This window comes from Sitophilus oryzae, unplaced genomic scaffold (genome assembly GCF_002938485.1).
Source record: "Sitophilus oryzae breed Bouriz unplaced genomic scaffold, Soryzae_2.0 scaffold_1356_pilon_pilon, whole genome shotgun sequence".
Classification (NCBI taxonomy): domain Eukaryota; kingdom Metazoa; phylum Arthropoda; class Insecta; order Coleoptera; family Curculionidae; genus Sitophilus; species Sitophilus oryzae.
In genome coordinates, this window is record NW_022146011.1 from 260,240 (window position 1) to 331,752 (window position 71,513).

At 32.7% G+C, this 71,513-nt stretch overlaps 6 protein-coding genes and 1 long non-coding RNA gene across 8 annotated transcripts; 3 read left to right on the plus strand and 4 right to left on the minus strand.

Annotated features, from left to right (window-relative positions):
• Positions 1 to 4,276: 4,276 nt before the first annotated feature.
• On the minus strand, positions 4,277 to 17,601 carry LOC115875215 (regulator of MON1-CCZ1 complex). The gene is made up of 10 exons (XM_030890623.1): positions 17,533 to 17,601; positions 17,080 to 17,472; positions 16,817 to 17,023; positions 15,636 to 15,865; positions 13,694 to 13,850; positions 13,420 to 13,589; positions 11,307 to 11,645; positions 11,080 to 11,250; positions 5,435 to 5,603; positions 4,277 to 4,450 (listed from the first exon to the last, which is right to left on the minus strand). Exons 2-10 carry the CDS (start codon positions 17,456 to 17,458, stop codon positions 4,383 to 4,385), a joined length of 1,890 nt encoding a protein of 629 aa, XP_030746483.1. The 5' UTR covers positions 17,459 to 17,472; positions 17,533 to 17,601; the 3' UTR covers positions 4,277 to 4,382.
• A 629-nt stretch (positions 17,602 to 18,230) lies between these two features.
• On the plus strand, positions 18,231 to 20,222 carry LOC115875216 (islet cell autoantigen 1). Its single transcript, XM_030890624.1, has 5 exons — positions 18,231 to 18,572; positions 18,627 to 18,800; positions 18,858 to 19,067; positions 19,121 to 19,420; positions 19,470 to 20,222. Exons 1-5 carry the CDS (start codon positions 18,346 to 18,348, stop codon positions 19,888 to 19,890), a joined length of 1,332 nt encoding a protein of 443 aa, XP_030746484.1. The 5' UTR covers positions 18,231 to 18,345; the 3' UTR covers positions 19,891 to 20,222.
• Positions 20,221 to 21,529, minus strand: LOC115875217. The gene is made up of 3 exons (XM_030890625.1): positions 21,138 to 21,529; positions 21,018 to 21,081; positions 20,221 to 20,959 (listed from the first exon to the last, which is right to left on the minus strand). The coding sequence occupies exons 1-3, from the start codon at positions 21,434 to 21,436 to the stop codon at positions 20,810 to 20,812; spliced, it is 513 nt and encodes a 170-aa protein (XP_030746485.1). The 5' UTR covers positions 21,437 to 21,529; the 3' UTR covers positions 20,221 to 20,809.
• Positions 21,530 to 24,100: 2,571 nt separating this feature from the next.
• On the minus strand, positions 24,101 to 40,136 carry LOC115875220 (ubiquitin carboxyl-terminal hydrolase 5). 2 transcript variants are annotated; one of them, XM_030890628.1, is made up of 12 exons: positions 39,914 to 40,136; positions 39,696 to 39,821; positions 39,443 to 39,607; positions 36,586 to 37,000; positions 35,096 to 35,294; positions 34,934 to 35,026; positions 34,539 to 34,692; positions 32,590 to 32,790; positions 32,018 to 32,193; positions 26,684 to 26,922; positions 24,526 to 24,885; positions 24,101 to 24,466 (listed from the first exon to the last, which is right to left on the minus strand). In XM_030890628.1, exons 1-12 carry the CDS (start codon positions 40,046 to 40,048, stop codon positions 24,294 to 24,296), a joined length of 2,436 nt encoding a protein of 811 aa, XP_030746488.1. In that variant the 5' UTR covers positions 40,049 to 40,136; the 3' UTR covers positions 24,101 to 24,293. The 2 variants fall into 2 exon arrangements, with proteins under 2 accessions (XP_030746488.1, XP_030746487.1); XM_030890627.1 differs by having other exon boundaries at positions 39,443 to 39,625.
• Positions 40,137 to 40,388: 252 nt separating this feature from the next.
• Positions 40,389 to 51,519, plus strand: LOC115875218 (microcephalin). The gene is made up of 6 exons (XM_030890626.1): positions 40,389 to 40,865; positions 40,920 to 41,139; positions 41,196 to 41,360; positions 45,070 to 48,012; positions 49,391 to 49,543; positions 50,964 to 51,519. The coding sequence occupies exons 1-6, from the start codon at positions 40,534 to 40,536 to the stop codon at positions 51,363 to 51,365; spliced, it is 4,215 nt and encodes a 1,404-aa protein (XP_030746486.1). The 5' UTR covers positions 40,389 to 40,533; the 3' UTR covers positions 51,366 to 51,519.
• A 9,184-nt stretch (positions 51,520 to 60,703) lies between these two features.
• On the plus strand, positions 60,704 to 61,589 carry LOC115875212. The gene is made up of 3 exons (XM_030890614.1): positions 60,704 to 60,963; positions 61,023 to 61,498; positions 61,569 to 61,589. Exons 1-3 carry the CDS (start codon positions 60,906 to 60,908, stop codon positions 61,587 to 61,589), a joined length of 555 nt encoding a protein of 184 aa, XP_030746474.1. The 5' UTR covers positions 60,704 to 60,905.
• Positions 61,590 to 62,342: 753 nt separating this feature from the next.
• On the minus strand, positions 62,343 to 70,476 carry LOC115875209. Its single transcript, XR_004048984.1, has 3 exons — positions 70,453 to 70,476; positions 62,525 to 62,634; positions 62,343 to 62,466 (listed from the first exon to the last, which is right to left on the minus strand). It is a non-coding gene; the product is annotated as an uncharacterized LOC115875209 (long non-coding RNA).
• Between the last annotated feature and the right edge of the window lie 1,037 nt (positions 70,477 to 71,513).

Below are 71,513 nucleotides of genomic sequence, written 5' to 3' on the forward strand. Positions count from 1 at the left end.
TTAGATAGAATTCGGCTCAATAATAAAAAAAATTAGGATGTTTCGGAAATACTTGGGTAAAATCGGTTTGTGAATATACAGAAACAATTAAGAGTGAATAATATTGAAAATTAACTACACAGTTTCAGTGTCACACATAAACTCAACCACAATAAAATTTAGTAAAAAATAAAACGTTAAGGTGCGTTCATACCGGCTGCGCCGCGCCGCGCAAAGCATTTTTTTAATGTACTGTACTTTTGAATTGAATAATTGAACGTCAATAACTCGGAAACGGTTGGTTGGAGGTACATTGTGTGTAATTCGATTTCTGCTTAGAATTGAAGTAAAAATTGAAATATGCAATAATATACTATTTAAAAAAATGAAACTGTTATGTGCCACGACTTTATGACCGACCCTGTGTACTTAAATTTATTACTCGCTAATAGATATTTAAAAATCATATAACTTTTGTATTAAATTTATGCGATACCTAAAAACGGTAAACTAATAGGATTGCTCATCCCCATAAGACGTACGTTCGCCTCTTCCCGCGCTTCAGCTGACAGTTGTGACGTCATAGTAGTCCTTGTCATGATAGTGTGTATTATTAGTTGCCTATGGTAAACTTATAAAAATAACAGCTGAGAAATTTTGAGTTAATTATTTTGTCAATTTTAAATGTGAAAAAGGTGTTTTTAAAGTTTTTAGAGCTATAGAGTGTATAAATACGTTCATTTTGTGTTGTGGATTGTGAATGCATACATATGTGTTTAAATAAATAAACTAAGTAATGAACGTTTGGCATCCGGCAACCAATAATGCACGTGTGTGTATTATTGGTTGCCGGATAAGGACTAATAACCATGACAAGGACTACAGTGACGTCACAAAGCGAGGAGTTTTCGCATGCACCTGGCAGACACTTTTGGCTGAATGGGCAGTGCTATTAGGTTAACTGTTCTTGGCGATACCTCCTATATTTTAGCTAATAATCGACCGTTTCCATACATAACAGCGACCCTGTATACTTCAAAGAAGCCGAAACTTACTGTAACTTCTGTGACCACGGTATTCTGCGAGGTATATTAAAATTTCAAAACAAAATACATTATTTTAGAACAAAGAAATCTTTTTATGTGGGACACTAACACAAAAATTATTTTTGTATATTTAAATTCGACAAATTCAACAAAAGAAAACGGTTGTTTGAAGTGAATAAAATGTTTTAAATGTATATGTGAACACATTTAGACACAACCCCTCCCCCTATGTATAGTTCTTTATGTAATATTTAGAAACAAAAAAAATGTGTACAGTTGTTCTTTATTTCTCTTAATATCATCTTCTGATTAAATTTAATTGTGCAATACTTTTACGTTTTTCAAATTTTCCAAAAAACATCACTACTACTCTTTTGTGTTTTTTTTTTGTTTATAATATTATTTTTACTATTATCTTGTATGTTTTTATTTGTATACTGTTTCTAGTCCTCAGTTTATATTCCTTTAGAAATTAAATTAACGTTTTGTTTATATTCGTTTATTTAGGAAAAAAATAATAATTTATATCAACGCGACAAGAAATTTTTCGAGAAAAAAACTGACTGTTTGATGCTTTATTATTTCTTGCACAAACCTTGAGTGTGACAATAGATTTTTATTTTGTATATATTAGTTTAATTTAAATATAGTCACTTAGGAGATTTAGTATGATAAAATGTCTTTTCGATTCTTATTGTTCTCTTTCCTTTTTTGTTATTATCATCATGATGAAATCGATAAATTATCTACTTATTGTGGACACGTTGCAAATAATAAATGTATCTTTATAACCAGGTGTTTTATTTATTAAAACCATTGAATAAAAGAAAAAACTACAAACAGAATGAACCTAGCAAAATAAAACACTAAATCACCACACTGACGATGCTAACATTGTTAGCGAAACGCGCGTCCAGTGCAAAAGTAAAGCGTTTTAGTGTATTTTAGTGATTTAGTGTTTTATTTTGCTATTGTAACACCAAAGGTTCCGACCCCAAACTGTAACCAAACCTGCCCAAAAATTAGTTTTAAGAAAAGACTTGATTCATAGTATTACATTTTTAGTTTCTATGATTAAAATAAATCTAAATTTTATTAATGTTTATCACACCTTACCGTTTTTGAAATATTTTCAATTTTGTGAAATTGCAGTAAAAATTTTAAGGCTTCGTTTCTCCAAGGGTATTAAAATGTTTCATACTAAATATTTACTGAAGTTTATTTATTGATCAGTTATTGTATTGCAATAATAAAAATGATACTACCTCATTCAGAGTGTCTAAAAATGTATTTTAAATAATTTCTAGCTTTAAACGGCAATAACTTGTTTAATTTAAATAGAACATTCCATGTTTTAGGAGAATTAGATGCACAACTTAATTGTCTATCAACTTGTATTATACCATTTTTTACAAAAAATAACTATTTTATTTTGTAGATTTTCTTGCAGTGCAGTGGCGAAATACCCATATAGGATTTTTTGGAGAGATGAATCCGCCACATAGGTATAGAAATTTTTACCATTTTTTGCCTATCGCTTCAAGTTTCGTAGAAAATGCATTTTCTTATAATTTGGACTTCATTTATTATTTACTCATATTTATATACCCATGGAAGTAGGCATGGGGACACTTGAGCCCAAAATTTTTCACTAAATTTAGGGAAAAATTTTGGGCTCAAGTGCCCCCATGCATGTAAATCTTATAACATGGGTTATATGTAAATTCCCTAAATCTACTGATTTTTAGATTTGGCAACGTCGCATTTCTCTAAACACACAGCAAACAGACAGCAAAACACAGCAAACAGACAGCAAACACACAGCAAAATACAGCAAACACACAGCAAAATACAGCAAACAGACAGCAAACAGACAGCAAAATACAGCAAAATACAGCAAACAGACAGCAAACACACAGCAAAATACAGCAAACAGACAGCAAACAGATACAGATACAGATACAGGTACAGATACAGATGCAGATACAAATACAGACGTAAGGTATTTGACAGATGATCGGGTGGTTACACTGTTGCCGTGTGTTTAGAGAAATGCGACGTTGCCAAATCTAAAAATCAGTAGATTTAGGGAATTTACATATAACCCATGTTATAAGATTTACATGCATGGGGGAACTTGAGCCCAAAATTTTTCCCTAAATTTAGGGAAAAATTTTGGGCTCAAGTGTCCCCATGCCTACTCATGGAATATTGACATTTTAGATTGTTTTCAAAGCAACAATTGTGCAAAATGTACAGGTGCTAAAAACGATAAAATATTTGTATACAGCCCATTTGTATACAAAAAGAAAACTATTTAAATCTTTATAAAAGAGTATACCACCATTATTTCCGCCCAAATATTAATTAATTACATACTTATTTGTGTTAGTTAATAAATTACTCTAAATAAATGTGGATTTGAATCAGAAATCAATATAACAATAAGTTATGAAAATGAACGTCTCGGTTGTTATAAATAAGAATTCGTAAAAAAATTAAATAAAATTTTTAAGTTGTAAACAATATTAGTATATGTACTCTTTAAACATTTGTTACATCTTTAAAAATAATCTAAAATGTCAATTTCCATGGGTATAAATGAGGTATAAATTATAAGAAAATACATTTTCTATGAAAACTTGAAGAGATAAGTAGAAAATGGTATAATACAGTTTGATAGACAATTAAATTGGGCATCTGATTCTCATAAAATATATTAGGTGTTCCGATTAAATTAAACAAGTGATTGCCGTTTAAAGCTAGTAAGTATTTAAAATAAATTTTTACACACTCTGTATGAGGTAGTATTATTTTTATTATTGCAACACAATAACTGATCAATAAATATACTTCAGTAAATATTTAATATTAAAAACTTTGATACCTTTGGAGAAATGAAGCCTTAAAATTTTGACTGCAATTTCACAAAATTGAAAATATTTCAAAAACGGTAAGGTTTAAGTGTAATAAACCTTAATCAAATTTACCTTTGTTTTAATCGTAAAAACGTAATAATATACAGGGTGTTCCATTTAAAAAAATACAATTTTTATATTTTTTATTTATTTGGGACACTGTTTCTTGTAAAAATATTTTTAAATTGTAGCTCTAACAGTCCTTCAACGAACCCAAAACATACAATTTGCAAAAATCTAATCGTTTAGCTACAACACTCCGTGTCGTATGTGGTGAACAACCCTGTATACTCCTTCCTTCCTCTTTTTTTTAATAAATATACAAAATATTAAAATTATAGATTTCTCTAATTAAATATAATCAGAAATCTCAATTTTATTGCACCTTATAAGTAATACTGAAAAAAAAAATCTTTACACTAATACATTTTTTTTTAAATTATTTATCTGTATCACAATCGCTAAATATCACATTGTATTCGTTAATATAGCTGACAACTCTGTCATCTAAAAAAAAACAAAAAAAGATCATTAAGTATGCAACTAACAACACGCTAAATCCTACAACACATATAGGATTCGGTATAATATTGGTTGCATACTTTATGACATCGTATCTTATTGGGTGAAACTTTGAATAAGAAGACTAAGGAAGAAGCATAATGCTATCCATGTATTCATGCATGGTGGGCGGAAAAGCGACCATAAAAGCTCTCTAGGGTTGGGATCCTTGACAGTTCTGTTTGACGATTCATTTGACACATTTGAATTTGATTTGAAATTTTGTGGATTTGTCAGTCTTTACGGAGCTTATTTTATGTTATTTATTATTTATTCTACTACTGATAGTTGTATAAAGGTAGTAAATCTAGATGGAAATTGTGGCAGAACTTAAATTAACAGTGACACTATCGCGATTTATCGAAAAAGACTCTAAAATAGTTGGTTGTGTAGCGTGGGGTAGATCTCGGCAAAAATTGAGTGAAATAATGGAACAACTTTTCGCTAGTAAGTGACTATATAATATACATACGTGTAGTAAACTGATCATTTATGAAATTCACTTAAATTAACTAAATTATATATTTTTCTTGCATTTTAGCTTTTATTTATTACTTGTTAAAGATTAGATGTCAAAGAATTTAGATACGTTAATTTGACTTACCTGCTTCAGTAGCGTATCGGATGTTTGTGTTAATAAATACTTATTATAACTTATCTATTTTTATTAGAATTATATATTTTTTAACAATTTTAATAACTACCAACATTTATTGACAACGTAAAATAAAACAACAAATTATTGAGTCTACCCCACGTCTACCCTACATCATAGTTTTACATTTTTTAAATAAAATTAGAACGACACTGATAAACCGGAATTTAAGTCGGCCATATTTGAGGCCCATCGCGGTGCACCTAAGATTTTTGATATGCTCCTTCCTTAGTCTTCTTATTCAAAGGGGTGAAATAATCAATTTTTTAAGTTACCTTGTTTAAGTTTAGCTGCAAAATTTGGGTTGTTCCGGAAATAATAAATGACCGAATGGAATAAAGTGGAATCGTCTGCGTTTTTCGCAGCGTTTAGAAATTTTCTTGGTTGGGCAGTGTCGTCTGCTATTTTTAAAGCTGACAAAACTTGACCCTCGCTTAGCAAAACCTGGAAAAAATATATTATATGCCGTAAAGTCTGTCCAATGAGAAAATACACGACAGTAGGTCTGTTCTCAGAAAAATCCCTGACTAGTCAGCACGTTTCTCATTAGTTAAAATGCGTAGAAACCTGATTGATAGTCTGATTTCTACACCTTTCAACCAATAAGAAACGCGCTGACTAGTCAGGGATTCTTCTGAGAACAGAGCCAGTGACAGTTACTGTCTGTAATTTTAGTTCACAGAAAAATTGTATTTTGTGACATTTTTTGGCTGTCGTCTGTCGAAATACTCCCTGGGTAAACGAAATGTTTCGCGAGTGTGTTTAGGACAACGAACATACGTTTCGGGCCCCAAGCGGAAACAAGTGGTGAGCCGCCAGTTTGCGCGAGACAATGATTCTTGGTCCATTTCTGGCGCGAAACACACGATGCCCGTTCACACTCCGAGCAACACGGAAGACGAAGCTCTTTTGATGGACGAACGAAAACTAACTGACACAAAACACATACACAAGAAGTGCGAGCGCCTTGCTAAATATTGGAAAGTGAAATTGACGTTTAAATTTGACACTGTTGACAAGTTTACTGCTACTAGCGCCCCCAATTTCGCTTGTAGGAACTACGGACTAAATTGTCACGCATGGCGGGAAGTTTAAAAAGATAAAAAAATTTATTTCTTCATTTATTTTTAATTATGACATACACAAAACCACAAAAAATACACCATTTTTTAAAAATATGTTTAATATCAATATCAAATATACAACAGAAATTAATTTCACCACAATAAATTAATAAAATTAAAAGAATAATGTTACAAGTAGATCAAGAGACAAAATTAATTACAACAAAACTGAAAAAAATGGCGTCATAGATGGCTTAGAAATAAAAGATATATCATAATTTTGAAAGTAAAATTATATGGGAAATGTCTTCGATCATCATTTTTAAGCCAACTGGACGATTATTTCAAACATACAAGCTGAGTTCGTTCATAGTGCTCTGAGAAATCTAGATAAACAAAGAATAATAAATTAAAAGTATTCCAGGGGAAAAGAGAGGAAAAACCTGTATCGTCTCTGATATCTGTCAGGGTATTGTTGAAAGTGTCATCTTTTTGCTCGAAGTTTTCAGGTCGATCAAAAAGATGACATTTACAACAATACTTTGCTGTAACTTTCACAAATATCAGAGAGAGTACATACAGGTATTGCCTCTCTTTTCCTCTGGGATGCTTTATATCTGTTGTTCTTTGTTTATCTATATTTCTCAGAGCATAATGCCGAACACGACTACAGTATATAATAATTTCAATATCCGAAGTGGAAAGAAAAAAGATCACCTTTCTGTTTTGTACTATGGTCCCTTTCTTCCGATGGCTCATCTCGTTGATATTTAGGAAGGATAAATAGGAAGGAAAATATAAAATTCAATTTGATTTGATGATCCTTTTCTGTCACCTAAAATCAGGAGAACGACAATGAGCATGTTAAGATGAACAAAAAATTATCAACACTTACCTACACGTTAGTCCGAGGAGTTTTATTAAAAACCTATATATTTGCCTAAATAATTTATGTATTAAATTTGCAAAGCAAAATGCAGCGTGTAAACAAAAGAAATAAAATGGCGACAGGTCAACGTCAACGACCCGACAAGGAGAAAAGTGGTGTTCGAATAACAAATTATGGGTCACCAAAAATTGTTTTTGTCTCCTTTCAACGCACACTTTAGAAAGAAAAAGAGATGAACTGGAATACTGAAAGAACGTCAAGGTTTTATCTGTCACTCTTGTCAATAATTTATCGGTAAGGAAGATTCCTAGAAAATCGCTTGTATTCAAGTTTTCAAACATTGCCAGTTCTCCCATAAGAAGTGTCATCCACCTGCTAACTGACGCTAGCTCACTTCGAAACATATTCGCGAAACGAGTTTCGGGCTGAGTACGAAGTATACACGAAGCGAGGCTATTTTCGCGAAACAGTTTCGCGCAGTGACAACCCGGCTTTACGTCAAAACTGTCATAGGGACACGTGTCGTACAGTAGGTCTTTCCGTTCTGTAGCTACGGGGTATCCGTGAGAGGGGAAACGATATTCTCTCGATGTTTTTCGTAAAAAAATAGACGACGCGTCCCATCAATAAAAATTCGACAAATTTGCAAGTAGCCAATAAAATGAGTGGGCGGAGCGATTTGCGGTGACGTACCCGTCAAGTCGGCGTATAAAATATATTGCTGTTTATTTAAATGTTTTTTGTCCGCATTCCTTTCATAGACACAGATCCAGCAGACGTACTGTATGTTCTCATATATTATAAAGATAATATTATGTTTTTTAATAATCTGCTTGATGCACTGTAGAAGTAAGGTGTTTTGGTGTCTTGTGGTGAATTAGTGTTTTATTTTGCTGTTGTAACACCCCAATGATAAATATTAATGAAACAGCTTTAATATTATAATTATAAACAGCTGATAAATATTAGAATTTTTCTTAAAATTGTTTTACTTAAAACACACTTTCAAATATTAATTTCGAAGCAAACAATATTATCAGATAGGATTTAAAAATGTCTCTCTAAAAGGAATAGGTTAGAAATCGCGGTCACAAATCGCGGAAACCCGTTAAATCTTAAAAGATAGTTATTATTCAATATGATTCCTAAATATTTCTAATATACTTTTTACTGAACACATGTTTTTTCAGTGTACAGCTTTTCTTATTTCTTTTGCCTTCATTGAATTCCTCTCAGTGTAGCTATAAACATAAACTACTATAAACATGCTATCTGTCACGTACGCCAATTTGAAGGTGACAAAATTTGGTCCCCCCTATTCCAATAGTGCCGACGGTTTTTGTCGCTTCTCTACGATTGTTCTTCTCTGGTTTCGTAGTGCACGAAACGTTGCCAAGATATCATGAAAAGATTCCGAGATTCAGCCCCCTAACTCACATAGGGCCCTAGTTACGACGCTCCGTCGTAACCTCCGATCGTTACCACTTTTCCTGACGCTAGCTGGTGTGTCACGGCCTTGAATTTTTACTCCCAACGCGCGTAAAGAAGGTTCATTTCAAAAACTGTCCTGACTTTTAATGATCTTTTAGCAATGGTAAATATCACTAAAAGTGGTAATAAGTCACGGTTTTCTTTACGCAGCGTATCAACTATCAAGTGATTTTGCCGTCACTTAATTGTCACATCTGCATTTCTAACAAAACAAAAAATTACACAAAGGCTGTGTTATCTTTTTATCTATTCAGAAATGTTTATAAAACATTTCTATGGTAATCGCAAAACAATTTCCGATACACGTGATCAACTTTGAGTGATAAGCGATGGCGACAGCGGTGCCAAATTGTGATGGATTTATGAGATGAATCTTAATTTAAAACTGACAAACAACATATTTATGATCATTTTTTAAAGAGTTTTACGTTTTATTTTTAATTTAATAACTAATATTTTAGTAATTAATTGATTTAATTTTTTTGTACTTTATTTTACTTATTGGCAAAAACCAGCCCATTATGAAGATTATTATAAGCGTTATGGATTATTTATTTATTGATGTACATCTTTGATGTGCATCTTTTAACGCCATAAGTGGTAATAACAAGTAAGAGGCTGCTATTAATACACAACTAATAATCACAGAATTTAATAAAAACTAACTTTGAGAGTGGTCAGGGAAACTACAAGCTCATTGATTTGACTGTTTAAATGCTTTAGCATATTTTCAACACACAGTTTCAAGAAATGCAATACAAAATCTAGAAAATTTAGTTCCTAAAAGAACTGTTTGTGCTTAAAAGTGCAATTTTTAAAAAAACACTATGAAAATAGGCAAAAAACGAAAATTACTCACAAAGATTCAACAACAACACGATACGAGGCTGGGCTGAGAAATAATCGGCCTCGGCAAGAGTTGGCGGCGCTAGGAACAAATGCAATTGTTTTTCGTAAAAACTATCTTTCAAGTGACTTCTGTCAAATTTTCAGCGAGCTGCGTCACTTAGTTTGTACTTGACAGTGATTGAACACGAACAGATTTTGCATTTTTACAAAAATGAATAAAATCGAATACCGCGATGAGATCAAAATCGAACTGGGTGATGTGTATGAGGACTCTGTACCTTCGTTATCAACAATAAAATATTGGACTGCCGAATTTAAACGCGGTCGTACGATAATTTTTGATGATGAGCGTCCAGGCCGTCCAAGAGAGGTCACCACATCAGAAGTGGTCGATAAAATCCATGGTATGGTATTTGACGATCGACGGGTAAGAGTGTGCGAAATTGCTGAGGTTGTGGGCATGTCACGTGAACGAGTGGAAAATATATTGCACGAATATTTGGGAATGAGGAAGCTCGCTGCCAGATGGGTGATGGGTGCCGCATTTGCTCAATGCCGACAACAAGCGAAACCGTGTGACAATTTCAAAGGAGTGTTTGGCAATGTTTAACCACAATAAGAAGGACTTTTTGTGCCGTTTTGTAACCGTGGATGAAACTTGGATCCATCACAATACGCCAGAGACGAAGGAACAGTCAAAGCAGTGGGTTTCTCAGGGCGAGTCAAAGCCAAAGAAAGCCAAGGTGTGTCTGGCTGCCAACAAGGTCATGGCTACAGTTTTTTGGGATGAACACGGTATTATTCATATCGATTACCTTGAAAAGGGCAAAACGATCACCGGCGAATATTACTCAAAGCTGCTGGACCGATTCGACGCCGATTTGAAGCAAAAACGACCGCACTTAGCGAAGAAGAAAGTGCTCTTCCACCAGGACAACGCATCGGCGCATAAATGTGCAGTCGCAATGGCAAAACTGTATGAATTGCGTTACGAATTGGTTCCTCATCCGCCATACTCACCAGATTTGGCGCCCAGCGACTATTATCTGTTTCCAGACTTGGAAAAATGGCTCGGTGGTAAGAGATTTGAGCCAAATGGGGAGGTCATCGCTGCGACAGAGGCCTATTTTAAGGACTTCGAAAAATCGTATTGTTCGAAGGGCATCGAAAAATTGGAGAATCGTTGGACAAAGTGTATAGAGCTTAACGGGGACTACGTTGAGAAATAAATTGAGTTTTGCCGAAAAAAGTTGTATTTTCTTACATAGGCCGATTATTTTTCAGCCCAGCCTTGTATTATACAAAATAGTGACCGACACTAGGATAATTGTCAAATAATACAGCGCAACATTGCTGAACACGGCGCAATGTGACCGACATAGCGATAATAAAATTCGGTTTAAACTAATTTTTGCAGCTTTAATATAAATAAAATATCTGTTATAATCATTTGCTCTATAAAGTAAAATGAAGAGCTGCTCGGTATCTTAAATTATACAACAAATTTAAAGATTTTTACCAAAATTTCATTTAGTCAGGTTCATAGACTTTAGTGTCAATGTCGATGATTGATGACGTGCATCGGAAAATGTTTTGCCAATAGAATATTAAACATATCAAATCTCACCTCTTGAATTTCCTCTTTTGCATCAAGTCTAGCCAACATATCCAACGCCATCTGGTTGGATGAAGCATGCATATTTCCCAATGACAGCAAAAACACAGCCAATGGTTTTGAATCGGATATCACCCCGTATTGAACCAGCTGTTGCAAGGCTGTAAACTTCTCTTGCTTAGCCTGAAATAAAAATTTTAATAAAAAAATTACAATGTTCACTAACAATAACAATTTACCAAAGTCGTGACCAGTAACTTATTGAGGTTATATTGAGCACTGATACCGTATTCGGCCAAAGAACTCAAATAACTCGTGAGGATTCGTTCGGTTTTCGTCAGATCGTCTTCCGAGTTGATTTTCTGGAAGATTTCCTCGGTCATACAGTTCTGGTCGATGAACACTCTGGGTTGGTTATTGGTTTTTGATTCGGGAAGAGGTACACTGGGCGGTGACGATGCCAAGGTGCTCTGCAATTCGTTTTCCGCCCAGTCGCGATAAACGAAATTGATGTGGTTAAACGATTCGTTTAGTTTCTCTAGAGGAGGTTTATCTTGAGTTATTGTGTCCAAAAGTAGCTAGAAATGAAATAATAATAAACAGAGATCACCTCAAGTGGATTAGCACCGGTTATTATTGAAATATGTGTTATTTAACAACTGTTATTTATAAAAAATAGTTCAAAGTCGCTTCCAAAAATAACAGTTATAATATCACGATGCCCTTAACAAGGATTATTAAGTCACAATGTAAAAATAAATAAATTAAAAATACACAAATATACAAAAAATCATTATTAAAATATACTTTGTTTTTATTTACTATATACTGTGTAGAATGTTATAATAAATAATAGAAACCTGTTATTTTACGCTGTTAGTTTAAAAAAGGGTAAGATTTCCAACTGTCATTTGTAAAAACTGTTTCTTTCTCTAAACCTGTTGATTTAAAATAACAGTAAGATTTACAACTATTACTTTAAAATAACAATAAGATTTCCAACTGATATTTTAAAATAATAGGTTACTTTAAAATAACAGTAAGACTTCCAACTGTTATTTAAAAAGAAATAAATTTAAAAGAACAGTAAGATTTTCATATGTTATTTTAGAATAACAGTTAAATTTGCGACAGTTACTTTAAAATAACAGTATGATTTACAACTGTTATTTATAAAAAACAATAAAATTTCTAACTGTTATTTTAAATAACAGCAAGACTTCCAACTGTTATTACAAAATAACAATATTTCCAACTAGTATTTTTAAATAACAGTATGATTTCCAACTGTTATTTTAAAATAACAGTCAAATTCGCAACTGTTACTTTAAGATAACAGTATGATTTACAACTGTCAGTTTAAAATAACAGTAAAATTTGCAACTGTTATTTATAAAAAAAAACAGTAAGATTTCTAACTGTTAGTGTAAAATAACAGTAATATTTTGAACTGCTACTTTAAATATCAGCAAGACATCCAACTGTTATTATAAATGACAGCTATAGAATAACAGTAATATTTTGAACTATTATTTTTAAATAACAGTATGCTTTCCAACTGATATTGTAAAATAACTATTATTTTAGAATATCAGTAAAATTTGGCAACTGATATTTTAAAATAACAATAAGTTACTTTAAAATAACAGTAAGACTTCCAACTGTTATTTAAAAAGAAATAGATTTAAAAAAACAGTAAGATTTTCAACTGTTACTTTAGAATATCAGTAAAATTTGTAACTGTTACTTTAAAATAACAGTATGATTTACAACTTTTATTTATAAGAAAAAAACAATAAGATTTCTAACTGTTATTTTAAAATGACAGTAAGATTTTGAACTGTTATTTTAAATAACAGCAAGACTTTCAACTACTATTATAAAATAACAATAATAGTTTCAACTATTATTTTTAAATAACAGTATGATTTCCAACTGTTATTTTAAAAAGCAGTGAAATTTGCAACTGTTACTTTAAAATAACAGCATGATTTTCAACTGTTATTTTAAATATACGCAAGACTTTTTCAAATGTTATTATAAAATAACATTAATAGTTTCAACTATTATTTTTAAATAACAGTATGATTTCCAACTGTTATTTTAAAAAGCAGTCAAATTTGCAACTGTTACTTTAAAATAACAGCATGATTTTCAACTGTTATTTTAAATATACGCAAGACTTTTTCAAATGTTATTATAAAATAACATTAATAGTTTCAACTATTATTTTTAAATAACAGTATGATTTCCAACTGTTATTTTAAAATAACAGGAAAATTAACTTTCAACCGTTATTTAAAAAAAAACAGTAAGATCTTCAACTGTTATTTGTAAAAACCTTTTACTTACCTTTAATAAAACAGGTTTACCATCACTTCTTTTCAGTGCTAGTTGCGTACAAACACCCAAATCTTTGATCTGATCGCACAACTCTTCTAAACAAATCGATATATGCCACAAGCATCCTAGTTTAGCATCTATCACAATATTCGGCTGAAAAACCACCCAATTTGGGGAATCTTAATGTAGCGTTAAGAAAATTTATCAAATAAATATTAATCTTACAGTCTCAAGAGATATTAGTAAATTGTAGGGCTTGTAAAAAATGTGTAACAAAGGATACAAAGTTCACAAATATGCGCTTCGGACTCGACCAATCCGGGCAAGACTATACTGGTCGGTTTAAACGATTTCGCTGGTGCTATGGGCGTGTGGTACTTTACACTACCGTCGCTTTCGCCAGGCAAAGCTATATCAAACAGCTGAGAGCTTCTTGAAGCCTAGAATCATAGAAATATGAGATTAGATAAATGAAAATGAGATTAATAGATAAATGAAACAAGTTTAGATTGGAGAGTGGCCATAAGGACAATGTAAACACTGTTTGGCGTTATTCTTGTAACGGTCGCGACCCAAAGCTTTTGAAAATTTCGGAGCGGTTCGGCTTTTTCCGGAATTATATCGCCAAATATTATTTATTCAAATTTATTATTATTTTCTTTTAATTTTATAAATAAAATACAGTGTGTTGCATACAAGAAACTTTATTTTATATAAGGACATGTATGAAACACCTATGAGACATCGGAAACCGACGTTATGCCACGATCCACGATGGTTTTTGCAGTTCACAGTTCACAGCGCAGCTTTTTAAATTTTTAATGCCACTTTTTTACAATTATCACGGGTTTGAGTAAATAAAACTTAAATTAAACTCACAAGATAGCAATAATTACATTGAAAATGGACGCTTTAAACACTTTTCGGATTTTTTTCAATGAGAGCGGTTGAGATCATGTTGAGATATTGAAAGCTTTTATAATTTTTGAAGATTCTGAATTTGACAAGAGAAAATGATTTCTGTTTTTGTTTGCCGTTGTTCTTAGCAACCGCTATAGCAGCGCCAGATCGCGTACAACGGTCGCGACACAAAATAATTTCGCCCAAAATTTTCACAGGCATTCCCTTTGAATAAGAAGACTAAGGAAGGAGCATATCAAAAATCTTAGGTACACCGCGATGGGCCTCAAATATGGCCGACTTAAATTCCGGTTTATCAGTGTCGTTATAATTTTATTTAAAAAATGTAAAACTATGATGTAGGGTAGACGTGGGGTAGACTCAATAATTTGTTGTTTTATTTTACGTTGTGAATAAATGTTGGTAGTTATTAAAATTGTTATAAAAATATATAATTCTAATAAAAATAGATAAGTTATAATAAGTATTTATTAACACAAACATCCGATACGCTACTGAAGCAGGTAAGTCAAATTAACGTATCTAAATTCTTTGACATCTAATCTTTGACAAGTAATAAATAAAAGCTAAAATGCAAGAAAAATATATAATTTAGTTAATTTAAGTGAATTTCATAAATGATCGATTTACTACACGTATGTATATTATATAGTCACTTACTAGCGAAAAGTTGTTCCATTATTTCACTCAATTTTTGCCGAGATCTACCGCACGCTACACAACCAACTATTTTAGAGTCTTTTTCGATAAATCGCGATAGTGTCACTGTTAATTCAAGTTCTGCCACAATTTCCATCTAGATTTACTACCTTTATACAACTATCAGTAGTAGAATAAATAATAAATAACATAAAATAAGCTCCGTAAAGACTGACAAATCCACAAAATTTCAAATCAAATTCAAATGTGTCAAATGAATCGTCAAACAGAACTGTCAAGGATCCCCACCCTAGAGAGCTTTTATGGCGGCTTTTCCGCCCACCATGCATGAATACATGGATAGCATTATGCTCCTTCCTTAGTCTTCTTATTCAAAGGGCATTCCCAAAGGCATTCCAATCTAAATTTATTTCCTTTATCTATGGTTAGATTAAATTTGTCAAAAAAGTGTCAAAACGTCCGTTATCGTACGATCTTTCTCCGTTGACGGGCTGGAGTAAAACATTTACAGATGGAAAGTGGCGCGAAAACGCCATATGACCAGTAAGAGCGCCGTCGTACCATCGTATCAACGGATAACGGACGCATGAAAATCAAGCAGAGACTTAAAGTACAACCAAATAACGCTTAATAATGAGTTTTACCTGATGGTGTACTAGTACTAAATCGTCCACTAGATTTATAGCAAATCGTCCGGACAGTCCCAACTTTAACACGTGCGATTTAACGGGTGCTTGTCCAGCACCGTTCAACATATGCACGTGGACTTCCGCAGTTTGGGGGCCACTTTGGTGTCTTAAAATTAGAAGTACCGGCGTACTGTATAGAGTGGCTAATGTTACATCGCGTTCTAATGCCATACGTCCCGACTCGGCTACAAAATTATGGTTAATATCTTTTTAATATACAGGGTCTTGCAACAGTGCGTCCAGCATCTTTAGCACCTATTATAAAAAACTTAGAAATTTTGTTTCAGTACAAACCTAAAGTGTACTTCCATGTATTTCAGGAAAATATTTTAACTTCTACGGGGCGGCTCAAAAATGTGTGAGTGGATCAATATGATTTTTTTTTAATAGAACACCCTGTGTATTAGTGCATTTTTGGCATCCTTTCTGATCACTTTATATTATCCTAAGATATTATTAAATTTATTTTGGTAGTTTCAGAGACTTTAATAAATAAAAAAATACATTTTTCAACCTTTTTAAAAAAAAAATTATTAAAAATATAAGAAATGCCCTAGAATCAAAACTATACTAGGTATTAATTATAGTTGGTCCTTACCTTGCTATAAATTTCGTAATATTAAATCATACAGGCTGTTCAAAATTCCACGTCAAACTTTCTTAAATATAAAGGTGCGTACTCACTAGAGCATTTTGGTCCGAACGAACCAAGCGAGCCGAGCGCGCACGAACGAACTCAATAAGGAAAAGATCGCGATGTTGAGAGTGCTTCTTGCGTTCGCTGTGTTCCCACGTTCAGTTGTATTTAATTTTTATTCACGCTTTGAATCTCTAGGTCACCGTTAACAAATTAGCAGCATTAGTGTACCCGAAAATGCTTTTGGTTCAGTTGCTGGAAATATTTAAAAATTTGACACATGCCAAAATTTTCCAAAAATATATATTTTTTTCATATATTTATTTATACATCTGAAATTATCAAAACAAATTTAATAATATCTTAGAACTATGTAAAGTAATTAAGGATGCAGCCAAAAACGCAATAACATACAGGGTGTTTGTTACAACTTTTAAAACAAAATTCCTGTTCTTTTTTATAGGATCTGTTGCAGGACCCTGTATATCTAACTACATACTTTCAACTTTGGGTAATTTATTTATGGAGCCTTGCTTAATAGCAACTGGTTGTAATTGTGAACCATGTGCAGAAGCTAGAATAGCTATTTTGTTAGCGGGGCACCATACAAACCATTGTACTGTAGCCGATATGGTTTTTAACTGTTTAAATGACTTTTTTCCTGGTATAACACTATAAAGTTCGATACCATGATCTGTAACAATAGCTAAAAAATGAAGAAGATAATAAATATATACTTTAAAACTTAAAACCTTAACAAACCTAATTCGTTTAAAAAAGACCAAACAAATCCCAATATATTAGAGTTCTTTTTACAACTAACTGAATACTCAGAATCTAAAGTCTCGTCACTGAAATTCATCAATTCTATTGAATTGCTGACCCTCTGAACAGCTAAAATTTTATGATCTAACGAGAATTTAATTGACAATACAGTGCCTCGGTCTTCCATGCGAAAATTTAAGGGCTTCGTCCCTTTTGGGCCTTTTACAACAACTCCCATTACCCCACCAGATCGAACTGCAAACACATCTTTATTGGAGTCATCGAAAAAAACATTAGTCAACTGATTCACAGCCTCAAAACGAATGGGATCTGAGGATAATTCTAAATAACAGTCTGAATGGTTGGTTTCGGCCATTTTTGCTAGTTAAACTACAATGAGAAAGAAATTAAATCAACTAGAAAGAATAAAACATAAAAACTTTTGATTACTTATCAAATAAAATCTAGGAATAATCCCAAAAACAAAACATATTTTGACAGATAATTTGTAAACAAAACACATAACCTAACTTTTTTAGGGACTTACGTTTTTGGGCGTTGCTGATCCTTCGCTAAACGGATAAATAAAATAAATTAATTGTCCGTTTTTATACAGAATCTGGGTGTCAAATTTTGCAAACAAAATGATTGATATTTTGTATAAAAAATCTTAAGAATAACTACTATCCGATAGCCAAGCAGCATTAAAAACGATCAACTCAATAACCATCAATTCGAAGTTGGTCAAAGAATGCCTAGAGAAGCTAAGCAAATTAGGCAAAGAAAATTCTCATTTTCTGTGGGGAAAATGGGAAACACGAGATCATATCATCACTGAATGCGCCGAGTCGACAACCATTTATAAACTTTGGTACGACTGATATCGGAGATGGAGAACTGTAACTGGCTTTTGTCAAAGCCCTGAGACTGTATAATGAGTTATAACTTAAGAAATGGAGACCTGGAGACACAATAGATCTGTAAGGTTGCGGTGATTAACCCCTTTTTGAATAATAGTTCAATATTTTTAAAGCTTTGTTTTATATAACCGAACAATTAATTTATTTTACGGACCCGATTAACGGACCGCTAGACACACAAATTTTTCTTAGGGACTTTTGTTTTCTGCCATTTGACAATTCAATTCCGAATAATTTGACGTCAGACGTCCTCAATTTTCAGTTTTTTTGAGGTTTATCAATAATTTTCCTCTATTAATAAGTTAAAAGATAACATTTCCAGTATTATTTCCACATATGGACGATGTTGCCTAACAATATGCAACACCAGTTCTGGGTAACCAAGAAAAGCGTTTTAAGGAAACTAGGAGGCAAAGAAGACGACTGTATAGTCTCTTCAGACGCTGAACTAGATGCAAAACTAGAACTATTCAAATCCATTAACGAGACGTGTATTCATCTCCAGAGAATTATAGATTTGTACCAGGAGAAATTATGTTTCTTAGCTCAGGAAGAAAATACCTTGGGAAGGTCAGATTTTTTGTTATTTTAGTGTGTATAACTTTACATGATTTTTTTTAACAGATACCTCAAAGAATGTGGTAAAAACGAGAAGAACGCTAATGCCAGTCAACTGATGACTACAGCGGGAAAAGCACTAGCTTATACAGGTCATCAAAGGCTCACAGTCAGGCCACCTTTATTAAGACTCCATCACGAAGTAGAAACCTTTCGAGGACAAGCTGTCTCTGATACTAGGTGCTTTTTATCAAATAATACATACTTTATCCACTATATTATGCTTTAAATTTGTAGGATAACTGTATCAGAAATGGAAAAAGCAAGGACAGAGTACCGAGCAGCTCTGAGTTGGATGAAATCTGCCTCGAGCCAGTTAGATCCTGATACAGGATACGGCTTGGAGAAGTTCAGAAAAGCTCAGTCATATGTAAAAACTAGTAAGACTAAATTTGATAGGTATACGTTGGCGTGTCTGCAAAAAGTAGATTTATTAGCAGCAGCAAGGTTAGTGGTATTTAATCATTTGTTAATGTGGTATCAAAAAAATATTTTTTTAGGTGCAACATGTTCTCCCATGCCCTAGTTCCTTACCAGAATGCCTTACAGGCATTCGCAACAAAAGCCTCAGAAACCCTAACTCTAGCCGCCGTAAAACTTGGCAAAGTTGAACCGTACGATTATAGTATAGTTACAGAACTTGTTGAATCTCCTTTGAAAACTGTAGATAAAAATGAAACCACTGAGAAGAAAGATAACTTAGATACAGACAAAGATAGAAACACCTTCTTCAATGCCGAGTATAGCGATAAAACTGATAAACCAAATGACCAACTCGGGAACGGTATATTAAATGATAAGTGAGTGAATATTTTATAAATGGGTTCATTTTAAAGTTAATTTTTGTAGGGAAAAATCAAACCTACCTCCAAACAACGAAACCGAATCTGTAATGAACTTACTGGGTGAAGATTTTAGTGCACCTGCCTCAAATTTCGGTCTGTTAGAACCAAAAGAAGCTAAACCAAGTTCAGCCTTAATTGATCTAGATCTAGGTAGACCGGCGGAAAATTTCTTTGGTTTGTTTTCAGGCAGTGCCAATTTTATGCCTTCGAACCTGATGATGCAGAACGAAGCGGGACTTAATTTTGACTTTGAAAAACCTGTTAAAGCTGATGAAATTGTGGGTAAAAAGCCTGTTACGAGCAGTAGTTTAGGCAAGAGTAAAGGTAAGACAGAGAGTCAGATGTCTTGGTTGAGTTTATTCGCCGAATTAGATCCTCTAGCTCAGGAAGTCACCGAAAATAACATGGCCGGTGATAGGGCATAAGTAACCCAAAATAATGTACAACTATAATATGAGAAAAATTATTTTGTTAGCTTGATTTCGCCCAGAATATATTATACTATAGGACGTTATTTTTAGTTTTAAATCGTATTCCGTTCACTTGTGATTTTGATTTATTTTGCACAGTCTAGTCGTAACATTCCAAAGATTAATTTTTTAAGTGTAATTTTTAATAAATATGCCCGAAGGTTTTCAGGTTATATTAGATATAGAAAATATTTGTTTTTATAGTTATATACACTGTGTTTTTTTTCTGTTTATATAGATTGTAACAGTACACATATAAAAATATAATTTAAATAAATATTTACCAGCAGTTTACGTAGTTTTTATTATAAACCTGTGCATAATCCAAATAGCTGCACTAACTTATGAACACAAAAAATGGGAATTTATTTCATTTTAACTGTATAAAGTTGTCTATGATTTAAAAGCAACCAATTACAATAATTTAAATGGTTAAATTGGTAACGTAAATAGAGAAAAAGGATTTAAGACCATTGGGACTGTTAATTTAAATTATTTTTTTGTTCTGAATAGTTAATCGTTGCAAAAATTTTAAATTTTCTTGATTGTTATGCAACCAACAATACACGAGTCATTTGAACTAAAATCTCTTGAAAAATGTCTTTTCTTCAAATAAATACCGTGTATGATTGAATCAAAGGATTGAATAAAAACGGCGTCAGCGATGGCCAAGAAATGAAGATCGCTGTCATTTTATATGTAAAATTATATGGGAAATGTCATCAATTGTCATTTCCAAGCCAACTGGACGCCGTCTTTTTTCGATCATACGGTATTTACCAGCAATTTAGGTAGTTTTTATTATAAACCTGTGCATATATCTACACTAACTTATGAACATATAAAACAAAGGAATTATATACGAATTCGACGTCTAATTTTGACGCGGTACTTTATATTCGCGATACTGAAACATGGCTGCTTTGAGCTTATCCATTTCACGATTTTCGTCGTTTATATCTGCTTTACATGACTCTATTTGTTCGTAAAAATCATCAGTTAACTTTTTTAGCATTTCTGAATCCTACAAAACAACAAGTAATCAATAATAATGAAAGTACGCTAATTAAAAATTAACTAACCATACGTAAATCTTCGTTCTTTATTTTCGTTAAGATATGCTCGCTAAATTTGATTTGCTTTTCGCTAGAACAAAGGATTTGTTATCAAATATAAAATAAATTAATATACCTATCACTTACATTCTCGTGGTTCTGTCGGTTTTAACGGACTTATCGTTGAGATTGTTTACGTGAAACCCCAACTGCGCCCGGTCCGTATTGACCAGCTGAAATTTTTCGTGTAATTTCCACTTGATTTGGGACTGTATCTCTTCGGCGTCGAACACTTCCTGTTTGGCCTTCTGTAAACTCTTCACGGCTTCCGCGTATTCGGCATTTTTGTTTTCGAGCTCTTGCGTTTTCTGCTCGATGACCGGTTCCTGCTTCTTGAACACGCCGAATACGGCATCGTAGTGATGCGTTTCGATCATTTTGTCCATCGGGAGAATGCAGGATTTTGTATAAATAAAAGGAACGCGATCTCTCGTAAATTAACGACAAATTGTACAAAAGCGTCGCGAAACAAATGAATATCAAATGTCATGAATTTATTTCATTTCAACTGCATTAAATTTGATTTAAGAATTACTAATTATAATAAATTAAACGGTTAAATTGGCATTGTAAATCGAGAAAAAGGATTTGGGACTATTAATTTAAATTATTTTTGTTCTAAATAGTTAATCGTTAAAAGATTTTAAATTTTGTTGATTGTTATGCAACCAACAATACACGAGTCATTTGAACTGAAATGCTAAAGCAGTGCCTTCTATTAAAAGATCAGCCTACGGGCGGACTTTTGTTTGCTTCATCAGCTGTACATACTTAGATATTGGGTTAGATTCCGTTTCATATTTTGTCGGTTGATTTTTGGTTTTAACTCTTTGATTTTTGGTATTATTTATTATTGTAGTGCAAAAAACGAATTATTTTGGTGTTGAAGTGACATAAACTACTACCAGATATATGGTCACTCTCGGTTTCGCATAAAAAAATAGAAATTTTAAAAATTACATGTTGTGTAAGTGATTTAACCTAAAAGTGCCCATACATTTTTTACTTATCGTGATTTTTGTGTGTGTTTTTAAGACTCTAACAATTCATCAATAAAGCTTAAGTGGAGTGTGTTTTTGGTGCTATGCCTCATCTTTGTTGTGTTCCTGGTGGAAAGGATAGTTACTAAGGATAGTTATTATACTAGGCAGCCTAAAGTGTCCGGAAGAGCAAGAAAAGTGGGTAACGAGTTATAAATCAAGAGAATTTTATTGAAAATATTTTTAATAAATTTAAAAATAATATTCTCCCATGATGGTATTAATGAAAACTGGACAATTATGTTTATTTTATTCATATTGTGGAATCTTCACTCCAAGTGTTGCTGGTTCAGCTTCGATAGATTCAAACACGTAAGTAGGTATTATGATCTAGGGAAAAATAAAGAATATGTGTATTAGAGATCATGAAAAGATTATTATTTTGAGTTCAAATTTTAAAAAAGATTTTTGTAAAGACAAGACTGATACAGTTTAAAAGAAGAATGTGTTTTTGTTTGATAATATATAATGTATGTTAAGCATAACATATATTTGTTCAGTAATTTTTAATGAATAGTATTGATTATTTATAATACCAAATTAATATCAAATATTTAAGTGATGGCTGAATACAATATGAATAAAATAACAATAAAATTGGTATATTTGCATAATACATAATTAAGTTTTAAGAATAAAGGTGTTACTAAAATACTAAGAAATTCATATTTCTTTGTTTTAATTGGTCTAATGTTATTTACATTTTACGTAAGAATTATACCGTATCATCGAAAAAAATCGGCGTCTAGTTGGCTTGGAAATGAACATCGATGACATTCCCTAAATAACTGTACACATAAAATAATTAACTAGAATTTTACAATCTTGGAAAATTTGATATTCTTGAACCTTGATTCTAAATATTCTAAATTTTTTGATTTTCTTGGAATTTAGGTTCGGGAAAAACGCTGATTGATTTTTCATTTGGTTTTTCATTATTTTTATTTGGTTTAAAAAAAACGGTTCGGCTAACATTATAGCCTCCATCAGTGTTGTGTCATATGAAAAAAATAGTGTCGAATATAATCCAAAAATTGCATATAAAATATTCACACCACGCACATAATGTTTACTGCGTACTCCATAGTCAATGTAGATAATTTTAGTGTTAAGAATAATAATTTTAAAAAATATGTGGTCAACTTTTGATAAGTTTATATTAGTTTATTAATTGCAGTAAACATTATGAGGTGTGAATTATATTGTATATGTAATTTTTTGGATTATATTCGACACTATTTTTCTCATATGACACAACACTGTGAAGGCTATAGTTAGCCGAAACGTTTTTTTTTAAACCAAATAAAAATAATGAAAACCCAAATGAAAACTTAATCAGCGTTTTTCCCGAACCTAAAAATCCCAAGAAAATCAAAAATTTTAAAATAATTTAACATATAAAATGCCAGCGATCTTCATTTCATAGCCATCGCAGACGCCTTTTTTTAGATAATATTGTATTATTTGTAAATATAATTTTTCGAACATTGATACTTGCAAAATATACATATAAATTTTGTGAATGCAAATAATAATACATCACTATTAGTAGATATTAAATGTTTTTTGTTAAATTAGATCGATTTTCAAACCCCAAAATTTAAAATATATTTACATTTTACCCATTATCTTATGTACCTATACATTATTTGTACATTGTAAAACATTTGCTGCATTTGTATGGTTCATAGTTTATTTGCCAAAGTATTTATTACTATAAATAGGTATATATGTTGTAGTTATTAGCTGTATATTATGTATATTTCATTGAAACTATATCATTTTTAAAATACAAACCAAAAATCTGAGGAATAATTATGTTTTCCATGTATTCTACAACATATTTATTAATCCGTTATATCTAACTAGCGTGACGTCATAAATCTCGCCCGGAGGCTGATCTTTTAATAGAAGGCACTGGCTAAAGCTAAAATTTTCGTTAGTATATTCTGTGGCTAAAATCCAACCTCAAAAAAATGTCCTTTCATGGTTTGAAAAAAAATAAACTGGACTATCAAAACGTAGTTTATTACAGAAAATCATCAAAAACACAATATAGAAACCATATAAAACCTCTTCGAGGTAATTACTTTACTTTATTCAATCCATATTACTTCTAAAACATTAATTCGCACAAACCAAGCATAAATAAACCTCCATGTTCTATTAGCTTTATTTCGAACCGTATATTTTCGTACATTATTTAGAGCCGTTCGTAAATATACAGGTAACCTAGGTCTTTGGGCGGATGTTCGGACAGGGCAACTTTGCTGTCGTTGAAGATGACCCACTGCCCTTCCTTTTGAATGTGGGCAACGTAGTGGCCTACCATCGTGGACGTTCCCATGTGGGAGATGAACGCTATTAACTTATATTCTGAAAAGGAAGAACCCTGTATGTACCTTTCCCAAATAAACCATTCGAAAAATACTTACTGCCATTCCCATCCCTGAATTTAGGCCTGTGACTCGCCGTCGCCGCCGCCGCCTCATCGTTCTCCTCCGTATCCATATCGTCGACGTGCGAAAAAATCCAGTCCATGGCCCGTTCCACGTTGTTATCCGTGTTCTTCAGCGCCTTGGACGCCTGGTTCTCCGTGAATCCCATGGAAATAATCGTGGCCAACGCTTCCGGGTTCGGCGCGAACGAGGACTTGGATGGTTCCGTGCCGGGCGGGATGAAAGGATCCGTGAAATCGGGATCGGTAATGTGCTCCATGATCCAGGCCGTCGCCACTTCCACGCCTTTGTTTCCCGTTTGGTATAGGGCTCTTTTACAGGATTCTAACGGGAAACCTGTAAAATTGGTCAGTTAACGTATAGCTAATTAGTAGGGATGTGCGTTTTATGCAAAATTATCGATATTTTGATGTATCGAATTTCGGTATTTTTGAACCAGTCTCAGTTGGAAGCAAACTCCATTTGGAGCTACAATATTTCTAGAAAAATAAAACTATTTATTTAAATGCTTTAGATTATTATGCGGACAAAATATTTCCGGACAATGCTCGTATATATCGATATTTCAAAATATCGATTTTTATGTACATCTCTAGTAACAAATATCAATATCTAGTTAAATCTGAATTTAAATATGGCAGGATTGTGCATTTTTCTTACGGTACTACCAAAAATGCCAATGATACTAAATAATTGATACTTTTTTTTTAAATTAAAGATTATTAAATAGTCATTTTTTTCATATACTTATTTTCAGCTGAAAAAATTCCAACTTCGATTCGTATACCGGATGCGTCTCAAAAGTGGCTCACCCCTATAATTTTTGTATTTCTTCAGATAAAAAAACGAGATTTGGTATGTTAGTATATGACATAAATTAGGATTGATTGACGTATTCAATTGTTTTTGGTCACTTCCTGTTTCACCGGAAATGACTACAACTTTTGATTTTTGCACCCTCGGTATTTTTTTGCTTTATTCGATAAAAAATGACATTCTGAATAGAATGACATATCATATGTCAACTTTTCACATTCTCGCTTAATAAAAAATCGTATTTTAAAATTCAATCTGGAGTGCCATGGCTATGTTAAAAACACTAATCCTTAATCAAGGAGCCTTAGAAAAATAGATTTGATCGTCTAATGCTTTTAGTGGCATGTCCTGGCCAGTTAGAAAATGCTCAAATCGTATTTTTAATCATATCTCAATTTTTTCAAATAGAACGAGGGTGGCGCATTAGCATATTTGGAAAAAGCATTTTTTTACGAATAATTTGATACCACACACTTGGTATTTCTAGTCAAATTTTCGTAACGAACCGCAAGTTATAATTTCAAATAAATCATATGCGAAAATGTCAAAAGTTGACATATGATATGTCAGTGTATTCAGAGTGTTATTTTCTATCGAATAAAGTAAAAAAATACCAAGGATGCCATTTAAAAATCAAGTTGTAGTCATTTCCGGTGAAACAGGAAGCGACCGAAAACAATTGAATACGTCAATCAATCCTAATTTATGTCATATACTAACATTTAAATCTGAATTTAAATATCATAGAACTGAGTAATATTCTATTATACCAATTTTTAAAATATCGATATTTGAATATATCGATGTTTTATGAACATTCCTACAAATCAACAGACAATTGAAGAATGATTAAAACTGACTATTCAATCACAATCACAACCTAACCTAACCTTTCCACTTTTTTATAATTTTCAGCTAAAAAAGTTGTCTACAAATTCGATTTGTATAACATCATCATTTTTAAATTATCGATATTTTAATATATTGATATTAATGAACATCCCTTCTAAGAAATAACACATAGAAAATTTAAAATTATTCATAATGGATATAACTGTTGTGGAATTGTGTAAGAGTTACAGATTATTAAATACCTTGTTACTTTTTTTATTATTATGTACACTCTCGAGAATCGATATTTCAAAATATCGATCTTTATGAACATCCCTACTAAAAATCATCAATAGATTTTGAGAAATGATTAAATCCTACAGGATTGTCCGTTTATCTATTGTTTCGCCATAAATACCAGTTCTAACCTAAATTTTACCAAATTATCGCATTTTTCTTTAAATTAAACATAATTAAATTAGCTTACCCATGTCGCAGAGCTGAGCTAGCACAGCCTCATCGAATTGAGGCGCGGGAGGCGCAGTGTCGGGCTCGGGTAGGAGCTCTTCCCCGGGCTGCGGTCCTGTACCTCTCAGAACTGAAATATCCAACACATCGGGCATTTCCACGGAAACGTCCAACTTTATCGGCACCCAGTCCTCCCTCAGAGTGAATTTTTTCAGTTGGATCACCAAATAGTCCGGGAAAGTTGCCAATCTCGTCGTTCTAGAATAATTTTTTAAAGAAAAAAAAATTAAACAGGGTGCTGAACTTTGAATAAGAAGACTAAGGAAGGAGCATATCAAAAATCTTAGGTACACCGCGATGGGCCTCAAATATGGCCGACTTAAATTCCGGTTTATCAGTGTCGTTCTAATTTTATTTAAAAAATGTAAAACTATGATGTAGGGTAGACGTGGGGTAGACTCAATAATTTGTTGTTTTATTTTACGTTGTGAATAAATGTTGGTAGTTATTAAAATTGTTATAAAAATATATAATTCTAATAAAAATAGATAAGTTATAATAAGTATTTATTAACACAAACATCCGATACGCTACTGAAGCAGGTAAGTCAAATTAACGTATCTAAATTCTTTGACATCTAATCTTTGACAAGTAATAAATAAAAGCTAAAATGCAAGAAAAATATATAATTTAGTTAATTTAAGTGAATTTCATAAATGATGGGTTTACTACACGTATGTATATTATATAGTCACTTACTAGCAAAAAGTTGTTCCATTATTGCACACATTTTTGCCGAGATCTACCGCACGTTACACAAACAACTATTTTAGAGTCTTTTTCGATAAATCGCGATAGTGTTACTGTTAATTTAAGTTCTGCCACAATTTCCATCTAGATTTACTACCTTTATACAACTATCAGTAGTAGAATAAATAATAAATAACATAAAATAAGCTCCGTAAAGACTGACAAATCCACAAAATTTCAAATCAAATTCAAATGTGTCAAATGAATCGTCAAACAGAACTGTCAAGGATCCCCACCCTAGAGTGCTTTTTCCGCCCACCATGCATGAATACAGTACGTCTGCTGGACCTGTGGCTATGAAAGGAATGCGGACAAAAACATTTAAATAAACAGCAATATATTTTATACGTCGACTTGACGAGTACGTCACCGCAAATCGCTCTGCCCACTCATTTTATTGGCTACTTGGAAATTTGTCGAATTTTTATTGATGGGACGCGTCGTCTATCTTTTTACGAAAAATATCGAGAGAATATCGTTTCCCCTCTCACGGATATCCCGTAGCTACAGAACGGACAGACGTACTGTACATGGATAGCATTATGCTCCTTCCTTAGTCTTCTTATTCAAAGGTGCTGAACCAAGGATACTATATAGAGATAAGGATAGTTCGATTCCTATCTTCCTGCACTGTCAGTTTCTTTACGTCATCTACTGACCGAGTTGAAGTTGGCGCTAAAGATGTTAGACAGTGACAGTTATTTTTGCATTTGACGGAGGAGCGCACAGTAATTCAGAATTCAATACATCGAAAACAGCCCGACGAATAATCAATTCATTTTTGTTTTGTTTATTTCCTTTCATGTTTCTCTGTTTTATTTTTAAAATTTAATACGAATTTGATTGCTTCGAATGTCTTGAATTTGAAATTGTTGTAACTACGGCAACGTTGCTTAACATCGTCGTCTGACGCAAGACGCAAGCCCGCCACGACGGCGCGGCGACCGGCGACTCAAAGGACCAGTTCACACGCGGCAGTTCTTGGTTGACGGTTAGGCTGTCGATGGAATTGTCGAAATACATCGAAAAAATAGGGAAAAAACAAAATACGTTGTCAATAATTGTTGAGTGAAACATGTATTTTCTTAGATTGAAAGTAGTTCGTAAAGTGGCGATAAGAGACAATAATTCTCAACATTTATTCATTCAGAAAGGTATTCAAAGTAATGTGCGCTTTTCAAGGTGTTTTGTAAAACAGTGGTTCAAATAAAATAGAGAAACATGAAAGAAAACAAACAAAACAAAAATGAATCGATTATTCGTTGGGCTGTTTTCTAAATTTCTTGAATTGTATTCTAAATTACGATAAACATTTTGGGAATTTCTTTTTGTGACCTGATTGTGAATAATATGAATCATTTTATTAAATTTATTCCAAAATAAAGTTATTTTGCAGCATAACACAGATTTTCGTAAACGTCATAAACGTAATGTTTTAGTTAATTTTCGGTGGTTTTTGTTAAGTTTTCATTGAAAGGGTAAGTACTAAAAATAATTAATGTGTTTTTTTTTCTATAATTATTAATAATGAGCACTGATAAAAGATTAAATTTAACATTCCTAATTTTTTGAGTAGAAATTTGTCTATGAATTTATAAATGTAGAACTATGTTCAGCCGAACTATGTAGAATGTGGATAACATAAGAGGTTGCAACACTGCAAGGTTTAGATACACCATAGGGAAATCTCAGGTGAATAAACAAGTGGCACTAAAAAGTTTTTTCAAATTTCCCGGAAAAACATTTTTTTTTCGCAAAAAAACCTCATAGTCGTGTTTCTGGGGTTGAACTATACTACATACTACCAGTTAAAATATTTGCACTTATTTCTGGGACACCCTGTATAACAATGTCGGAACAACGACTTGTTGGACTTTGCATGATGAGCGTCCATCGAAAAAGAGTTTTAAACGCGAAGGATCAGTATGAAAAAGAAATTTTGTCCAAGTTTAGCCAGAACTCGAGAAAGTTAATGCTAAAATAAAATACTTACAAATTACAAACCCAACATGTTTTTTTAATAAATTTTTTATGTTATGATGAATTTCCTTGTTTTCTTGCCCCACCCTGGGAAACACCCTGGCTACGCCCATGCTAGTGTCAGTCATTATTTTGTATAATGCCCTTTTAAGCACAAACAGTTCTTTTAAGAACTAAATTTTCGAGTTTTTGTATTGCATTTGTTGAAATTGTGTGTTGAAAATACGCCGAAGCATTGTAGCTTTCCTGATAAACTATTTTGAACGAGAACGTGAAAATAAAGATCCTTTAATAAGCTTGACTGCAGTCCGAAAAGTAAGTTTGGTTGATAAGCACATAATACCACTTTCAAAGTTAGTTTTTATTAAATTCTGTGATTATTAGTTTATGCATTAATAGCACCCTCTTACTTGTTATTACCACTTATGGTGTTGTAAGATGTACATCAATAAATAAATAACCCATAATAACGCTTATAATAATCTTCATAATCGACTAGTTTTGGCCAACATGTAATAAGTAAAATACGCTATAAAACAAATAAATCAATTAATCACTAAAATATTAGTTATTAAATTAAAAATAAAACGGAAAACTCTTTAAAAAATGATATAATAAATATGTTGTTTGTCAATTTTAAATTAAGACTCATCTCATAAATCCATCACAATCTGGCAGCGCTGTCGCCATCGCTTATTAATCAAAGTTGATCACGTGCATCGGAAACTGTTTTGCGATTACCATATTTCAATCGCTCTGTATAATTGTATACACTGCTGGCAAAGGAATATTAGCAATAGGAGGTTTTCAATGCGATAAAAAAAGATGGTAAGGCTGCAAAATACACTGCAGTGCAACAGAGACGGATAAAGTGTCTTTTCCCTACCATTGTATAGGGGAAGTGATCATAGAAGTGATACGACGATAGAGCCCCTGCGAGAGGGGGCGCCGGGCGGGTCTTTAAGACGCTTGTGTGGGGGCTACCGCCTACTAATAGAACAGAATCGAAAAAATAGAAACAGGACGGACAGTGTTGCCATTCAATTAAATCGAAATTATGTTGGCTTGTCAAAATCCTAAATCTTCTAATCCCATTATCTTGCCTACTTAATGAAATATTAAATAAAGTACGAAACAATTTTAAGAATGTTTTCTCTAGGCACATAACTTCTTTCTAAAACGAAAAGTAACATGCAAAACTTTGAAATCATTTCTAAAATAGCAAGTGCAATTCTATGAAATGGCAATACTGTACGATCTTCCTAGCAGTCGCCCCGACACAGTCGGTCGGCGGCGGCGCTTGACAAAGCCGCGGCTGTGACAAAGGAATTAGGCCGAAAAAAACTTTATAAGGAGTAGCCGAACAGGGTTGCCGGGTTGGTTAGATTATAATTCCATACGAGAACAAAATTCTCGGTAGATCTTCAACAAAAATTAAAAGTACAGAAACGAAATAAAATATAATATTTAAGTCCAAAATTAGCATTCCTATGTGTCGTAATAATAGATCACTCAAATAAAATACAAATATAATAAATATAACAAGAATTAGAAATAGCTAGGTATATTATTTGATATTAAAAAAAATATTGAATTAAATAATATTAATATATTAATAAAAACATATAAAACTATAACAAGTAGGGATAGCAGTCACAAATTAGTGTAGCAGTCACTTTTTACCTTTGTACAAATTTTGATCAGTGATATCTAAAATTAATTTCATTTCAATGGGAAAGCTGTAGCAACTCTCAACTCTTTTTTCATATTAATATATTTTTTTACGGGAAAATCAGTAAAATATTTGTCCGAATTTAGGTTGTTTCTTAACTTAAATTTTGTTTTTTGTTTACATTTTTTGGGGAAAATATGGGTTCAACTTTAGTAGATGAATGAAATAAAATCTTTTCAAAAGATATCAACTTCTTCGGGCATGTCGCCAATACCGCGCCTAATAAGGAGTAATAAGGAGTAATAAGGATTTTTAGGAATATCTCTGTAACTCTGCAACTAGACAGAACGATGACCTGTATGTGTGTTATTACTAAATAAAATTTAATGAAACAATAATAAAGTCAAATTATACAGATTCCAACACGGCAGTCGCTTAATTTTTAGTCAAATAAGTCAGCTTTTTATAAGTGCTTCTATTGTAAAAACTAAAGACGCAGTTGAATATATCGTTAGATTTTTCTTTAAATCGGTAGATCGGTAGCTTACAGACGAAACCGGTAGACCTGGCAACTCTGTGATGAACTGACGGGAGTCAGAATAGCGAGGTGCGGAGGCGCGGGAAGGGAAATAAAATAATGGCGATAAATAAAGGGCAGGGAGATGGGTATCATGAGTGGATGGGAGGTGGCGGAATTTCCAAAATTTGTTATCTTATTGGAGTTTGTCTAAGTAGACAGTCGTAGTGGAAGTGGAAACGGGGAAGTTGTTGTCCATCTCTGTTTAAGCATAGACTTTTTATAGGCGTTTCATTCCAATGCATGTAATTCCTATGCCTAGAGATCCATTGCCGGGCCTGTATAGTGTGTGCCAAAAGAAGTTATAAACTTACTTTCTGGCAGAAACGTTGCCGTTGACAGCCGAACTGAAGAAACTGTTGATAACTTCGGACTGTGTGAAAGACTCCAGGCAGGAGAAAAATTTAATCTTTGGTCTAACAATCGATTCAGGATCTAATCTTTTACCGTGAGATTCTGCCTCTGATTTCCTTGCTTCATAATTCGCCACCTACAAATATATTACTCCAGTATACCCCCGTATTATAAAAATACAAATAACGTATGATCGAAAAAAAAACGACGTCAAAGGCGGCTCGGAATTGGCAATCGATGGTAATTTTGGCGAGGTAGCAATCTCTAGACGTCATTTACTAACAGTTGACATAAAACTTGTCAAAAATTAACACTAATTTATAATAACTTAGATTTCCAAAAAAATATTTTTTCTCGAATTTTAAACTACTTAATTTAAATTCATTTTATCTCTATAAAAATGAATTACAACCTGCTTAAGGCCGACTGGCAGTAGGCGCCCTTAAAAAATATAGAAGAAAACGGACCAAGTAAACGTCAGCCCTTTTGACGCCGTTTTTCTTCGATCGTGTGATAGAAATTATATATTTACCTCCTCCTTGTTGATTGCCGCGTCCATAGGAATGTTTAAACTCAGACAGACCTCGCTCCTAGTGATGTACTTCACCATTTTACTTTGGCCACACTGAAAACGTTCCTCCACTTCGAATTTGAAACACTCGCCAGGGTTGAAACTGTTGTTATTGTGCCGTTCCAACAATGTGAGCAGATGTAACAAAAACTCTTGGACATCCTGTAAAATACTACTATAGTCTGTCCAGCAAAAAAATACATATAAACTTACGTGCATAGAAATCGGCCCACTGTGAACTTTTGGTTTTAACTGTCTTTTAGAATCTATTTATCATGGCAAGTAAAAAATATGAGCTGTTTCAAGACAATTTCACATGCTTTAATATGAGCATAAATTTATTCAGGGTACTTATCGTTTATATGCGTACCAACGGGTAAACAAATAAAAGGTATTTGTGTTGTGGTGACAATAAGAATAACAAACTTGTCAAATATTGCAATTACTACCTTTGTAATCGAAATTTTCACATTGTTCTTTTATTCTTTGATTAGTTGTGTTTCATTGTTTGATTAGTGTTTCAATTTAATGCATACATTACCGGAAAAGCCGCCCAAGTAATCGCTTTAATCGAAAATGGGCTTAAACAGAGAGCTGTAGCTCGGCAACTACATATGACACGCGGAGCGGTTTGAACAGTGTGTGAACGATATGAGGAGACTCGATCCTTTCGTAGTCGACCTGGAACTGGTAGAAAGAGATATACAACGGACCGTGATGGCCGCTTTATTGTGTCAACAATGTTAAGAAATCGGCGTCTTAATGCTATTCAGGTGCAACAGCAGCTCCGTGAAACACGAGGAGTGACTATTAGTCAGTGGACAGTAAGACGAAGATTGAACGAAAGTAACATGACCCCCAAAACACCCGCAATTGGTCCAAAACTTACCCAGCTCATCGTCAAGCACGCCTGCGTTTTGCACTGGAACATCTGAATTGGACACTAGAACAATGGGAATCTGTTTTATTCTCAGATGAGACCAGGATATGCCTCTATGGTAGCGACCAAAGAAGAAAAGTGTACCGGAGGCCAGGTGAGCGATTCGCAGAATGCTGCATTGAGGAGCGGATTGCTTATGGAGGTGGTTCCTGCATGATCTGGGATGCAATTTCTATGACTGCGCGAACTGACCCAGTTTTCATCCGTTGGGGCGACCGTCGGCACGGGAGAGGAGGTTTAACTGGTGCTAGGTATATTGAGGAGATTTTAGCAGTTCATGTGGTACCTTACGTCGACTACATTGGAAGCTAATTCGCTTTTATGCATGACAATGCGAAGGCACACGGGTCGGATTTCGGGTTATGGAATGGCCAACATGCAGTCCAGACTTAAACCCGATAGAACGTTTATGGGATGAGCTAAAACGAAGAATTCGTACTAGACGAAGAGTCCCAACTTCTATCCCAGAGCTCATTGTTGCAGTAGAGGAAGAGTGGCTTAACATCCCGCAAGAAACAATATCAAATTTGATCGAATCTATGCCAAAGAGATGTTGTTAGAGCAAGAGGGGGTCATACCCATTATCGAAAATTTAGTTTAGTTAATTGTCCATAAATAAATAAATATATAATAACATACCTCTTAGTAATAAAAAACGATAATTTGTTTCATGCATTAATTTAATAACTTTAATTCAAAGAAACCAAAATACAAATTAATATCTCTAAACTCTTTTCAAAGAATATAAAATTGTCTTTCAACCAGCATGTATTTTTTCTTAATCTGACAAATAGATTCTAAAAAATATATAGCTAACTTTAAAATTTTGCCTTGGGCCGATTTCTATGCACGCAAGTGTATACGCCAATCTTGTTTGTTTTATTTCGTATGTCAACTGTCAAAATTAATTAACCTGGCTGGTTTAAATTGCAGTTCATAAGTTATATTTAAGTTAGTATGATTCAAATACCTGCTGTTTTTTGGTGGAAAATTCTGGATGGCCTTTTCCCACCAACGTTTTGAACATGTGTGGAGTTATACCGGGAGGATCGGCATCAACGGGCACTCCAGAGTCTGGAGGTACAGAATAATCACCGGAAAGCAGCCCATATGCTAATTTAGCCCTAATTTAAAATTCGTTTTACAGAGTGCGTTTAAAAAATTAAACACATATAGGCTAGAAAGTTTACTTTTAAGTTACTCTAAAAAACAAAGAAACAGAATAAAAAGTGGAAGAAATGGCATTTCTCTTCCTTCCCAACCTTACTTTCAATTATTTCAATAAAAAATAAACTTTTATCCATATGTATCCAAATATATTAAACACACTGTATATTATAGATAGTTTTAAACGATTAGTCTTACATTTGTACAGAAAAATCCTCAGCTGGGTTACCACAAGCCTTGTCAAATATCCCTTCGCATCCTTCAAAGTACTTCGAAACAAAATCGGGAATCCTATAATCAAATTTATTTATTTAAAAAAATCTCAATAATTAATATTGTGATCTTTTCACAGAGATTCACCTGTATATAACCTGCATAATACTGTTCAAATAACACGAATTTCCCATATTTTGCATCCCCGTATAACCCGGACCGTAGATGGGTTTGAGCTTGCCACCGCTTTCACACAGAGCAGACCATTCGTTGGTTTTCTGATTCAGCTCCAACTCCAATTCGACCATAGATTTCTCGGTTTTCTCCATTTGTGAAATGTTTATACCTAAAGAATTAATTTATTTCTTATACAGGGCGCCAAACGTGACGGAAAGCAAAATTATCTCGTTTTGAATTAAATACAGGGTGTTTCAAAAAACATGTGCCATCTGTCATGGGGATATTCTTTTCGTAAAAATAAGATTTATTTTTCATATCAACATAGGTCCGATTCTGCTTTGTTTCGTAGCTACAGAGTGTTAAAATCTTAATCTTTTTTTGATTTATTATGATTTTCTTCCAAGTACTTTTAGTGATTCTAACGAAATTTTGAGGGTAAAAGTTACTATAAGTGCTACATATTTTAATGCTAAAAAAGTGTAGATAAATTCATCAAGGACGTGCATATGGGTTATCGCTGGAATATTTTTCAAAAAAAAATACACGTGCGCCACTGATTTTTTTCTTTTGATATCAAAATTGTATAGGCCGTTTAATGCCAATTAAAAGTTATCTCTTGATATTTTGTCGAATTCGGCCTCCTTGATGAGATAAACGCAATTTTATTAATAACAATTTATAAAATTGAAATAAAAATAAAGTTAATAAATTATACATATTTTACCTAATTTATTATTAATTATTAAGTATTATTACTATCAGTTATTATTACTATTAGTTATTATTACTATTAGTCCAATCTACAGCAATTTCAAATAAAAAAATAATGGTATTTAAGATAATTACAAAAAACTAATTTTACAATTTTTTAACATCCTCTAACTCTAAAACTATGCATTTCTATACCCATGTTTATAGGAACTTGTTTATCATATTATTTGATGATGAATCAATGAGTACCACATGAATCTCCATACTTATGCTACACGTAACAAAAATTATTTAAATTTAAAAAGTTGGCGTTTAAAAAGATGTCAAGACGACTTGGAATACATTTTTTTAATAAAATTCCACATTCTATTAGAGATTTGCCCATCACAAAATTTAAGTCTGTTCTGAAGACACACTCTTCGTTAATCGGGCGTTTTATTCTCTTAGTGAGTTTCTAGAATGTGATATTAGCAGCATTATGTAGAAATTTGAATTTCAAAAGCTTGTTAATGTTTAGTTTTTAATTGTCTTTTAAATATTGTGTTTGTATATTTTAGTGGTTTTTATTTAAACTTTGTAATTTTGTAATATCTTTTATCAATTTTACTTTCGTATTTTGTTTTTTTAATGACAATTTTGATATTTAGCACTATTTGAATTTGAAATTTGAAAACGACAAATCCCTTAAAACATAAAACGAAAATGGGACACCCTATATAGGGCGATCCAAAAGATAATTTTCATACCGAAATGTTGCAAGTGCTGAGCCAACAACGGATCCTCCACCATATCGTCCTCGCTATAACTGAACACGTCGGCCTTGCCGTCTTTGGTAATGGTACCCAGTTTCACCGCCAACGGATAATTGGTCACGCTGTAGTGTTCTATAGCGTGATTGTTGCCCCCAGAGCCGTCGAAAAACTTCCGACCGCAAAGCACAGAGCCGTCGCTCAAATTCAGCCACAGGTTCTCAGTCTTGTCGCACTTTTCGCATGTCCACCCTGTAGGCGGGATTTTTTTACCGTTCTCCAGCTGGACCAGGCTCTGGGCGTGTTTGGAGACTTGCCTCGTCTCGCCGTCCCACGTCCCGCTCAGCGCCTCTAATTCTGCCAATTTGCTCGCCGAAGGTAAGTCGATTATTGCTTTGACTGAGAGAAGTACCTTAAAAATAGGATTTTAGAAAATTAAAAAAGAACAAATCAAAAAATATAGTTTTTTTTATCAGATTCTTTAACCTGTGATTTTTTGTTATTGTTGTGTTTTATTTTAATTTTTCTTTAGTGTGGTTCTTATTTGTATTTTTAATTTTTTTGAGTTTATTTATTTGTGTATTATTAAATTTGTGTTGTTTAATTGTGTTCTTTTTGGTTTGGTTTTAATTTGTGTAATAACTATCTTTATTTTTTTTTAATTTGTATTTGTGTTTTGTTTATTTCAAATTTGAATTTTTTTAATTTGTGTTTTAAATGTTTTTTTTTAAATTTTTTTGTTTTTTTTTTCTGTGTTATGTTTTTAAACTGTTTTTTAAGTGTGTTTTTTAAATTTGTATGGGATTTTTTTATTTGCAAGTGTTTTTAATTTGTGTTTGTTCAAAAAAATTAAAAAACACTAATTTTTTTATTTGATTCTTTAATCCGTGATTTTTTATTATTCTTGGGTTTTATTTTAATTTTTCTTTATTGTGGTATTTATTTGTATTTTTAATTTTTTGGAGTTTATTTTTTATTTGTTTTTTTTAATTTTTCATTTTTTTATTTGTATATTATTAAATTTGTGGTCTTTTTGGTTTGGTTTTAATTTATGTAATAAGTATTTTTATTTTTTTTTTGAATTCGTGTTTTATTTTAATGTGTTTTGTTTATTTCAAATTTGAGTTTTTTTAATTTATTTTAATTTTTGTTTTTTAAATGTCTTTTATTTTTTGTGTGATTTTTTTCTTTGTGTTATGTTTTTAAACTGTTTTTAAGTGTATTTTTTAATTTGTATGTGCTTTTTTATTTGCATATTTTTTAATTTGTGTTTGTTAAAAAATATAAAAAACGTGATTTTTTGTTATATTCTTGTGTTTTATTTTAATTTTTCTTTATTTTTTGTTTGTGATTTTTATTGGTACTTTTTAATTTTTTTGTTTTATTTTAAAATTTTTTGTTTATTTTTAATTGTTTTTTTAAATTTCTTAATTTGTTTATTATTGAATTTATGTTGTTTAATTGTGTTTGTTGGCTTAGTTTTAATTTGTGTTGTATTTTAATTTTTTTTGGAATTTGTGTTTTATTTTTTAACGTGTTTTTTTTTCAATTTTGAGTTATTTAATTTGTGTTTTTTAAAGTTGTGTTTGATTTTTATTTGTATGTTTTTCTCTTTTTTTAATTGTTTTTTTTTAATGTATTTTTTAAATTCCTATGTGATTTTTTATTTGTATGTGTTTTTTAATTTGTGTTTTCTTAATTTGTTAACTGTGGTATGTACATGTTTTTACACCCTCTATATTTATATTCGTTTAATTCGAACTTTTTCATTCATTTGCATTTTTGTGTTTAAAAAAAAATTAAAAAAAAATACAAAATAAATATACAGGGTGTAAAAAATAGTATACCAAACTTCAGTGGCCGATTCTACAGATAAAAATAAAAGAAACATTTCCTATGAACAGGGTTGGGTAGGTAGAAAATTTTACATATTCTGCTGTATTTTCTACAGGCGGCATATTATTTTTCAATGCCAAGTATCTACAATTTTCTACATGTCCAAATGTAGAAATTAGTTTTGTATATTGAAAGCCATTTTTGGTGTTTATATTTGTCTTAAATACTTTAACACAATGATTATTACAAGAAATAAATTAATAATAATAATAACTCTCATTGTTACTTATTATTAAAAAAATGGATAATATGTCACAAAAGCTTAACTATGAATTTTTATATTATTTGAAATAGAGGTTTCAATGGAAGGATCCAACAGTGACAGTTGTGTCTGTCATTATAATTTACAGGGATATTGTATTTTCTGCTTTTTTATGTTGTCTGTCAAAATCTTCCCTGATTCGTTGGAGAGATTACTATTATCTAATATAATAAATATATAGTAAGTAAATAATAATAGTTGGCAATTTCAGAGTTATAGTAAGTTTTAGATTTAACAAACACTACTTTTTAATAGGAAAACTCAAACAGAACAAGAAAAAAAAATGATAACACCTAACATAATGATAAAAATAAGAACTAAAAACAACAATTATTATTACATGTAAGTATATAGTTTATAAAACCAGGATTCTTTGGTAAAATTAACAAAATAGAACAACCAAAACTGGTAATATAAAATCAGACTTTTCTACAGTCTTCAGGTTAATTAGTAAATAATCTAATAATCTTCAGATCAGTTACTGTCTCTTATCTTCTGCAGTTAGTACCTTCACAGGATAGAAAATTAATTTTCTACGTGTCATTACCCAACCCTGGTAGATACATACCTTGATTATTTTCAAGATATGTTTCAAGTGCGGACTGTAACTTCCTCAGAAACCATCTTAGGACAACTTTGTTTTTTCTTTTATTTTTATCCGTTATACAATTATTATTTATTACACAATGAACTTACTACTTCTGGAAATTCCAACTTAGGCCACGAAATCTCCAGAAATCCCGGCAAAATAACAATCTTATAGCTATCCTCAAACTCAAACTTCTTCTTCCCCGATTCGGGATCGAAACCCCCCTCCACGCCGATGGCCAGGCGGGTGATTTTCTTTTCCGGACCATCGCCCTGTGTTGGTGATGAAACCTGATGTTGATTAACATACCAAAACAATGAATACCTCGTTCGTGGAGAACATTTTGTTAAAATACATCACCTCTCTACATATCCTCTTCAAATGTAAATACACAGCCTCGCCAGTCTTTTTAAAATGCCTCTCGACGTGATTCCGGCCTAGGCCAATGAACGTGGTTAAACCAATATACAATCCGGTTGGGCTTTCCTTAAAAATAATTAGATTTTAAAGTAGTTTTAATTGTAGTTTAATAGCGTTCTGATTTGCAGATTTTTCTAACCTAAAGATGATCTACTTACGGGACTATCGAACGAGTAGACACACTCGTCTTTGTAAACTTTGTCGTTTTCAGTCGGTATTTTAATGTTTTTCACATGAGGCTGTAGTTGCTCCATGATATACTCGCGAATTTTAGCTATTAATAAATACTTCATAGACGTAAATCAACGTAAATACACGCCAAATTGTTGTTTTGTTTTAAGATTTGACATTGACAAAAATGACCTCTAAAAATGACACATACTAGAATGTTTTCGGATCAGAGATATAGAGGTGGGGAGAAGGGGTATGAAAGTGCGCAGAAGGATCACATACATTCAGAAAATTTAATTTTACTCCACAACAGTGCTTAAGTACCAACTTGTGTTTGTAATTCGTGATCGTTTTTAAGATTATTTTGAAAGTTTTGTAATATAATTGATTTTAAGTGGAAAATTAAAAAATATGTTTTTAAGTGTCGAATGGCTGTGATGTCCAAAAGCCAACTCTAGAGTTAAGAAGAAGAACGGATTCTAACATTCTAACCCGATTTTATTTGTTTTCAATCAAAGTTTTCAATTTTTGGAGGAAAAACTATTTTTTGCTAGAAACGTTTACGATAAAAATTGGCTTTAATTGAATAAATGCACAAATTACAAAGATGAAACCGAAAATTAGTACTGGATACTTTACTCCTCAAGGATCGAAAACAAAGAAGAAAACGAAGAACTTATCCGGCTCTAAAGACGATGAAAACTCAAACGCAGAATTTAACAACAAATTGTTCGAATCTATGATGAAAAATCCAGAAAAAAAGAAATTGGTACTGCAGCTGTTGGCTCTTAACAAAGATGCCATAAAAGAATATCAGGAGAAAGAGGTGGTAAAGACTCCCGATTCTGTAAAGAAAGTTAAGAAGAAAGTAGCCTGTGAAAGTCCAACGGCTTTGTATAGAAGAAGGGCTTTAGAGCATATGAACAGAGCCTCCGATAGGTATTTGTGTTTATTTGGATATTATTTTAAAACCTAATTTTGTGTGATTTTTAGCCCCTGTTCTTCACCTAAAGTAAGTTCTAAAACATCAGATGTTTCGGTCGATTCTTCTCACCCTGTAGATCCTGATAAAGTCTTTGAAGGGGTAACAGCATTTGTCGAAGTACTAAGCAATGGGCAGGACCGATCTGAAGGTGTTAAATCAATTTTACGCAAGATGGGAGCCAAGGTTAAAGATAGAATATCCAGCGATGTTACCCACGTTATTTTTAAGGTAAAATATCTGTTTACTTTTTTAAAACTGTTATAATAGGCTTAATATTTAAACAGGGTGGATCTTTTACAACATATAATAAAGCAAATATAATTAAGGCACATATTGTATCGATTTTGTGGGTGGAAACTTCAAGGAAGGCCTTGCAGAAACAAGATGAGGAATTGTACCATGCCATTAGGAACCGAATTTATGATGATGAAAGCTCTTTTGTCTGTTCGGTGAGTACTTAGTTTTAGGGTACTAGTACAGGGTCACCTAGTATTTAAAGATATCTAGGTAGAATCAATACTTGGAATATAACCTGAGTATTCATGTGTAATTTTTGACCTTGTCTCAATTTTTTTGACCTTGAAGCAGTGTTGCCAGAAATTTTCCAGGGAATTTCTTTAACGAACAGCTTTAAAAAATCGTCATATTCCTTGAACTTCACAAACCATTCCAGATCTTGTGAAAAACCACCGAATTTCGTGTATTTTACCTATTTTATAATTAGGAGAAAATTTTTAAAAACTCATTTCTGGTAATTTTTGGACACAGATGTATTTAAATAAACTTTTTATTAAAAAATTGCCACAATCAAAAATGCTGTGATTCTGTGATAGATACTCGACAGCAGTATTATAAAGTATGTTTCAAAAAATTCAGTGCTTACAATGATTGCTTGAAACGAGAATAATTAATCATGCCATGATCAGCTGACTTATTAGATATTAGATATGTTTTCCGTTTACCTATTTATTTAATTTCAACATCAAGAACTTGGATTTAATTATGGTATGCGTGTGATAAGATGTGTTGCTAGATAAAAATGTATCTACTAATTCTTTGTTACATGTTAAAATCTTTCAAATTGTGGACTTTTTGACAGCAACATTGCTTTGAACTGAGGCATCCTTAACTAAACACCGTTAAAGTGAAATAATAGATGTAGCAAAAGCAATAAATATTCCTACTAGATATTTTAACAATTTTTATTTTCCAAAACTGCCAGAAACTTTCTTATTGTCTTTTTTTTTGGATAAAAATCCTTCAGCCCTTCAGTAATCGACGAAATTTGACTGTAAAATCCTTGAAATCTGGCAACACTGCCCCGAAGTCACATATTTTGACAATACTCCCTTGTACACTGCAAAAAATGTCTGGAAATTTATTGAAATAAATATTTAAATACACTGAGAAAAATAATTACTGAATACAACTGTTTTATTGTGACATTTTATTTTTTTCTTATTTTTTTTGAGTTTTGATGTAAAATAATGTTAAAAAATGTGTTTATTTTCCTTCCCAACCTATATTTTCTATATTTTTGAAATTATTCAGCATAAATATCGAGTTTCAAGGAAATAAATTAAATTTTTACAAGGAAAATTAACAGAAAACAGCTTGCTTAAAGGAGCTTTACTTATTTCTAGCATTAGCGTAATCAAAGAATATACCTAGCTAGAAAAGCGTAACTAGCAATTCATACGGGGGGGGGGGTTCGCCCAGGGGGGGCCTAGTGCTTTTGTTTTTTAAAAAATGAAGAATAATTTAAAATAAAAGGTTTACATGAGTTTTTCTATCAATAAATTTCATAGACAGGTTATCAAACCGTGTTCCCGTAGATTACTTAAATACCTACAAATTTTCTAAAATAATAAAAATTAACATATTTTTGAAAACAACAAAATAATATTAACTAAACAAAACTAGAAAAAGTAATTTTTACTACATCACAAGCAAATAAAAATTAATACGTTGCCAAAAGTGATAATTCAAGATTTCTCTGTGGGGTGCTCAGCAGTACTTGGGGGGTCCCGGCACCCCCGGGCACCACTGTAATTACGCCAATGATTTTTAGAAGTATATTTGGCCTTTCATAAAATATTTTATACACACAAAAAAAATTGCTTTTTACATTACTTTTTTACACATTCGTACCTGATATGAAATGAAACTTTAGTATGAAATTATTTTTCAGCCATGCTGTACAGGGTGGGTCAAATTCGACGCTTTCAAATGGAAACATCCTTTTCTATACGAGATAGACGAAAACTAATATCGGTGTCTGGAGCTCAATTTTCATCAAAAACATGATGGTGAAAACCGCACATCAATATCTGCTACCGTTTCGGAGTTACGGGGTGTTTTTCAAAAATGTGCATTTTTAACAAATCGCTGTAACTTTTTTGCTATGGAAAATTTTGTATTTCTATGAAAACATTTCCAAAGCACCTTCTTACGTAGAATTTAATGGTTTAAGTATAATTTTTTTAAAATTAATAATTTAAGAGTTATCAACAGAAAATATGATTTTTTATTTGGGACACCCTCTATATTTTTAATTAACTGAAAAGAATTTAAAATTACCTTTCCAAGAATATAGCACACTTGATATTTTGTTATAATCCCCTTTGAAATACAGAATTTTTAAAAGTTCGCCACTTTTAACTAGTAGGCTTTGGACCCCTTATTGATTATATGCCCTTAATGGAACTCGAAAACATATTTTTCCAGCAAGACGACGCACCGCCTCTGAACGCTGAAGTTATCAGCAAATTTTTGCAGCCAATTTCAAGAATAATTCAATAGCTAACCAAGATCCCAGCCGTTGGCCGTCGAGGCCGCCTGATTTAGTGCCCATGGATCTAATCCTATGGATATATTTGCGGAAGAATAAAAGTTCCTTATTCTTCCTTATAATCTAGACAAGAATTAGAAATACTTAGCAATTATGAGAGGGTATCTTTCACCCCCACTGAGTTAATGAATTCCGCGAGAAATGTTCAAAAACTACCCCGTCTGTCCATAACAGAAGGCGGTTGATCTGTCGAACACCTGTAGCAAAATCTCTTGAAAAAATGTCTTGGTTTGCTATTTATTTTTATTGTTATTAGATATAGTTTAAATGTGTTGATGTTGATTAAATATATTTTAAATTGTTATAAAATTCTGCATCTCTCATTGCAAATATTGTTTTCATTTTAATTGATGCTCACAGCTAGAATTTTTTTGCATTACAGCCGGTGCCCTTCAAAGCCTACTTATTTAAAGCGGGCGAATTTTTATATACTCTTTATCTCGAAGAGGAATCGAGCAAAATATCAAGTGTTATATTTTTGGAAAGGTAATTTTAAATTATTTTCAATAAATTAAAAATATACAGGGTGTCCCATATAAAAAATCAATTTTTTTGTTGATAATTCTTAAATTATTAATTTAAAAAAAAATATACTGAAACCATTAAATTCTACGTAAAAAGGTGCTTTGGAAACGTTTTCACAAAAATACAAAATTTTCCATAGCAAAAAAGTTACAGCGATTTGTAAAAAATGCATATTTTTGAAAAACACCCCGTATCTCCGAAACGGCAACAGATATCGATATGCGGTTTTCACCATCACGTTTTTGACAAAAATTGAGCTCCAGACACCGATATTAGTTTTTCTCTATCTCCTATAGAAAAGGGTGTTTCCATTTAAAAGCGTCGAATTTTACCCACCCTGTACATCTGTGAAAATATTACTACTACTAGTAGTAGTAAGTACTAAACCAGGTGTTTCTCAAAAATGGCTCACCCCTATATTTTTTTTATTTTTACTTGATTTAATAGAAAATGCAACTCCAAATAGCATGACATATATTATCAACTGTTAAATAAAACAGCCTGACGATCAATTCACAATCTTCTTTAGAAAATAATAACAAATTATAACAATTTTGACAACTCCAAAACTTATTCTTACATATGTCAATACTACTAATCTACCTTGATATAAGGTAAAGGTAAAATCATGAATATTGTATGTTTAACATCAACTTTTGACATTTTCGATAAAAAAAATTCTATTTTATATTAAATCTAGAGTCCCGTGTATTAAAGACAAGTTTGTATATTCAAACAAAATCAATTAAATTAGATTAATCATTTTTGTTTTTGTTAATCAGCAAATTGAAAAAGAATACGAAGACCTGATTAGGGAAGAATATAAAAAAAGCCTCGCAGAAGGCACTCCCTTGCCTTCAACTGAATCCCTGATTAATAGGAGAAGAACAATGATGGCACCTTCAGCCTCTAGCAATGCCTCGTTTTATAGTGCCAGAGCAAGCGTATCACCACAGAAATCAAGTTTTAATAACAATTCACAGTCGCAGGAGAATAAGAGACTGACCTCTAATAATATTGATTCTTCTGATATGGAATTGACCGTCATTAATGGTTCTAAACCAATACTATCTGGGAGTATTAAAGAAAAAAGTGATGAGATATTTGCCGAACCCTCGCTAAGGTCAAATAAAAGAAGCGTGATAGATAAAAGAAGAACTATTTGTAGCATTGTAACGGATTCAGACAAGACACCATCTGATCTGGCTTTGAATAGCTCGGATAATCCGAAAATGTCAGACACTATTCTCAATGAACTATCCAACTCGAATGAGTCTATTGTGTTTGGTAAAAATTCTGTTAAAGTTTCTAAAAAATTTATTCCAACCACAATTGAGTTATCAAGTGGTAACTCTAAAGAGTCAGCAATGTCATCTTTGAGAGTTTCATCTTTAGGAGGTTCTAAAAAAAATTCGTCAAACCCATCAATTTTGGAATCGTCCAGTACAATGTCTAAGTTAAACTTATCCAGTGGTAACACCAAGGAATCATCTATGTCTTCATTAAAACTTTCATCTGTTGAACATAGTTCTTCTTTGAAGAATTCAGGGAAGAATGAAAATTCTAAAAAAGTTTCAGCAAACCCAACAATCTTGGAGTCGTCCAGTACAATGTCAAAATTAAACTTATCCAGTGGTAACACCAAAGAATCATCTATGTCTTCATTAAAACTTTCATCTGTTGAACATAGTTCTTCTTTGAAGAATTCAGGGACGAATGAAAATTCTAAAAAAGTTTCAGCAAACCCAACAATCTTGGAGTCGTCCAGTACAATGTCAAAATTAAACTTATCCAGTGGTAACACCAAAGAATCATCTATGTCTTCATTAAAACTTTCATCTGTAGAACATAGTTCTTCTTTAAAGAATCCAGGGAAGCATGAAAATTCTAAAAAAGATTCATCAAATTCACTGTCTAATTCAAACTTATCCAGCGCAAACACCAAAGAATCTTCCATGTCTTCTTTAAGAGTTTCTTCTTTGGAACAACGTGTTTCCTTACAGAATTCAACAGAAAGTGACAGAGTTAGTTTTGCTTCAAGCGAAGGAAATAGCTCGGGAGCAATGAGCAAAGTTGTTGATGATATTGTAAGGATTTTAGTTACACCAAAGCCTCAGAAAGATGATATGATGGATGATTCTGTTGATACCGATGACTCAGAGATAGTATCGCCTGCTAGAAAAGGTATTAGAAAGTCAGTGTTTCCTTCTGGTAGTGATGGTTTAAAAGAAAATGTACTGAAAAGTAATAAAAAAGAGGGAAAGAACTCAGAGGGAGGTTCTACTGTTAAAAAGGGTACTAGAAAGTCATTGTTTCCATCTCATATTGATGATTTAAAAGAAAATGAACTGCAGAGTAATAATACAAAGGAGACAAGTAGTTCAGAGGAAGACTCGTCTATTAAAAAAAGGACCAGAAAATCAATATTTCCATCTGATAATGATGGTCCGCAAGATAAAGTACTGAAAAGTAACAAAAAAGCACCAAAGAATTTAGAAAGATCTGTACCTGTTAGAAAAAGTACTAGGAAATCATTATTTCCATCTGGTGATGATGGTCCACAAGAAAAAGTACTTAAAAGTAATAAAAAGGGACCAAAGAATTTAGAGGAATCTGCATCTGTTAAAAAAAGTACCAGGAAGGCATTATTTCCATCTGGTGATGATGACCAACAAGAAAAACTGCTTAAAAGTAATAAAAAGGGACCAAAGGATGTAGAGGAATCTTCAGCTGTTAAAAAAAGTACCAGGAAATCATTATTTCCATCTGGTGATGATGGTCCACAAGAAAAACTGCTTAAAAGTAATAAAAAGGGACCAAAGGATGTAGAGGAAGCTTCACCTGTTAAAAAAAGTACCAGGAAATCATTATTTCCATCTGGTGATGATGCTCCACAAGAAAAAGTGCTTAAAAGTAATAAAAAGGGACCAAAGGATTTGCAGGAAAATTCACCTGTTAAAAAGAGGACCAGGAAATCATTATTTCTTCAAGTTAATGATGATTTAAAAGAAACCATTTCGAAAACTAACAAGAAAAACGATCCAAGAAATTTAAAATCTTCAACCAGCTATTCCAGTGGCGAATCGGACCCAAACAAGCAGGATTCGGGTAAAAAATCCAGAAGAAAACGTAGGCTGTACGATCCAGACGACCCGGTACCTCCGGTGGAGGTGAACGACGATGAAGAGCGCGAAGCAAGAAGATTGGAAATTTTAAGCAAGAAAAAACCCGGAAATTTAACCAGTCCAATTGAAGATTCAGCATCTCCAAATAAATTTGATAACATCACGAGGAGAAAATCCAAAAGACCGAGTACTACTCAAAGAGAAAATGTGTCTGAGAGTTCGTCAGATGAAGAAATTTATAGGGCCGGTAAACCAAAGAAAGCTAGAAAAGTGAAAAGAGTTCCCCAACAAGATAAAACGGTTGATTTCGATAGTTCGGCCGATGAACAGCGTGAATTGTTGAAGGAGGTTGAATCAAGGAAAGTTGGGGAGACTGAGAGTCAGATGACAGGTCGTAGAAGATCGATGAGGGTGTTTAAACCGCCTAGAAAATACGGGTATGAGGATGATGATGATTATGGGACACCCCGTACGCAGAACAGGAGGAGTACCATCGATTTTAATCCGCCCACGCAGAGAAGTACTATGAGGAAAGCTAAGAAGAACAATGGTAGGATGTCGACGATCGTTTGTACGAAGTTGCACAGGGCTGAAGTTCAAGTAAGTAAACAGCAAAACAAAAAGATATTTAAAATATTCTAATACACTCTCTACACTATTCGGAGAATAGAACGAAACAGATCGAGGTCGCGTTTCGTCGTCTAATTTTATTGGATCTCGGCTAATCTCCGGTTGTCTTGACCTATTTCGGTTTGTCTCGACCTACTTTCGCTTCTTAAAAGCGCCTCAAAACTATTCGTGAAATTGCGGAGAAGGGCGTGAGGAGATTTTTTAGCGTTTCCTGTTGCCCCGTTCAACCTTGTTTTGTTTCGAACTATTTCCAAAACGTGTCGGTATCTATACCCGAGGCAAAGGACTTTTTTCCATAAATTTCAGTGAAATAAGTAAACCGAGACTTAATAATGTTACTGTCTCACAATGTACCGTTTGTGTCGGGGAAGGGATCATTGTTTCATAGCTGTCGATTTTCGAAAGAAATCAGTACGTGTATATTATTTCGTATATTTTTCATTTTATTGATTTTATGGAAAGCACTGTTCATTAAAATGTTGTATCCTATGTTATAGGGCTTGTTTCTCTCTACAATTTCCTGTCTCACAATGTACCGTTTGTGTCCGGGAAGGGTTCATAGTTTCATAGTTGTCGATTTTCGAAAAAATTCAGTACATTTATATTATTTCGTATATTTTTCTTTTTATTGATTTTATGGAAAGCACTGTTCATTAAAATGTTGTATCCTATGTTATAGGACTTGTTTCTCTCTACAGTTTCCTGTCTCACAAAGTACAGTTTGTGTCGGGGAAGGGATCATAGTTTCATAGTTGCATAAAAGTGCTTCAAAACTACTCTTGCAATTGCGGAGAAGGGCGTGGGGGGATTTTTTTTAGCGTTTCCTGTTGTCTCGTTCAACCTTGTTTTGTTTCGAACTATTTCCAAAACCTGTCGGTATCTATACCCGAGGCAAAGGACTTTTTTCCATAAATTTCAGTGAAATAAGTAAACCGAGACTTAATAATGTTAGACAATGATTAAAACTAAGTATTCTTGTGTAACCATAGAGGAATAGCCAATTTAATCTACCACCGGTAACTGTTTTCTAAATGTACGGTTTTTGATTTTTCATATCAATTTAATATAGTGGTATTACATTACACTCCATTACAAACTAATGGTATTTATTCATACTCCATGTTTACTTATTTTTCTGAAGCCATCACAAAGTTTGACCTCGATTGCTTCGCGAAGTAGTACGATAAATATAAACGCGTGTTTTTGAGTTTATTTAGAAAAAAGAAAGTATTTTCAGAAATATTTCGTGAAACATTTCGGGCATAGTGTAGAGGGTGTTTTACATTATTAAAGTTTTAATATTTTTTATTTTTATATTGTTCCTTTATCGTCATTATTTGCTTATTAGGTGTTCACAGAGGCAGTGAAAAAATTAGGCAGATTTACTGTAGAGAATGTGGTGGGCAATAATACTAGCCATTTAGTTGCTGGCGAAGCCAAAAGAACATTGAATATGATGAAAGCAGTGGCTAGGGGTTGTTGGGTGTTAAATTATGATTGGGTAAGTTTAAAAATATATTTCTTAGTAAGTTAAATACGTACTTTTGTTTTCTTTTGTGTTAGATTCTAGTCCAGTTATTTTTTATAGTGTTTTTTATATTGTTTTTTTACTACTGAAACTTAAATATACAGAGCGTTTTTTTAGTAAGTGCAAATGTTTTCCGACACTTTAACTGGTCCGAAATGATTGTAATAGTTGGCTATTCTGGGTTTGCTTATTTGATTGACAATTATTATTCGTGAGTTGCTTTTTCCGCTTTTTTTGAATTTTCGGAAAGTGTCGTAAACAAAAGAAAATTGCATAATAAGTTAAGTATCAAACATCAATGAGGAGTTGGAAATCAATAATAAAAGTTCAAAATTACATACAATATATTGCAACTTTTTCAGAGTTCTCCAATAACGGAGTTACGGGGGCTGTCCCAAATTGCAAAATTTTTAAAAAGACCCTGTAGCTCAGAAACGAAGAGCGCTATGAAAATTTTGTTTACGGCATCTTCCGTTTGACAAAAAAGTGGGACAGGTTTGTGCAAACCGCGCCCTTCTAATTTCACTAATAACGGAGATACCCTATGATTTCAACCAAAATGGGACACCCTGTACGGGTGACCATTTTGGTTGTTTCTATAGGGTATCTAGGAAACCGTAAGAAATATTCAAATTTTGATATTGTAGTCTCGGGTTCTTTTTTTGAAAAAAATCACAATGCCGCAAACGGTGGCTATTTTGATCGGTTTCGAAGCTACAGGGGGATTCTCAAATTTTGTACTTTTTGAAGATGTTCGATAGTTTGTTTATTTCAGCAACTACGCAAAAATGAATTATACATTCTCAAGGCACTTTTCTGTGTAGAATACAGTGGTGTAGTCAGACTTTTTTCGAAAAAAATATTTTTTTAGATATTAACTATACTTCTGTTTTTTTAAATAGAACCCCCTGTATATTTTTAAATTTCCTGATTCAGCTTGGCATGGGCTTCTTGAAAATATATAACACTCTATATTTATTTTCAGTATTAACCTCAACATTTCAAATTTTTCTTAAAATATCCAGTTAGTAGTAGGCCGCGCCGAGTAACAAAGTAAACGGTTGTCATGGTGATCAAGACATACCTTTCTGAAAAACGAAATTTATCGAAATGCAAATAGAACATTAGAAGAGTTACAAAATAGTTTTCTTGTGGATTTACAAAGTGTAACCAACATACACAAAAAAAAACCCTCGATTAACCCTGTATAATATGCCAAATACTGAAATTTATAAAAAAAAACTTAGTTTACGAATTAAAGTTCATATAATTATATACAGTTTGCTAAAAAATTCATGAAAATAGGGCTAAAAATAAAAAAAATATGACACTTTAAATTTGACAAAAATTTTCTCCGTTGCATTTATTTTGCATTATTTTTATCCTTCAACAGATTTTACAATCCCTGAAATCCGGCAAGTGGCTTCCCGAAGTAGACTTCGAAGTGACCGACTTCGCGCCGGTAGTTCAAACGTCCCGCCTCCAACGCCAAGCGTTCGGCCACAAATACACGCTGGACGTGTTCCAGAGATGCGGCCCCATTTATGTCGCACCCGACACCAACCCCAAATGCCCGGAACTGCGCGATTTAATAGTGCTGTGCAAGGGCCAGGTGGTGAACACCAAGCGAAGAGCTCGTATCATTGTTGGAGAGACAGGGTCTGACGATGAGGCGACTTGCGTCACCGAAACGTGGGTCCTGGACTGCGTGACGTCCAACAGGAAGATGCCGTTTAAAGAGAAGTATTTGCTGAAGAGGGATAACAACAAGAAAAGAGTCAGTTTAGTGGTGTAAGCGTTAGAGGCTGTTTTGTAATTATTGTTTACTAGTTTATTTTTATATTCTAATTTATTAAGATTTATATCGATTTAGGTTTACTTATATATTGAATAAAATTATTTTTGTAAAATTGAATGATGAATCGAATATATTATAGTTGTTTGTCTTGTTAAGTGATTTTTTTAATAAATCCAGGATTGACAAAAGTTTTTACCAATGACTGAAGAATACCAAAAAAGGAAAGGACCAACACAAAATGTACAGGTGCGTAGACCGATAATTTTACTAGCCTATTTGTTTTCAAAAAGAAAACTATTTAAATCTTTGTAAAAGAGTATATTAATTAGATATACCACCCTTATTTCCGCCCAAAAATTAATTAATTACATACTTAATTGTGTTAGTTAATAAATGATTACAGTTGAGGGTTGGAACCTTTGGTGTTACACAGCAAAATAAAAAACACTAAATCACCACAACACACCAAAACACTTTTACTTTTACACTGGACGCGCGTTTCGCTAACCATGTTAGCATCATATTATTGAGATCTATACAATGTTTTTATCAAGAATATAATCAGCGCAATATTTATTGTCTACCATTTCTTATTTGAGCTAAATGTTCTTTAAATCTAGTTAATATTGATCTTCTAGTTTGCCCAACATATTTCTGATTACAATCTTTACAAGAAATTTCATAAATACCCGACCTTTCCAGTGGAGATGTTTTATCCTTTGGATTACCTAATAATTGTTGTAATTAGTACTAATAATAAATTACAACAATTATTAGGTAATCCAAAGGATAAAACATCTCCACTGGAAAGGTCGGGTATTTATGAAATTTCTTGTAAAGATTGTAATCAGAAATATGTTGGGCAAACTAGAAGATCAATATTAACTAAATTTAAAGAACATTTAGCTCAGATAAGATATGGTAGACCGGATAAATCTTGCGTTGCCGAACATATTGTTGATAAAGAACATTGTATAGATCTTAATAATTTAAAATTAATTAAACAAGTCTCAAATTACAGACAATTAGATGCATATGAAAGCATCTGACGGTCCAATTCCTTCAAGTTCTTTGTTCCTACTACTCTAGTGGCGCAAATCTAACTGTTACGCTTGGTAGGTTCTGACTCGGTTGGCTAGATTTTGCCACGCCCACTCGGTGCCCACTGGGCGGGTATATAAACGCTCAACTTGTAGATTGTACTTTAGTTTATAATCATCTGCTGATGATGCTAACATGGTTAGCGAAACGCGCGTCCAGTGTAAAAGTAAAAGTGTTTTGGTGTATTGTGGTGATTTAGTGTTTTTATTTTGCAGTTAATAAATGATTCTAAATAAATGTGGATTTGAGGCAGAAATCAATATAATAATAAATTATGAATGTGATCGTCTCTGTTGTTATAAATAAGCACTTGTCAAAAAATGAAATACAATTTACAAGGTGTTACTCTTTAACACACTATCTAACACACATACAAAATTAAGTTTTTTTAGTATTTGGAGCAATTATTAATCAACCCAAATAATCACTTAATGTATATAGTTTGAATACTGGGATCACATTATATACAGTCTGACAAACGGATCTGAAACAACGGGGCAACGGCAAGGGGATCGCAATTTTCTAAAATCATGACCGATTTCATTCATAAAATATCCACGAGCGTGCAGGGTTTCATAAAAATATATCAGGAATTTTTATAATATTTTCCAGTAAAGTTTATAATATTATTTTACTTTAAATGTACCTACATTTTGTTTAGTCATTTGCCAAATTTTGTAATATTTGTTAAAACGCGTGTACTAATTACAATAAACACAAATCAAGTTAAAGATATAAAACACAATACAATAACACCCCCACTGGATTTTTCAATAGTAGTTCTCGACCAATACGACTGGTCGAATCCGGGATGCCATGATAAATTTTGTCAGCGTTGCCAGCTTACCTAAGCGGACCTTATCTTAAGGAAATACTTTACCTTTTATAATAGGCAGAATGAACGAAATCAGTTAATTAGATAAATATACATTATTACAATAAGAACTACGTCAACATATTAGCATATATATAATTATGTATGCTGAAATGAACTAAAATGTATTCAATTTATGGTAATCTCGAGCAACTTTGCTTTTCTATAATTAAACGTGACAACATCGACTTTTTTTGCCCGCATTCCTTCCGCTGTTTTAGATTCGTTTGTCAGATATTAGTTTGTCCTCTTTTACAAATATTTAAGCAGTTTTTTTTTATTTTTTATTGAAATAAGCGAACTACTACGACAATATTAGTATCTGGTACGCTTTGAAAAGTTGTTACATCTTTAAAAATATTCTAAAATGTCAATATTCCATGGGTAAATTACGAAAACTTGAAGAGATACGTAAAAAATGGTATAATACAATTTGATAAACAATTAAATTATGCATCTGATTCTCATAAAGTATACAGGGTGTTCCATTTAAATTAAACAAGTTATTTCCAGTTAAAAATTATAAAAAATAAGGGTAAAAATTATAAGAAAATGCATTTTCTACGAAAACTTGAAGAGATGGGTAAAAAATGGCATAATACAATTTGATAGACAATTAAATTGTTCATCTGATTCTCGTAAAATATACAGGGTGTTCCATTTAAATTATTATTGCCGGTGAGAGTTTTGTATTTTTTTTTTGGTATTTTACTAAGAGTGAGTCCCAGGTGGGACCCTCCACTGAGGCCGCGAGGGCCTATTGTGGCTCAGTTTCTACAAGCTCTTTAATAGAAAAAGAGCATTAAAGTTCGCCCTCAAGACCCAGCCTTTCAACATAGGCCGTTATGTCCGAGGGTGACATGTCTTCTAGGTCTGATAAGTATAGCGTGGGTTTGCCAAACACCTCACACCTGGTCCTGCCCCCAACGGGGCAGGTACACATAACGTGCTTCATTGTTTCGTCATCTTCCATACAGAGTCGGCATTCGGCGTCTTCCACCAGTCCCATCCTCTGTAGGTGTGATCTCAGCCGGCAGTGGCCCGTGTATACTGCAGTAAGCGTACGCGCTCCTTTCCTACCAGCCTTTAGGAGTTCATTTGTTCTACGTTTGGATGGCCCTGCTAGGATTGTTTTGGCATAGGATTGCTAGGTAGGATTGACTGTCATACCAGTCCCAAGCGTTACACCCCTAACCCATTCACAGAGCCTGTCTCTTGCGAGATTTTTTGGTACGCTAAGTGTCGGTTCTGGGCCCACGAATGGCGAGCCTGCACCAGTTTTGGCGAGGGAATCAGCACGTTCATTTCCCTCTAGGCCGAAATGTCCCGGTATCCATATTAGCGACACTTTGTTTCCATCTAATATATTGAGTAGTTTCTTACAATGAAGAATCGTCCTGGACGTACTTTTCGTTTTTCGTTGCCTCAAGTGCTTTCAACGCGGCTTGACTATCCGAAAATATGCTTATTGTTTTCCCGGTGTATTGCTGTTCTACCAGCAGTTGCACACAGGTTTCAATCGCATATAGCTCGGCTTGGAAAATAGTGGCGTGTTTTCCAAGACTCTGGTAGATCTCAGTCTTTGGACTGCTGCAGTAAATTCCTGCGCCAGATCCTTTATTGTTTTTGGATCCGTCCGTGTACCAACACATTTCCGCAAATAATAAGCCGTTTCTCGGCTTATCCCATTCGTCCCTATTCGGAAACAGGACGTTGTAGGTGCGCGTCAAGAGTTGGATTGGTGCTGTGAGATCCGAGACCATTCCCAGAATCTCATCCGATTGTAGTTCGTCTACTAGTCGGTTTTGTATGAACATGATTGTTCCTTGGCTCTCTCGTGCCATATTTAGAAACCTATATGTAGCCCATCTCGCCTCCCTCTCAAAAATAATTTGAAGAGGAGGTAAGTCGAGTAGGGTTTCCATAGCTTTTGACGGCGTAGAATGAAAGGCACCAGTCACCGCTAAGCATGCTTGTCGTTGTAATTTTGACAGTTTATTCTTTGCCGTTGTTTGGTTGGCTTTCTGCCACCAGGCAACTGCGCCATACGTGATAATAGGTCTGATGGCTGTCACGTATAGCCAGTACATATTTTTGGGGTTTAATCCCCAGTTTCTACCACAAATTCGGCGGCATGCCCATAGAGCATAGCAAGCCTTTTTTGATATTTTTTCCAGATGGGAGTTCCAGCTAAGTTTTTTGTCCAGGTTTAATCCTAGATACTTAACTTCCTCCGCAAACGGAATTGTCTCACCAAGAAGAGTGGACGGTTTTAGTTTGTCTGTTTTCCTTCTTCTGGTGAATGGTATGATGACGGTTTTCTGTGGGTTTACACTTAATTGTTCCAGTGTGCACCAGCCGTGACGGTTAGAGTTAGTAATTATTTAAAATAAATGTTTGGACACTCTGTATAAGGTATTATTTTTATTATTGCAACACAAAATTCAGTAAATAGAAAAAACTTCAGTATAAAATCGGGTCATTTATTTAGTATATAAAAAATAATTTTATTTCAAATACAATTAAATCTGGTACTTATTATTAATTATACTGTACTATAATAAATTTCCTTAAGAACGCAGGCTCCTTGTGGTGTCCTGCATGATATATTATCACACCAACAACCGCCTACTAACAGTGGTGTGCAATCTGTGTTAAAAGTTACGCAGTTATTCCCGCATTCGTTGTGATATCTGGAAACTTCACCGTTCGTGGCATTGCAAGGACATTGGACAGCATCGACGCATCTGTTGGTTGCTTCGTTTAAATAGTAGTTTTGTTTACAGAAACATCGCTGGACCATGTATCTACCAATATCGGGCTGGAAACAGAAACCTGAGAAAAAAATGATAAATTTGAAAAATATGACAAAAATAACAAAGAAATAAATACTTCCTCTCTTACTTAATTCATTTTTAAATATCTAATAAAAACAATTATTTTATGCTTATTAACTGTATAATAGGCGTGCATTCTCCGCCGGTGCTGCCACCGTCGGGGAATATTGTAAACAACTAATCCTTACAAAATACACGGGTTTAAATAGCGAGAATACGAAAAATGTATTATTTAATTATTCTAAAAGTGTTAGGAAGTATAATTTGTGAAAATTCTAAAAATAAAAATAAAAAAGTAAATATTTTCATATCTTCGGAAGGTCTAACTTGTATTATAATTTATTATTCCAGTTAAAAAAACTTTTTAGATGAATTCAACTACGGTAGCCTGCATAGTTTTAATTACCAGTTTTGTTAGTGGGGCATAATTGGGGGTATTTCTTCTATAACGAATTTTTTAAAGGTAGATAATTATAATTTTAGATGTTCATAAAACATTTAATTACTAGTTGATTAAAAAAAGTACATATACCATTAATCTCGCCATTAATATTGCAAATTATATTTTATCCTCTCATAGTATATGTCTATTTAATTTTTTGATTACGTAATGGGCACTTTGTTTACTTATTTGTTTCGTCGAACTGCTTGAATCCATTTTTGCTTTTGATCAAATCGGTGTGAAAAACTATGAAACTATAAAATGCTAAAATGGTGTAGGCTTTCACGGCCGGTATTATGAATTATGACTAATAACGGTTTTGCGGGCTGTTAGGCCGTGGTCAAGAGTGGTTGGCTCCATAGCTTTCGACTGCATCTGCGGCAGTCTTTATCAGTGGCGTAGAGGTCGAGGGCGAAGTGAACAACTCGGAAAGGTGTATCGGAAAAACACCCATACCGATCGCTACCTGTACAATAATTCAAATCACCATCCCTGTCAAAAAAGAGGGTTCATAAAAACACTTGTTGACAGAGCCCGCCGAATCTGTGAACCTCTACACATCACTGAGGAATTAGAACACCTAGACAGAGCCTTACAAGCCAATGGATACCGAGAGCAGACGATCAGACGAGCCATAAGACCTAGGAGACCTTTTGAAAAGCAAGAGGGAGAAAATACACCTCCCAGTGGGGTAGCATTTCTTCCGTACATCAGAGGGGTCACTGACCGCATTGGAAAATTATTAAGAAAGAGGAACATAAAACCGATCCTCAAACCCACTCGAAAGATACAAGAACATCTCCGCTGGGCTAAAGACCCACGAGATCCACTCTCCTCCGCTGGGGTCTATAGAATTCCGTGTTCTTGTGGCTCAGTATATGTTGGTACTACGAAACGTAGTATTAATTATTAATACGCGTTTGACTGAGCACAAAAGATCTTGCCGTCTCGGACAAACAGAGAAATCAGCCCTGGCCGAACACACAATAACACAGGAAGATCATCAAATTCTGTTCAATAATACGGAAGTCCTTTCAACAGGGAATCATTACTTTGCAAGACTACATTGTGAAGCGATTGAAATCCACAAACATAAGAACAACTTCAACAGAAAAGAAGAAGGGCTTTACGTTAACAAAATATGGTACACGCTGCTCGATAATACAGAAATAAAACGTCCCTTCACCAGCGATCACAAGCAAACCACGCCCCCTGCACACCGCCTGGGCTAAAAAAAGGCTCCCGTCCGTATCAGTACCTTCACATCCGATATCCCCAAATCCCTGGAGACTCGTCTTGCGTTATTCGCAGACGACACCTGTCTCTACTCCACTACCTCGAGCAATGGAATTCAGAGCAGGCTCCAACCCCACATCGCCCAGCTGCTTGATTGGTTCTCCCACTGGAAAATCAAAATCAATGCAGCAAAAACCCAAACCTTGTTCGTCTCCGGACGAATGAGGCTCCCACTACCTCCTCCGCTAGTCATAGACGACGAAGAGATCCCTTGGGGGGAAACCGCCAAGTATCTCGGAGTCACACTAGACCGACGGCTATCATGGATCATATCGACAAAAAAATTTCTGGTGCCCGTGCCACTTATGCTAGCCTTCATGGCCTCTTCAGCAAAAAGAGCACCCTCTCCCTCTCAAATAAAGTCCTACTTTTCAGAACAGTCATTCGCCCTCAGCTCCTCTATGCAGCCCCAGTATGGTGTAGAGCTTCCGACAGCCAAATCCACAGACTCCAAGTTTGTGAAAACAAAATCCTCCGCTATATCACCAGAGCTCCCTGGTATATACGCAACTCTGACATCCGTACCGACCTACGCATCGACCCCATCCCCAAATACCTTCGAGATCGTGCCTTGAAGTTCTACGAGAAAATCGGTACTATCCCCAATAGTACCCTAAAAATCTTCGATTACAATCCTGGAGGACTATAGAAACTTCAAATACTCCCATCTTAAAACCATTCTGCTAGACAATTAATTTTGTCCCCCCCTTCTCATAATATAGTCCTCCCATCACCCCACAACACTTCCCCTTTTTCTTCCCCACATATTAGCAGGAATAATAGCTGACCATTCTTCGGCAGCTGATTCCTCGGAGGTGGACTTTTTTTAGTGGGTATCAACACCGAGCCCCACACTGTCTAGGGGTTATTTCTATGACCGTCTCCCTCGAGATGGTTATGGAAATGATCACTATTCGTCTATAAAAGATTTTTCAACCACCACCTCACAAAAAAAAAGTACCAGTCCAGTCGTCGAGTCCTTCACTTCGCCCTCGACCTCTACGCCACTGATGAACACTGCCGCAGATGCAGTTGAAAGCTATGGAGCCAACCACTCTTGACCACGGCCTAACAGACAAAACCACGATTTTAATATTATTTCAATGCGATCGACATGAACGGTAAAGGGACTGCGTGAAACATTTTGGTACTTCTAATTTTAGCCGCATCGAGCGCTGCGGTCGGAATTTTTAAAATCAACTGAAATGCACCAAGCCTAATGTCAAGGTATGTGTGGCGACATCTGTCGGAGAAGTATTTTTTTACATTTGAGCGTGTATTGCTGGTAGAGGTTTCATCTTTAATACAGGACATTGCAATGACTAAAGAATATAAGGACATGTAACGCCCCCTATATGGGGGCTGCAGCAGAATTTGTGACCTTAGACGCCTTTTCTTTTGTTGGCAAACAATGAGTTATCAGCTGGTCACCAGCGACAATTTTTGCGATTTTTAATAACTAGTTGTGTGTAGTGAACTTTGTATAAACTTTATTACAATGGTAATTTGTTAAGCTTTCAAGTGTAAAAGGCGCAATGATAAGAAAGAGCCAGGAGTTAACGTTTCATAGGTAAATAAACAGTCCACTCCAACTTTTTACCGTTTTCTTATTGGATTCGATAATTATTCTTCAATTTCAATTAACATCATAGGCGTAGTCAAAACAACTATCAAAAAATATAAATATTGCTTTAAACAGCTAGGTTAAGAAAAACATGTGCCACGGCACTGTTTGGTGCTTGGATTCTTTAGTCATTGGGACATTGTTAGAAGCGCCATCTTTTATACTCAAGTGGAAATAGATTTTACTGGAACCAGAAAGAACGTTACAGATAATTTTCGAACGTTCGACAAGCAACCGCTAGGAGGTATATAAGCGCAACCGCGCTCAGCAGTTTAGTTTAGTTTGAAATACGGTCAGTTTTGAATAGCGAATGTTGACAATTTGGCGAAGGATTTTTTCAAATAGATAATTGTGTGTTGTAATTTGTAATCAGTATAAATTGTGTGTATATAGTGAGAAAATAAATTCGTTAAGTATTTTATCGTGAGTTTAAATTAGTGGACCCACGGAATTCGTATATACATACTCTCATATCTGATGTATGTATGTATTTTAAATTGTTATATTCAAGACATCGTAAAATTAGTTTTACTTATAATTACTTGGGTTTTTCAATAGATTTCTGTTTGCAAGTCACTACACATCTAGGATGGTCAAATCTTACTTCGGCATTCGGATCTGCACATTCCTGTTGTTGTGAAAAGCCTATAGAAAACTAATTACTACAAAAAATACGATATAGTATACAAACAAAAATTATACCTAGCGAAATAAATGTAAAAATATTACCACTCCAACACACATAATAAAGTGTCTCATTTTTAACAATAATAATACACATTACAAAGGCTGACATTCAACCAACATAGATACATTTATATGTCTTATACTCGTGATAAGGAATATTTATTTAAAGTAATTTTTAAATTCACAAAAAAATTATTTTGATAAAAAGTATAGAATCCATTATTTTATGTGTTGCATTGATAAAAACAATATTTTCTAGGAATAATTATACCTACCAATATATTTATCTATAATTTTAATTATACAGGGTGTCCCAATATTCCGTGGACATAGAACTATATACTACGTATTTTTAGAATCAAACCAAGTTAATTGGACACAATTTGACAATTTATGCTTATATCACTGCAAAAAAATATTTTCATTTATACCTATTATAGGTATAATATATTGCAACATTGCAACACCTAAATTTTGTTCCTACTATCTGATTTGTAGACATTTTTTTGTGTAAAGCATCATAATTACATTCCTCATTAATTTGATATACCTCATTTACTACAATTTTTATCACTTCTATCCATCTTACCATGATTCCTTTTTTTGCAAATGAATTGAAATCTAAACAATTTCACTTAGTTTCCCTTATTTTCAAAGTTTAAAAAAAATCATTGCCATGAAATTTATTTTAGTAAACCTACTAATAATAATACCTCTAATTGTATATTCTCAGGGTAAGAAAGTATTGTTTTATTATCTTTTAAAAACAATTTGAATATTCCTCTATATTTAGATTCGCAAAATGAATCTTCAGAACAAAGTAATTTAGAAGAATCAAATGAAGAGGCTGATATTCCTACTATTGCCACTGAAACAACCAATACAAATCTGAATACAGACAATGAAGAACAAGAAAAAGAACCTACAACACCAGAATCCATGTCAGAAACAACAATAAATGATTTAACGACTGTAGAAAATATAGAAACAACCACAGAATTCGAAACTACAACTTCCATGTATCCGTGTGGTGAAAATGAACAATACGATTGCCTACCTCTTTGTATCAGGACCTGTCACAATGTTTTATCTAAAATTGTATGTGCCCCTGCACCGATGAGGATAGGTCCTTGGTGTAAAGAGGGCTGTCATTGTAAAGACGGCTTTATTAAAGACAAAACCGATGGTAAATGTGTGAAGGAATGTCCTTTTAGGAAACCCTCAACTGTTGAAGTTAATGTCAATGTTAAAAGTTGGATAAAACAGTTTGTATATACAAAAATATATAAAATATATTTAAAGATTTTTTTTTTTTTTTTTTTTTTTTAATATATTTTAGTTATTTCTTGAACCCATCTAACACAAGTTCTTCTTTTAAGTTTAACACTTCCTCTAAAAGTTCCCTATTATTCTCTTGAAGTTTTTAAATTGGTAGTTTTATATATTTTCTTCGTTAACTCTATATTTCTTTAGTAAACTGAGTGCAACACTATTTCTAGAACTATCCGTAACTAAAAGAAAAATATTTTTAACAAAGGAAATGAACTAAAATAATTCGTATTTTAAAGTTACCAATGTCCTGGTTAAACATCTCCTTCAAACGTTCATTTTCCATGTAATTTTCTTATATTATGTTCCAGCTCGTTTTGTTTTGATATATACCACAGTTTCAGTCTTTTAATTTCATCTTTAGAGTCGCATTCTTTTTTGGAAAGCTCTCTAATTTTTCTTTCCAGTTTGAAAATTTCGTTTTTTAAAGTTACAGAATTTTCTTGTGATTTTTCTAAATGTTCCTTATATCTATCCCCAACTGTCCTAAACAACAGGTTTTCACAAAAGACAGACAAATAGGCTATATTCTTACGTAGGCTTGATTATTTTTGAGATCTTTGGCTTTCCGAAGTTTTGGTTTTAATTTGGCAAAACATTCCAGTTATTATATGTACTAAACCTCTGCTACTTTTAACAACTTGCTGAAGAAGATCAGTCACAGAACCTTCTAATTTTACTATAGGTAAACCTAACGAGTCCAATTCCTAGAATAATTAATAGTAATGTTATTTGAGTAGAGAGTATTTTGGATTTTACCTTGGACAATACAATGGGGAATTTTCACCCAAACATGCTGGCACTTCAAACTGCGTGCTCGCAGTTTTCGGCGAATATTTCAGTTCAATCTCTTCCAAATCCTTTGAAATCTGATCTAAATTTATCAGAGATTCGTCACAATCCAACATCTAGAAGAAAAACATTCGTTATTTTGTTTCCAAAGGGAATCTTTTTAAAAATTCCCACCTTTTATCTAGTTTTGCTGTCATCTGTCAAAGAAATTGGAAATAGAGATCTTCAATCCATGTATTTATAGTTAGGAATAGAAAATTACCGTCATGGATTTACTTGAAAAACTGCAAAATTAAATAATATCCCTTTAGTTATAGATTTTCTATTGAATCAGTAAATTTAGTAATGTAATTTAAACGATCCTATAGTTAACATTCTGTATTTTTATTATGTTATAGAATGTTATCATATTTAGGCAACTAATAATACATCCTATTTGAATAAAATCCGATTTTTCTTGGATATTTCAGAATCAAATCAATCATAATATTTGGAATTTTATTATTTGTTATAGGTACGCATTTTATTCGCTAGAGCCAGATTGACGTACCAATTTTCGAAATCGTTTCACTCAATCAGCACAACACAGTTGCATCACGTCAGTGGGGGGTCTAAATGAAAATATACATGTACTCTTATCATGTTTTGATGTAATTAACTCTTCACCTACTGTTAGGAAAGCTCTTTATCGGGCGTTGGTTACGAAAAAACGTCTGTTTTCCTATAGTTCGGTAATTTTCCATTAGAAGTGATGGAAAATAATTGAGTTTAAATATTTTTTTTATTTTATATTAGTTTATTAATTTCAATAAATGATATAAAATATAGTTTAATACGAACACAGTTAAATTTTTGAAGTACCATACGATCGAAAACATATTGTCATTCCCAACCGTCTTTAACGCCGTTATTTTTGATCATACGGTATTTTAGTAAAGTTTCTGCATAAAAGGGATGTCACAAACTCTTCTTACATTTATTGAAATTATAGAAGTAAAAAACTTTTCCACAAATATACCGTAAATTGGGGTAATTTTTGAATTTTTGATTTTTTAGGGTTTTCATTGATATAGTCCTTGTTATATGAAATATTTTGAAAATTTTTTTTTTTTTTTTTTTTTTTTTTTGTACAGGGTGTCCCAGACACAAGTGCAAGTATTTTAACTGGGGTATAGTTCAATCCCAGAGACACGCCTATGACGTTTTTTTCGCGAAAAATAATTTTGAAAATTCAGAATGTTTTGAAAAAAAAAAAAAATTTTTGTTTTAATTTTAGTTAAAACATAATTTCTTGATATGTAGCAACATAGGTATTAGATTAAATTTACAAGAGAAAGTCAGAAAAGATTAAGTGGTTCTCAAAATTTTAGCAAAAAATATTTTTTTAGGAAATTTTCGAAGTAAAATACCTCCGTTATTTTTGGACTTGAAATGGACAAAGAAAATGGTGTTTCTTTATCAGATCTACCACCCCTTAAGAATTACTTTGCACTTATTTCTGGGACACTGTATAAATGAAGCTAAAATATATATTCTCGTAATATTAGGGCAGTAGATGTACATATGTTTCTTTTAAAAAACTGAATAAGAAGACAAGATCTTTTTACTAAAGAACGAACAAATACAGATAGCAAATAGATTATTAATTTTACAGATTCTAATGATTAAATATCCATCATAAAAATAAAAGAATATTTTTCTTAGATAGGTACAACCAAAGTTTGCGACTTATTGTCTAAAATGTGCAGTAAAATTAAGAGAAATTATTATTCTTAAATAAAAAGGCTAATGTATGTGCACCCTAATTTTGGGCTTCTAATAACTCATAAAAATATCCTTGTTTTCTCTTTTAATCTTTTGTAATTCCTTGATCTGGGTAAACGCCGAAATTTACGAGACATATTTGGTTTCCAAAGAACATTTAGGTGTACCTTTGCTTAGTACTAGTCTTAATAATTTAAATTTACCTTACAATAAACTAAAATAATAGAATTAACAAAGAAACTTCAATTACTATGTCCAAGTTTAGTAGAAAATGATATTCATACACATACTATACAAACAATTCATTAGGAGACTTTAGAGACAGTTTCAAAATTGGCCCGCGGAGATAAAATTTTGTCTAAAATATTAAAAAATGTTTTTTTTTTTTTTATAATTTAAGGAAAATAATAGTTTTAAGATATACTAACTAGTTTTTCATAGAACTTTTTACAGTTCTGTTGGTAGTATGGAAAGTATATCGTAAAATACACGTTGACTTTTTGACTTATCGAATTTATACTTATTTTTCCACGGAATGTTTGGTCACCCTGTATAGGAAACCCATACAGTGATTTAATACACTTGATATATTTTTACATACGAAAAACCATAATAGATAAGAAAACATAGAAGCATTACCGAATTAAATGTTTATAGGAGGTAAAAATAGAAAACACTTAGGCAGAAAATATTAATAATTTGAATTACGTAATTTAAAATAAATTATTTTCCAGATGATTGAAATGCCATTTGAAATTTCGTAAAATTGATTTATGAACTTTTGATAAACTTTGCAGTTATTGGTCGGGGAATATTTGTATGATGTACACTGAAAAAAATGAATAATAATCCATAAAAAATAAAAGTCAATAATTTTGTTTATGTAAAAAAAAAAAAAAATTATTATTTTATAATGTTGCAACTACTGGGTAATTCTATAGAACTCTTATACAATTCGTAATCGAATCTTCCTAATAAATACAGGAGTTAGGCAGGGATGTGTCTTAGCACCTCTCTTATTCAACATATTCATGGCAGCGCTCTCCATTATAGTGGACAGGAAACTGCAGGAGAGAGGATTGGGCATTAGATACAGATACGACGGCGGTCTGTTCAGCATAAAAAGACTCAGGGCAAAAACACGTATAAAATTCATAACAGAACTTTAAGAGTCCATTTCACTAGTCCGAAAAAGTAGCAAAATAAGCGTTCGGCATTTAACGTTTTATGTCAAACTGGCTAGGTATTTTTATACAAACGAAGAAGAAAATTAAAGATAAAGGATTATACTAAATCCGTCGTGTGGCACATTTTTAGATAACTTGTTCATTTTTAAGATTTTGATGGTCAAACATCAACAAATAAACCATATGTTTGGACTAAATTTTCACTCGAAAATAAAAATATAATTTAAAATTCTATTTAGGAGGGATATAGATTGAAGTTTTATTGATTACAGTGATATATGATTTATATGGTTTTGTAACCAAATTGCTCACTATTTTATGACAAATGCTGAGCTCTGCAAACCTTAATCTAAGGAATTTAAAATTATATATTTTTTCCTTTAAGAAGCTTGCGTGCGTTTGGAATTATGGGTGTGGCTTAACACGACAGAATCGTGCTAAGGTTTAGGCAGATTTCTGAAATCTAATACATATAAAAATTGTCTTGTCACAGTTTTAGATACCGTACTCCTCCATAACGGTTTAACCAATTTTGATGAGAAATTTTATATATGTATATTCAGTAGGTCCTAGAATAGGTTGTTATCTATTTTTTTATACCCTAAGTGACAAGGGGGTCCACCCATTTTTAAATTTTTTGGACAAAATTTTTAATTTTGTTTTTGATGTGGCATTAAAAATACATACAACACTAAATTCTCACTTTCAAATAGTTTTTTTTAATTTTTTGTTACGTACTTCTCCGTAACTTGGCTTGACCGATTTTGATGAAATTTATATGTATATTCAGTGGGTCTGAAAATGGGTTGTTATCTATTTTTTATACCCTTAAGTGACAAAGGGGGGCCCACCCCAATTCTTTCAACCAAAGCACAGCCTCCACAATAAAAGTGACAAGGGGGGCCCACCCAATTTTTATTTTTGGACAAAATATTTAATTTTGGTTTTTGATGTGGCATTAAAAATACATTTAACACTAAATTTTTACTTTCAAATAAAAAAAAAAAAAGTTGTTTTTTTTTTAATTTTTTGTTACCATGCTCCTCCGAATATCAAGAACAGCTTGACCGATTTTGATGAAATTTAATATGTATATTCAGCAATATTATACTAAAAAATATTTTTATCTTTATTTTTTTATTTTATGAGCTACAGATGCCCTGTATATTATCTAAACAAAATTTTTTGAATTTTTGTTTTGTTACGATGTGGCATTAAAAATACAAAAAAAAAAAAAAAAAAAAAAAAAAAAAAAAGAGTTTTAATTTTTTTATTTACGTACTTCTCCATGTGGCTTCACCGATTTACAGTGGGGAAATTTTTATATATGTATATTCAAGTGGGTCTGGAATTATTTGTTATCTATTTTTTATACCCTTAAGTGACAAGGGGGGGCCACCCCAATTTTTTTTATTTATTTTTGGATAAAATATTAAAATTTTGGTTTTGATGGCATTGAAAATACACGTTTAACACTAAATTTTCACTTTCAAATAGGTTTTTTTTTAATTTTTTGTTGCTATCTCCGAAACGGCTTAACCGATTTTGATGGGGAAGTTACATATGTATATTCAGTAGGTCTGAAAATAGGTTGTTATCTATTTTTTATACCCTTAAATTATAAAAAAAAAAAAAAAAAATTATTTTTGGATAAAATATTTAATTTTAGTTTTACGATGTGGCATTAAAAATACATTTAACCTAAATTTTCACATTCAAATGGGGGTTGTTTTTTAATTTTTGTTACCATACTTCTCCCGAATATCCAGAACGGCTTGACCGATTTTTGATGAAATTTAATATGTATATTCAGTAGGTCTGAGAAGAGGTTGTTATCTATTTTTTATACCTTTTTTTTTTTTTATTCTTTTTGATTCTTTTTTATTTTTTTGGACAAAATTTTTTTTTTTGTTTTTTTTAATGATGTTTTTAAAAAATACATACAACCTAAATTTTCACTTTCAAATGGGGTTTTTTAATTTTTTGTTACATTACTTCTCTCCGTAACGGCTTGGCCGATTTTTGATGAAATTTTTTGCTAATATGTATGTTCAGTAGGTCTGAGAATGGGTTGTTATCTATTTTTATACCCATAAGTGACAAGGGGGCCTACCCAATTTTTTCTTTTTAGGTAAAATGTTTAATTTTTGTTTTTTTACGATGTGGCATTAAAAGTGCCTTACGACACTAAATTTCACTTTCGATAGGGGTTGTTTTTAATTTTTTGTTACCATACTTCTCCGTAACGGCTTGTGATTTTTGATTAAATTTTATATGTCTATTCAATGGGTCAGAGAATAGGTTGTTATCTACCATTTTTGAGATTTTGATGGTCAAACAAAGTTGTATTTATTATGCCAAAAATATTGATTGAAATAAATTTAATAGTTGAATTTAATTATTAAACGATACTTTCTTATAATTTAAAAAATAAATTTTAATTTAAAGTTCAGGGTTTAATATTTTTTTTTTTCTTCAAAGAATAATCAGTACCCACATCATTCAATACGTCATTTAAAATATAAGGTTTATAAGACATGTCTATATTAGAAAGAGTATTATAAGTTAAAAATTCCGTTACAATACAGACATAAATTAAGGGTTTCTGATTACAGTTATATTTAATTTATTTTTATCAAAAAAAATATTTTTTTTTTTTTTTTTTTTCTGCTATTTGTTGTCTGTGGTCATATCGTCAGTTTCGTGTAAATTATATGTTACTTGTTCTATTGAAGCAAACTGATGGCATATTTAGTTTTTCGGTATTTTTTACTTTATTCGATGAAAATGACCTCTGAATAGAATGACATATCATATAATAACTTTGACATTTTCATATGGATTATTTGAAATTATAAAGGGAAATTATAACATGCGGTTCCTAACACGTGTTCGACAAAATACCGAGTGTGAGGTATCAAATTATTCGTAAAAAAATACTTTCAAATATGCTAATTAGCCACACCCTCGTTCTATTTGAAAAATTGAGATATGATTAAAAGTACAGTTTGAGCATTTCTAACTGGCCAGGACAAGGCACTAAAACATTAGACAATCAAATCTATTTTTCCAAGGCTACCAGTTGAAATTTAAAATTCAATTTCGTTTTAAGCGAAAGTTTCAAAGTTATTATGAAGTATATGATATGTCATTATATTCAGAATGTCATTTTCTATCGAATATAGTAAACAAAATACCAGGGGTGCCATTTAAAAGATCAAAAGTTGTAGTGTTTTCCGGTGGAAAAAAGAAGTGACCAAAACAATTGAATACGTCAATCAATCCTAATTTATGTCATATGCACCATAACATGCAAAATCTCGTTTTTTTATCTGAGAAAATAAAAGAGAGTTATAGAGATTGAGTCCTTTTGAGACGCACCAGTGTAGAAAATTAAAATACTTAAAAAAAAAAAATTTCTTTGAAAGTCAAATGTTGCCATTTTAAATTTTTATTTAAAAAAAAAAAAAAAAAAAAAATAAAATTCTTTTTGAAACCTTTGAGCACACTTTCCTGATTAAATAAACGAATTGGCAGATTAAAAAGCTTTATGTTGGTAGTCATGGCAAATATTACCGATTGCATTGAGATTTTCTTTAAAAATTGGATATTTTATCACTTTCGACTGTAATATTTTTTTTTTCTATTTGACATATGACATTTAAAATTTTTGCTCTGAGTTTTTAAAAATTTAAATTAAGTCACAATGTTTTGTGTACGTAAAACTGCGATTTTCATTTGCAATAAAATATGAAACCACTAAATAGTAGGAATCAGCGACTTGTCTCATTATACTAATCAATTAATTTGAACAGGTAAAAGGATTACAGGGAGCTCCTTTTGTCATTAAACCACGCTAGATCGAAAACATTGTTGCCTAAGTATTGTCGCTTTTATTGAAATACATAATATGCCGTATAAGATCGAAAAACGGCGTCAGAGATAGATGACTTGGAAATGACGATCAACAATATTTCCCATGCATATATAAATTACATATAATAAAACAATAATTAATAATAACCGTCTATCAAAGAATATAATCGAAATTATATTACCATGATTGCCTTTTGATTTTTAGGACTGAAAAAAATTCAACAATATACAAACAGTATGGAAATTTGGAAAAGTATAAAACAGGATTAACCATTTTTAGAACAAGCAAAATTTTTTTTATGAAGAATACATTTTCTCAAAATGTCAATAATAAAAAGTTTTCCACTTGTTTTCCACAAATCCGGGGACATTCATAGAATTATATAGAATTATTTATGTAATGGAATTATATTATTATTATTATTATTTTTTTATATTTACGGTGAAATAAGAATAATTAAAATTATAAAAAAAAAGTTTTATGATAAAATTATTCAGCTCTATTGGCAAAAGAAATACTGACTATGGAATTTGCTTGATCATATCAATTTTGTATCAATGAATTTATTAAAAATCTTTAAAATAGGATTTACAACATAAGATACCTGTTTGTCTAGATGTTAATTTATGATGTTTGCCCTTTTTCCTATTTTATCACATATCAAAATATTATAATATCAAAACCGGATTTCTGTTTAACTAGTTTTTTTGTTATTATAATATATTAATAATTGTTAATATAATATATATACAATTATTAATTAATATATTAAGCATACATCATTTTGCCTTTTTCCGCAGCATTTATGATTATGATAGTTTTAGGTTTCGTTATAATGGGATTTAAAAACCTATCATTTTTGTTTATAGTTTTCTGCAAATTAAAGAGTCGATAACTAAATAATTTATAACGTACTGATTTAACTAAATTTCAAACTGCAGGTACAATACAAATAATCAGAAATAGGCCTACGGAACATCGCGTCCGCCGTGTCGCCATATAAAATCAAAGTCTCGGGCGGCTTGAGGGTGAGTGGTCTCATACTTGCAACCTATTGTAAATAATTTGGGATAGCTAAAGAAAGTATTAGCATTAGAGAATTGTACCAAGTTCCAAAAACTTTCAATATTTTTTAATTAAAAAAAAAAAAAAAAAAAAAAAAAAAAAAAAAAAAAAAGTTTCTCGCTTACCGAAAATCATGATACAATAAAGAGTTAATGTTTGAAGTTTAATCCATTTTCCAAAAAATACACCTCACTATGGAATTTTAGTACCTCAGCTATCACCACCTATGTGTTCTCAATCGATTAAAAAAGAGTTTGTGATAAGTTGGTGGTTTAGGAGTTATCGCGTAGGAAAGATAAAAACATGGTTTACACATTTTTTGACATTTGCTAGTTAAAAATTTCGGCCCCACCCCAAAAGGTCGTAGTGGTTATTTCCACATGCACAAGGCCAACTTTAGTAATCCTGTATAGATATCATGTAGTTATACCTCAAAAGAATTTTGACACATTTTTGATATCGTTTTTACTCCACTGAAATAATATGGGAAATATTCAGATGTGATTTACACTGAATGCGTCCGACCAAAAATCAGGCGGTGGGGGATCGTGAACGGACCGCCTTCCACAGCACACCCGCTCTACCCGACCCCTGAGACCGACCCGAGCGGTGTAGCGCAAATGGACTCTTAATACGCTGGCGCTGATGACTGTGCTCTAGTTGCAAATACGTTACAGCAATTCCAAGAAATGTTGAACACATGAGGCTTTGGGACTTAAGCTGAACATCGATAAAACTAAAAGCATGTGCGATGACAACATTGCTATAAAAATCGGTGAAGAACTATTGAAATATGTAGCGGAATTCAATTACCTCGGCAGTTTAATTTCGGAAAAGGCCAATATCGACTCTGAAATTCAGCACAGGATTAGCAGCGCCTCAAGAGCATTCTGGAAATTAAAAGACAGGGTTTTCTACAATCGCGGCTTGAGCGCAAAAGCAGAACTTGCAGTGTACCGAGCAATAATAATTCCCACCATGTTATATGGAAGCGAAACCTGGGTGCCGTACGCCGACACATGAACGCATTAAACAAATTGCAACAGAGACATCTTAGACAACTCTTAATCATCAAATGGTTCCATCATGTCTCAACGCATCAGTTCTTGAAAAAGCTAACTGCGAGAGTATTGAAGTCATGATTAAAAAATCCCGACTAAGATGGGCTGGTCACGTATACGGGATGGAGAGAAAACCGCCGCAAAATCTCTTCTTACAGTGCTGCTTGTTAGACGATAAGAGGAAACCAGTTGGACAACTCAAAGGTACA

Excerpts from the sequence above, each read along its gene's own strand:
- LOC115875215 (XM_030890623.1), bottom strand. The coding sequence starts at position 17,458 with ATGGCCGAAACCAACCATTCAGACTGTTATTTAGAATTATCCTCAGAT. Across the intron at positions 15,866-16,816 it reads TAAATTACCCAAAGTTGAAA|CCGAGTCGGGACGTATGGCA; the intron begins GTATGTAGTTAG and ends ATAATTTTGTAG. Across the intron at positions 4,451-5,434 it reads TGCAGCTAAACTTAAACAAG|ATGACAGAGTTGTCAGCTAT; the intron begins GTAACTTAAAAA and ends GTTTTTTTTTAG.
- LOC115875216 (XM_030890624.1), top strand. The coding sequence starts at position 18,346 with ATGTTGCCTAACAATATGCAACACCAGTTCTGGGTAACCAAGAAAAGC. Across the intron at positions 18,801-18,857 it reads CAAGCTGTCTCTGATACTAG|GATAACTGTATCAGAAATGG; the intron begins GTGCTTTTTATC and ends TTAAATTTGTAG. Across the intron at positions 19,421-19,469 it reads AACGGTATATTAAATGATAA|GGAAAAATCAAACCTACCTC; the intron begins GTGAGTGAATAT and ends TAATTTTTGTAG.
- LOC115875218 (XM_030890626.1), top strand. The coding sequence starts at position 40,534 with ATGAAACCGAAAATTAGTACTGGATACTTTACTCCTCAAGGATCGAAA. Across the intron at positions 40,866-40,919 it reads ATGAACAGAGCCTCCGATAG|CCCCTGTTCTTCACCTAAAG; the intron begins GTATTTGTGTTT and ends TGTGATTTTTAG. Across the intron at positions 41,361-45,069 it reads AAAGCTCTTTTGTCTGTTCG|CAAATTGAAAAAGAATACGA; the intron begins GTGAGTACTTAG and ends TTTGTTAATCAG.
- LOC115875220 (XM_030890627.1), bottom strand. The coding sequence starts at position 40,048 with ATGAAGTATTTATTAATAGCTAAAATTCGCGAGTATATCATGGAGCAA. Across the intron at positions 39,822-39,913 it reads TCTACTCGTTCGATAGTCCC|GAAAGCCCAACCGGATTGTA; the intron begins GTAAGTAGATCA and ends ATTATTTTTAAG. Across the intron at positions 37,001-39,442 it reads AGTTGGAATTTCCAGAAGTA|GTACTTCTCTCAGTCAAAGC; the intron begins GTAAGTTCATTG and ends CCTATTTTTAAG.
- LOC115875212 (XM_030890614.1), top strand. The coding sequence starts at position 60,906 with ATGAAATTTATTTTAGTAAACCTACTAATAATAATACCTCTAATTGTA. Across the intron at positions 60,964-61,022 it reads TCTAATTGTATATTCTCAGG|ATTCGCAAAATGAATCTTCA; the intron begins GTAAGAAAGTAT and ends CTCTATATTTAG. Across the intron at positions 61,499-61,568 it reads AAAGTTGGATAAAACAGTTT|TTATTTCTTGAACCCATCTA; the intron begins GTATATACAAAA and ends AATATATTTTAG.
- LOC115875217 (XM_030890625.1), bottom strand. The coding sequence starts at position 21,436 with ATGGACAAAATGATCGAAACGCATCACTACGATGCCGTATTCGGCGTG. Across the intron at positions 21,082-21,137 it reads ACCGACAGAACCACGAGAAT|CGAAAAGCAAATCAAATTTA; the intron begins GTAAGTGATAGG and ends CCTTTGTTCTAG. Across the intron at positions 20,960-21,017 it reads AGAACGAAGATTTACGTATG|GATTCAGAAATGCTAAAAAA; the intron begins GTTAGTTAATTT and ends GTTGTTTTGTAG.